Consider the following 68,290-nt stretch of genomic DNA (forward strand, 5'->3'; position numbering starts at 1 on the left):
GGCAGAACATTTGTAGGGTGGGATATTGTTAGATACCTTTTTAGATACCTTCTTGATTTAGAAGTTGTTTTTATTGTCCTCATTAACTTGCATTAACTGGCCTTTCAATATGTTAGACATTAATTTTGTTTTAAAAATGTATTCATTTGTATTAATTCAGGTCAGATGTCGTCACCGCTGCCAGCTGAATGATCCCACCAAGACTGTTGCGGCGATGTCACATTCCATTAAAGTACTGCTTACAATGTTTTAGCTTAGTGAAGACTAATGTGGATTAACATGCTACTCACAAGCTTGTGTACACTTAAATGAGGCTTGAGAGATGCTTGGTTTGGATTTGATTGGACCACTGCCAGAAATGGCACGCAGCAACATATATCCTTACCATAATGGACCGCTACACAAAGTGGGTGATGACAGGGCCTCTGCAAATTAAGACAGCAACTGAGGTGTCTGCAACAATAATTTTGAAGTTGTACATGTTTGGCATTGTCAGGAAAGTCATCATAGACCAAGGGAAGGAGTTTGTCAACGAGGTGACATTTTGAGAAAGTCTCTTTAATAATGCGAGGGTATTTTTTCCCTACCTCACACTCTGCATACAGTGAGCACCATAATTCTCTGGACAGTGACACATTTTTTGTTATTTTGGTTCTGTGCTCTAGCACTTTGAATTTGTAAAGATTAGGTCAACAATGAAGTTGAAGTACAGACTGTCAGCTTTAATTTGAAGGTCTTTTCATCCATATCAGATGAACTGTTTAGAAATGACAGCACCTTTTGTACATGTCCCACCATTTTTAATTTATGATTTATCATATAGCTTCCAGCTTCAACTCAAATGTGTATAAGAGTGGCGGAGTATACAAGAGATGCTAGAAGAGTCAAGAACTTCCATTTGCACTGTATGGGAGTTCTTAATTCTACTTTTTGTGGTTCACTATAATGAGTTTATTGCATTGAATTGAGGAAACTCGTAAATACATGCTCTAATATGAAGTAGACCAACACCTAAGGCTTAAAGAAAGAAAGTTGGTTCTCAATAAAGAATGTAACGTGAATGGTCTGATGATTTTCTTTTCTGTCCGGAGTTTGTATTTGTCACACCACTCCATTGGGTGGTGCATTGGTCTTTTGCGAGCCATTGTGTCATGAAATGTTTCTGAAGCTGAAACTTCAGATGTAGCACTCTTGGTGTAGGTGAAGTGGTATGTTCTTGTCTGTATTTTGTAGACCTACTGCCTCCAAGGGTAAAGATAGACCTTTGTATTTCAGGAGCAGTTGGATGGACTTGCGATGTGCAGTGCTTCGGTAACTGAGGTCTCCTCCAGCCATCAACAGAGCGAGCCTGTGAATTGATGGGCACTTGGACGGAGTCGATCACTCTTGTAGCCAGACGAGACCTGAGAGTTTAAATTTGGAGGTGCAGCTGCCTGTTAGGGGGAGTGAGGGAAGGAACTGAACCCTACTGCTCATGAAGGTGAGATGAGTAATAACAGACCTCCACCGCTTCCTGGGTGGAGGCTTTGGTTTTGCTGTCACAGGCTCCATCTTGATGGGGGCACAGCGTCTTACAGCTGAGGGAATAGGCTTAGGCTCAAATCAGTTAGAGGTACTGAGTGGAATTTTAGGACAGGGACATTTCATAATGATTATGAGGCAAGTTGTCATGACTTCTTGCCACAACAACCAACCCAGGCCTTCCAGGGACCAGCACATATTGGTCTATAAGGAAAAAGACAACACAAAAATACTATTCTCACTGAAGTGTGAAGGATGCATTGGAAATTGAAAATAAAAAAACGATAAAGTAAATGTAGCTGACTTATTCAGTTTGTCCTCACTGACAGCTGCAAAATTTCAAATTTCCTTCAATAAAAGGCAGGGATATCAGCTTTTCAGCTACTTAGGCATAACTTTTGAATTTTAGACTTTGGATTTTAAATGTTGGTCTGTCAGATTAGTCACATTTTGTTATACCTGTTTTAAAAATAAAAAAAAAACAGATCAGTTCTGACCCTGTTTAAAACTATTATAGCCAGTACCTATCAGTCTTGTTTATTCATGAATTTACCACATTTGCATTTGGTTTTGATTCTGAAATAGTGACAACTTATCCTGCGGATGGGACAAGTTGTCAGAAGTGCACAATCTCAACCAAACATAACCCATAACTTCAGCTCTAAAGAAATACACATATGTGCGTAAGCCTCTGCTCTTACATGGTATGAAGATAAGTGGGTGTGGTGTATCACGAGCGCGAAATTTGAGAGCAAAACGTGTTACAACATGCTGCAGTCTCCCCCATATTATTGATTATCCACACATTTGTTCTCAGACAGATTCATTAGATGTATAGAAATGTATTGTGAGCCTTTTGTAACTTTGTATGACCAAAAAAAAAATCTGTGTTGATTCAGTATTTGTAACAACTGGATACACACACAAACCTTTTTACAGCTTTGAAAATATGAAAATATTGTTTACTAGTTTTTGAATCCAACCAATCACTGTGGAAATGTGGTGGCTTTAATGTTTTCATAAATATGATTGACAGAGCAAAAGGCACCATAGATCCCTCCTCTTCACAGCTTTGTCCACCAGAGGCTGTCACTCTTCACCTCATTAGGTGAAACTAAAACACACACACACACAAATACACGTTTAAGAAGAAGAAAGTCACTTTATTTTGTCATTGTATGTTACAAGGAAATTTGTTCTCTACATTTAAGACATCCTATTGTATAGGAGCAGTGGGCAGCTACAGCACCCGGGGACCAACTCCAGTTCTTTCCATTGCCTTGGTCAGGGGCACAGACAGGAGTATTAACCCTAATATGCATGTATACTGCTCAAAAAAATAAAGGGAACACCTAAAAACACAATATAGACCTCGATGAATGAAATATTTCAGCTGAAAATCTTTATTTATTAGACAGAGGAATGTGTTTAGAGCAAAATAACCTAAGAATGATCAATGGAAATCAAAATCATTAGCCCATTAAGGTCTGGATTCAGAATCATACTCAAAATCAAGGTGGAAAATGAGAACATAGGCTGATCCAACTTCTGTGGAAATTCTTCAAGACGATTCAAAATGAGGCTCAGTAGTGTGTGTGGCCTCCACGTGCCTGTATGCACTCCCTACAACGTCTGGGCATGCTCCTGATGAGACGACGGATAGGCTCCTGAGGGATCTCCTCCCAGACCTGGATCAGGGCATCGGTCAACTCCTGGACAGTCTGTGGTGCGACATTGCGTTGGTGGATGGTACGAGACATGATGTCCCAGAGGTGCTCGATTGGATTCAGGTCTGGGGAACGTGCAGGCCAGTCCATAGCATCAATGCCCTCGACATACAGGAACTGCTGACACACTCTGGCCACATGAGGACGAGCATTGTCATGCATGAGCAGGAACCCAGGGCCCACTGCACCAGCATATGGTCTGACAATGGGTCTGAGGATCTCATCCCGGTACCTAATGGCAGTCATGGTACCTCTGGCTAGCACGTAGAGGTCTGTGCGGCCCTCCAAGGATATGCCTCCCCAGACCATCACTGACCCACCGCCAAACCGGTCATGCTGGAGGATGTTGCAGGCAGCAGAACGTTCTCCACAGCGTCTCCAGACTCTCTCACGTCTGTCACATGTGTTCAGTGTGAACCTGCTCTCATCTGTGAAGAGCACAGGGCGCCAATGGCGAATCTGCCAACCAAGATGTTCTCTGGCAAAGGTCAATCGGGCTGCACGGTGTTGGGCTGTGAGCACAGGCCCCAATTGTGGACGTCGGGCCCTCATACCATCCTCATGCATTCTGTTTCTCACTGTTTGAGCAGAAACCTGCACATTAGTGGCCTGTTGAAGGTCGTTTTGTAGGGCTCCGGCAGTGCTCCTCCTGTTCCTCCTTGCACAAAGGACCAGATAGCGGTCCTGCTGCGGGGTTGTTGTCCTCCTGCGGCCCCCTCCACGTCTCCTGGTGTACTGGCCTGTCTCCTGGTACCTCCTCCATGCTCTGGACACTGTGCTGGGAGACACATCAAATCTTCTTGCCACAGCACGCATTGATGTGCCATCCTGGATGAGCTGCACTACCTGAGCAACTTCTGTAGGTTGCAGATACCGCCTCATGCCACCTCTAGTGGTGAGGGCACTAGCAAAATGAAAAACTAACCAAAGATCGGCCAGAAAAGATGAGGACAGGCAAATGGTCTGTGGCCACCACCTGCAAATCCATTCCTTTTATAGGGGTTGTCTTGCAAATTGTCTAATTTCCACCTGGTGGAAATTAGACAATTTACCAACAGGTGAAATTGAGTCACAAATCAGTGTTGCTTCCTAACTGGACAGGTTGATATCTCAAAAGTGTGATTGACTTGGAGCTACATTGCATTGCTTATGTGTTCCCTTTATTTTTTTGAGCAGTGTATATTTTGATGGTGGGAGGAAACCGAAGCACCCAGAGGAAACCCACGCAGACACGGGGAGAACATGCAAACTCCACACAGAAAGGACCTGGGACGGGGTCCGTGGTGGTGTAGCGGTCTAAGCATCGCCTTTGTGTCGATGCAGTTGCCCACTGGGGACCGGGGTTCGCGCCCCGGTCTCGTCAGCACCGACTATGGCCGGACTCGATGAAGCAGCAATCATTGGCAAACGCTGTCTTCGGGAGGGGGGCGGAGTCGGCTTGTGTTAGGTCGGAAAAAAACAGTGATTCGCCCTGGATTCGCCTTGTCACGAAAGTGGAGAGGCGGTCTCCTTCGAGACTGCCGGCCGGAGAGATGCAGTTGGCGAACGCATGCAGTACGAGGGTGGGTGTTTGAATTAAAATAGGGATCGATTGGCCACTAAATTGGGAAAAAAAGGGAAAAATCAGAAATAAATTAAAAAAAAGGAAAGGACCTGTGACATGTTGGTCAGGTGAATCAGCCATACTAAATTGTCCCTAGGTGTGAAACGTGTGTGTGTGTGTGTGTGTGTGTGTGTGTGTGTGGGGGGGGGGGGGGGGGTTGTGATGCCTCTGTGGCCTGTCCAGGCAGGGTATCTCCTCGTCTGCTGCCCAATGACTATGAATGCTGGGATAGGCTCCAGCATCCCCGCGACCCCGAGTAGGATAAGCGGTTTGGATAATGGATGGATGGATGGATGGATGGAAGATGACTGGTTCAAACATGACAGGTTCAGACATGATGTGTGCTTGCTGTTTTTGATCCGTAACCGCTCTCTGGGCAGGCAGGGAGTCAACACTGTCCGTCTGCTGACTGCGAGACAGGGCCGTAACGTACAAGACACGCCCCCAAAGTACAAGAAACGCCCACTTGTCAGTTCAAGAAGCGTCTCCGGTACAAGAAACCCCGAGGACCTAAGTGATTGGAGTCCTGCTACACGTTCCGCACAGACCCTTCTCCAAGGTGTAGTGCATCCATCAGTCGGCTGGTTTCCCTCCTGGCCTTGCATGGCCCCCAGTGCCCGTACTAACAATGACTTTCATTGATTCTGGGTTTTGTCGGGCTATCTCATACTTTTGAGCCATCTTCTCCATTGCACGGTTCGGCCAGTCAGTCCCTGCTGTCGGGGCCACTGATTGTAATTTGCTTGGGTAAAGATAAATATGTGGTAAAAAGGCTACATAACCAAGCCAACCTCCTTTGGATCCACTTGTTGAACAGTGACCAGAAAATACATTGAGAGAAAAATGTATCGCTGGACCAAATGTGAGCCACGTTGGGACGTTGATTCACAATGTACAGCTGTCCTACTGAATAAAGAATATCATTTACGTTTTCCCCCCATTCTAACGTTCTGTGAGCTTTATATTCATTAAGTTGCCAAACAGCAACACTTTGAGTCGTGATAATGAAACACACACACCTTGGGAGTATATAAAACAAACCCAAGCGGGGTTTAATACGGGGGAGCTTTTTAAACACACACTCAATTTTACACCCGGACACGTGCTGTTTTCTCGAAGAGCTAATTTTTTTATGCCCGCTATTGTTTCCACGTCAATCTCTTATGTTACTGTGTTGCAGACTTTCCAAACTGTAAGATTGTCTCGTCTTTAAACCGTTAAAATGCCGCTGTTAAACATGCAAATAAACGGTTTCTGTTGTCGCTTCACTGGTTCCTGTGCACGTTGGCGTGTTTGATCTGATTCCGCTCGTATAACCGTCTCTATGGCCCACCTGAGAGAAGAAGAAGAAGAAGAAGAAGAAGAAGAAGAAGAAGAAGAAGAAGAAGAAGAAGAAGAAAAGGGAACTCCAGGTGTTTCTAGCACAGCGGTTTTCAACCCAGTCCGTGGTTGTCATCGGTATTTGCTGGTTTTCGGTTCTGCCAGGTAATTACATTCATCTGTTGGCCCAGGTCTAAATCCTTCCTGGGAGAGACTGGAAACAGAAACCAGTATTAGTGGTGGCATCCTGGTACGGGATGGAGAACCACCGTTGCAACAATGCTGACTTACAATACCAAATGAGTTAGTTGGAGATGGGGGATCAGGGAAGATGTCGAGTTTTTTTTGTGGTTTAAAAGGGTTGATCAGTGTGGGGAATTAATTTGACTGGCGCTCTGCCAGACAGTCTAAAACGAAGTTCGGCCTTTTGGTTCATTAAAATAACCAAATATTTTGTTAAATGTTAATTAAGATAACCTAACGTTCATGTGATGCGTCACGCTGTCACGTGCCCTCTTTTGGTCAGGCAGCTTCAAATAAGGACCAATCCCGCACAACCTGGGAAACAGACGGTGATATAAGGGCAAGAGTCCGTTCATATGGCGTAATACCAAACAGGACTTGGCAGGTAAGCTGAATAGCTACAAACTTTTTATTTTTTATTTTTGTCAGCCTCACTGATAACCAAAGAGAGAGAGAGAAAGAAAAGTATTAAGTCGAGCGATAGAGTCTGTTCCGCCACTTTGGTTAGTTAGTCAGCTTGCTAGCTAGCATGCTAAGCAAATATTAGCGCATTAACCCAAAATAAACACTCGTCTTAAAATACGTAACGTGTTGTGAAAATCTCAGGTCACCGTTGGAGTTTCCCCCCCACACACACACTTTTGAGAATGTGTGGGAGAACTGCGTGCACCCTGCACCCTGACGAGGTGAGCCGCGCCTCCGTCTACAGGGACCGAGGTGGTAAGCATCGACAGCCGAGATGGAGAGATGGGGACGCGGAGAAGTACCAGCCCTCGTACAACAAAAGTCCGCATTCCATGAGTCCAGTCCTGTTGTCTCGAAGACATTTTGACGAGGTGAATTTTGTTTTTCTGTCTGTGATGGACAAGAACGTCAAATTAACCCCTGAGATGAATATCTTTGCGTATGCGTGTGTGTGTATGCACACTCTCCTGCTGAGACATGCATGTTCTTTTTGTGGTTTTTTTTTTGCGCTACAAAGAGTCTAAATGGCTAAGATGGTGAAACAATGGAGGGTTTGTGTATTTTCCCTCAGACTGCGCCTTTAGATGAATGTGTCCTGGCTGCTATGCGTTGGGGCTTGGTACCTGCCTGGTTCCGGGCGGATGAGCCAAGCAAGATGCAGTACAGCACTAGCAACTGCCGCAGTGAGAGTCTGCTGGAGAAAAAGACTTACAAGGTGCACTGAGTGGTAAAATCCAGATTCTCTAACGATATAGGCTGAAAGAAACCCTAAATGCGTTATAAATTTTGTTTTATTTGTCATGTTCTCTGTGATCCAAACTCTCATCATTTTGTGTTCCATCAAAGAACCCCATTCTAAAAGGACAACGCTGCGTCATCTTGGCTGATGGTTTTTATGAGTGGAGGAAAGAGGAGAAAGGCAAGCAGCCCTTCTTCATTTACTTTCCACAGACTCAGAGTCAGGGGGAAACAGAGGATCAGGTCGAGGAAGCAAAACACGGGGACAATTTAAAGACAGCCTGCACTCAAAAAGGTGGCTTGACAGATCTGGCTGAGGTAAGTGCTGGACCTGTATTGGCAATAAAATCGTTATCAGCATCAACTTTGATCACTTTTCACTCAATACTAATCCAGAGCAAATGCTGGACACCTTATCACAGAAAGTTGAATCAGTTCATTTGGACATAACGTTTATTGCGAGAAACTTTTCATCACTCGTCTAAGTGACCTTTTCAGTGTCAACTGACTGCAGGTATCCCCACCCTTATGTATAAACAATACAGTGGCATAACAACCGAAAACAACGATTTGTTTCATATGAGAATTAACATGACCATTAACTAGAGTTACAATGGCAATGTGTATTTAGTCGACAGGCATGGGTGCAAGTCCATGAATACTGGGATGGCATCCAGTGCTTTACATGTGCCCCCGTCCATAGGGTTAGTGGTTATGTTAGGAAGGGCATCTGATGTAAAATTTTGCCAAATCAGTATGCGGATTGACAAGACCATACCGGATTGGTCGAGGCCCGGGTCAACAACAGCTGCCATTGGTGCTGTGCCCTCACATGGTACCAATGGAAACTATAAAATCCACTGTGGCGACCCTTGAAAAATGGGGAACAAACCGAAAGAAGAAGAAAAAGACAATGGTAATGTGTACTACCCATAGAGGATTGGGGAATGTTTGCAATGGTTAAGTGTGGTTATCCTAACTGGGCATTTATCAAAGCCAGGAAGACGCCCAAACGGTGCACCAGCCGATCGAAGAGAGAATCACTGCTGCCTAAGTGTAAACCAGTGCACATTGCCATTGTAACTCTAGTTAATGGTCATGGCAATTGGCATATGAAACCGATCGTTGTATTCGGTCGTTATGCCACTGAATTGTTTATAAGGGTGGGGATACCTGCAGTCAGTTGAGACTAAAGATGTCACTTAGATGAATGATGAAAAGTTACTCTCATTAAACGTTGTGTCCAGATGAACTGATTGAACTTTGTGATTTTTCTTACCTGGATTAATGAGCATGCATAAAGATGCTGGATACCTAAATTTACATTGTTGAAAATGTCCCATTTTGAGGAAGAACCAATGCTCTGCGCACCTTCCTTGTATTGGAAGCGTTCAACATTTATGTAATGAGTGTGACACTTGTATAAGACTGCCTCGCTAAAGGTAGTGAGAGGTAAATGGTTATATTTGACATAAATTCTTTGAGGTGCATTCAGGCTTACTTGCATTGAGTTTTTGCACATATGCGCCTCTTTTGGAATAATTTAGAGTAAAAAAAAAAACCTACTGACCTATGTGTTTTTAGTGGGATGAACATGTGGCTTTTAAAAAGCAAGATGACTGATAATGAGAATGAATCAAGAGATGCAAATAGTTTTGAGTCATTTCAAAAGTCAACAAGAATACGATTTATAATCTTAACATTATTAAAGAGAATGAAATGGTAGTAGTAGCATTATTACACAAAATCAGTCAGAAACCTTGGTTTTGAGTAGTTTTCTTTTGTTTTCACCATTTCTATTAAACATAAGTCAGGCATGTTCTTCACCAGGCCTGCCCTCTTTACTATTTTAAACCAGGAGGAAAAAGCAACTGTCTCGTGGACTGGGTGGAGATTGCTGACTATAGCTGGATTGTTTGACTGCTGGACACCCGCAAGTGGTGGACACCCTCTTTATAGTTGCAGTGTCATCACTGTGGATGCCTCTCCTAACCTGCAAGGTATCCATGACAGGTAAGGTTGGTTAGTAGATAGAAATGTACCCCCCCCCTCGATGTCTGTAGTGTATGTTTGAACCCTCTGATGGTTTTGTGGTTGTTTTAGGATGCCAGCAATTCTGGATGGAGAGGAAGAAGTGAGAAAATGGCTTGATTTTGGTGAGGTTAAGTGTTTGGATGCCCTCAAACTGCTCAAGCCAAAAAACATTTTGACCTTTCACCCTGTATCTACACTAGTCAACAATTCTCGCAACAACTTTCCCAAGTGCCTGCAGCCGGTGGATCCTCAGACAAAAAAGGTATTTGATTAACTTAGGTACGTTTCTATTCAGGTTGGAGAAATGCACTGGGCAATACCAGTTCTGTCTGAACAGTAGGGTGGTTTGAGCGTAAGATTCTGACTTTTTAACCTTAGGAGCTAGAGCCGACAACCAGCAGTAAGATGATGAGGAACTGGCTGAAGAAAAGCACACCTACAAAAAGGAAAGAACAAGACACGCACAGGGCCCAAGGAGAAAAACAAATCAAGCAAGAGGAACAGCCCAAGTCTGCCAGACACCTTGATCAATGGCTTCAGGGTGCCAATAAGAAAGCCAGAACAAATTGGAACATTTAGACCGGAATCCCAATATTGTTGAACACGTGCCTTATTTTTGTATTCTCCTTAACTTAATGACTTGAGATTTTGGTGAGTAATAGGGTTTCAGTTCAATGTTTTATAGGACCCAATACCACAATTTATGAATGTTACATATTTTTTGAAGTTGTTCGGTTGTTTTCACTTGTTTCAGTTGAAGTTGTTTGTTTTTTGAAGTTGTTGGAACAGTTCCAGATGGGGACACTTATAGGTCCCAAGAAATAAATGTATTGTATTTCATTCTTGTTACTTTTATCGTCACTTAACACCATGTTCTAGAAATTCAGAGAAAACTATAGTTACTTAATGACTTGAGATTTTGGTGAGTAATAGTATTTCACTTCAGTGTTTCAATGTTTTGTAGGACCCAATACCACAATTTATGAACGTTACATATTTTTTTGAAGTTGTTCGGTTGCTCTCACTTGTTTCAGTTGAAGTTGTTCAGTTGTTTGTTTTTTGAAGTTGTTGGAAAAGTTCGATTGGGACACTTAAAGGTCCCAAGAAATAAATGCATTGTATTTCATTCTTGTTACTTTTCTGGTCACTTAACACCATGTTCTAGAAATTCAGAGAAAACTACAGTTTTATTTTTATAAGAACATTTTCTCTTCCCGATCAATACTTTTTTAAAAAAAAAATTTTTTTAGTCAACGTCACCCTGCACTTGCAGGCCTACACTTCCATTGAATTGGGTGAGATATTGAGAGATTGCGAGTGACCTTTTACCACCAATTGGAAATGGCCAATTGCATACGTCCATGTGCTTCTTACAATGCTCAGCCATTAGCTGCTAGCCAAGTCAGACCCCCCCCCCCATTTTAAAAACCCACCAACAGTTAAATTCAATTTGGATGAATGTCAAATTCCAGAAGTCAGGAAATTAATACCCTGAAGGCATTAACTGAATGTCTCAGAATAACACCACAATGCACATAATTCAAGAAGTTTTAATTACCCTTATTACTTGAAAAGCAGACATTTTCAAATGACGAAGATGCAAATGCATTTATCATATTTTATAATAATGACGAATGCCAACTTTCCCCCGACATTTTTTGATCTTTTTTTTTTAAAGTTATGTATCCTATCATGTCCTCTATAATGCAATTCAAATTCTAAACAACTTACGAACAGACAGTTAAAGAACTGATCGGTTAAAAGAATGTCAAGCACTTGAAAAATTGTTTGCCAACACGAGCAATTAGCAGACATGGGTATTGACAACACAGCTTTTTACCTCCCCACAACAAGATTGAGGTCTGCAAATATACAGTCTTGCAATAGTTACCAGTAAAAAGAAAAGTACAAGCTCATAGTACTCAATCATGAATGATATTTATACTTAGGAAAATCCATCCCCCACCAAAAGTCTAATCAGACAAAATGTCATGCCGTCTTGAATTGGTTCATTTCTCCATCTCAAGTATTGTGCTAAAGTATAACTCATGAGACAAACCATGGCCTGTCTTGAACAGAAACTGTCAACAGCAAGTTGGGGACAGCATTTACAGTAAGGAGCAGAAAGTGTGTTCACATGAAGTCCTCTGCCTTGAGCTATGATTGTGTCTGTCAAATGGATGAGAGCAAAGTAACTTATGAAAACACCAGTCTGATACTTCTATTGGGACTTAATTCACGTCAAAGCCAATTAACCAGTAACCAGCAACCAGAACATGATCATGGTCAACACATTTATACCCCTCACATATTTTCAATTCATTCACTGCAGAACCTTAGGTGGTGAATTGTTAAGTCCAGACCTCCCCTCAAAGTGTCATGGCAGTTTTTTTTAGTGTGGACGAGGCAACATGATGTGAAAATGAATGTCGACTGAAACATTTTTTGAGCCACAAGACAAATGAGTATAAGGTAAGAAGCAGTGTTTCCTTCATATTCATGCAGCAGTGGTGAGCCATGAAATTAAGCATTACCACCACTGCAAAAGAAATTCTGAGTAATAAGTTAGTTTGTCTAACTTTATTCATAAACATAAGTATAGGGTTAATGCTTATATTTACCACTTTTATAATAAAGTATCCAACTAAAAGCAGCGATGGAACCAAAATCTGGTGGAAAACACGGGCAGACACGGAACTATAACCAATAGCCCCCAACCCACCACTGCCAAAAAAAAGTATATTGGAAACACTGCCAAGTAATAAGCATGACAAGAGCAAATGCCATGGTTCTTCAAGGTGTTCTTTGGACTAGGAGACTCATTTCTTAATAGAAAATGTGTATTGTGTATACATCGGTATGTGAGTGCAGCATGTTCGTTTGTGTGTGTGTGTGTGTGTGTAGTATACTTTTTGAGAAAGACATTGCTCATATCTACAAAGGCCAGTGATAATAATGTTGGGCATCAAGGATCACACAGTAGGATGTGGGAAGGAGGGGAATGGAGACAAGGCAAGAAAGGGGTAGTAAGGGCAGCGGAAAGCCCCTGCTAAATCTTCTGGGTCCTCAGCAGCTGCAGGTCTCTGCCGACGGCTTGGCCCGCTCATTCCTGTCGAGCTTTATTGGCTCAGGAAACTCGTTGTACAGCTCCACTTCAGTTTCCTGGAGACGGACACAAACACAAACGTGAGGTCTTCATTCATCGGCAAACACTCTGCATATGCTTTAATCAAAGTAACATTACAAAATGAAAATTAAACTGGTTTCACTATCAGTGTTACCTGTTTAAGAGCGTTGCGTGCAATTGTCTGAAAGGCCTGCTCCACATTGATTGCTTCCTTGGCGCTGGTTTCAAAATAGGGGATATTGTTCTTGCTCTGACACCAAGCCTGTGCTCGTTTGGTTGTTACCTGAAATACCAAAGCATTGATGACAACATGTTATTTTTAGAAATATCTGATAAACAAAGGTCTTCAAAATAACTCAAATTTTTATATTATAATAAATTAAAAGGAATCTCAAAATTATAAGCCATGCATTTAGTTTCTATAAAAAGACATAATTGGATTCTAACCATTTATGTCCTATAAAAGTAGCCAAGACATTTAAAATAAACCTTGCTACAGGACACCTGGACACACCTGTCTATTCTCCAAGTCAATCTTGTTGCCCAGCACCACAAAAGGGAAATTCTCTGGATCTCGAGGACTAGCCTGGATCAGGAACTCGTCCCTCCAGCTGTCTAGGGTCTTAAAGGTGTTTGGTGCTGTCACGTCAAATACCAGAACACAGCAGTCTGCTCCACGGTAAAAGGCTACTCCTAAGGACTGGAACCTCTCCTGGCCTGCTGTGTCCCAGATCTGAGGTAAAGAATAGAAAAGAGGTAAGCATTAGTGATGACATGGGGCCCTGCTACCCTTCACTGGGTCTCATGCAAGAACATTCTCGTAACATTCTCTTAAATTTGTTTTTATGAGAATAGTGCAAGAAAAGTGAACTTTAGATTCATAAAATGTGCTTAACCACCAAAATTTGTTTTTACACGTTTTTTTTTAATGTAATGTTGAATGACACTTATTCACAAACTGAACTTATTTATTTATTGGGGGAGGGGGGGGGGAGTCCCTCTTTTTCTCCGCAATTGTACTTGGCCAATTACTCCACTCTTCAGAGTCGCCCCAGTCACTGCTCCACCCTCTCTGCCGATCCGGGGAGGGATGCAGACAACCACATGCCTCTTCCGATACATGTGGAGTCATCAGCCACTTCTTTTCACCTGACAGTAAGGAGTTTCGCCAGGGGGACATAGCACGTGGGAGGATCACGCTATTCCCCCCAGTTCCCCCTCCCCCCTGAACAGGCGCCCTGACCGACCAGAGGAGGCGCTAGTGCAGCGACCAGGACACATACCCACATCTGGCTTCCCACCCGCAGCCACGGCCAGTTGTGTCTGTAGGGACGCCTGACCAAACCGGGTGTTAGTAGGCAACGGAATAGACCGCTATGCTACCTGGATGCCATCGCAAACTAAATTTAAGCATACTCAGAGATGGATCCCCAAACAGGTCTGTCGGGCCTGGGCCCAGGGGCCCCTAAATACTGGCGGGCCCCAAGGAAATTGATCCAACTGTTCTCAAGCCAGACCCTGAGCCCTGTAGCTAAACCAAAAACTCTTCTTCGAAAAAGTCTTTACCTGTTTATGAAAACAGGCAAATTTCAGCAAGCTAAATCCCATTCTTAATCTTATCACAAAAATCAGTGTTTGATGATTTTGCTAAATTCTAGTCAGCCACTATTCCTATCAATGAAGGTGATTAGTTTTTTTGGGGTCCTATAACTGTGAACAGACATAGGCAGTTGGCTAGTGTGTGCACTACTTTTACTCAGTGTATGCATCATTTGATTTTGGCTGCAGTGGCGGCTATGTGCATGTGCGTGTATGTATATGTGATGGTAGGGTGGAGTTGGGCCGAGGCGTTTACAGACCCAGGGACCTGTGGATTACGGAGTGTCTATGAGCATACTAGTGAATCTTCAATTAGCATCGCTAATCTACTCCTGTATTTGCACAATGTGTGTCTGGTGTGTGGTGTGTGTCTGTGTGAGAGTCTATAAACGGCCAAACTAAAGCACTTCGGGCCTTGATTCTTTTTGGAGGTTATTGGGGATGATCAGGGGCACCTATAAAAAATAGCAGAAAATTAAAATATAATTATAATAATTATGCAAAATATGCATTTTCTAAAAATGGCTAAAAACCACTTTTCTCGGCATTTCAAATGATTCTGAGCATCTTTGATTTTTTCACCTATATAAAAAAAATTTTCTGGGACTTGGAAATGTTTTGGCATTATGCAAAATAAATGCATTTTTGCAAAAATGCACTTATGATCCTAATTTTTTTTGGAGGTGGTAGGTATTGTTCCAGAGAGGACCAGAAAAATAGCAGAAAATTAAAATAATTATAATAATTATGCATAATTATTCAAAATATGCATTTTCTAAAAATGGCTAAAAACCACTTTTCTCAGCATTTCAGATGATTCTGAGCATTTGGGGGAGGGAGTTGGAGTGGGGGGGGTAAACCACTTTTCTCGGCATTTCAGATGATTCTGAGCATTTGGGGGGAGGGAGTTGGAGTGGGGGGGGGGGTTAGGGGCAGGGGGAAGGCGGTTAGCTGGCAGGATGAAGAGGAGGGAGATTTAGACGGGTGGATAACCAAACCGCTACATTGTAGCGGGGTTCTTCTAGTGTGTTATAAAGACCACATAAACAACAGCTTGTTTTGAGTGCTGTGTACAAAAAAAAAAGATTTGGAGGAATCTGAGCAGCTGATAGGTGCTTCCTCTTATATTGCAACATGCCATTGTAAAATGCACCTAAAAAGAAAAAAGTTCCTATTTCAGAAATTAAACTGCTGCTGTCTGAACTACCAAAGGTTAATAAACATGAATTATCTTCTATGTTTTGTCTGTATTAGAACAGTAAGCTTCACACCTATTCTTCAAATTTACATATACACTTATAAAAAGGTACGCAAAGGATTTTCTAAGAACTAAAAAAAGGAATCGTTATCCGGCGCTGGTTCTTTTTGGTTTCAATTCACGCTACTAATAATATTTCTACGCATGTCTATCTGTATGCTATATCTATCTCAAACTACAGAATTTCCTTCCAGGTGTTGCCGCTGGCTTGGCCGGGTGTCACAGGGAGTGCAACTGCCAGGACTCCTGGGTGGGGAGCTGGTGGGGGTAATGTGTCCCACAACTAGTGATCACCTACTGGTGGTGGGGTGCCTGGAAGGCTGTAGGGGGATCCGGAGGAAATATCACGGGTCTATGCAAGAAGCGGTTGGCAATTCCATGTGTATCAGAGGATGCACATGGCTAGTTTATGCCCTTTCCAACTACCATAGCGGTAGTGCAATGGTGGGACCATAGGAGAAAAAGGGAACTGGACATGTCAAAATTGGCATGAAAAAAAGGAGGACAAAAAAAAAAACCCATAGTATATCCTTAAATAAGCTAAATATGGTTATGTGGTATTTAAGTGTAGGCCTATACATATTCATTTAGGGCTAAACATATTAATTTTCTCTAATGATTCTCTAGCGATTTCTCTAATGATTTATGGACTTCTTCCTCTTCCAAAAATACTGTTGACCAACTGGACTATTGTGCATAGTAATGTACACGTTAGGCAATCAGTTCTTTGTTATGATTATTCTAAATGCTTGCAATATCTACCTATGTGATAGTCTTCTCTTGATCAGTATTAATGGCTAAATGTCAGTAATACCCTCTTACCTGCATTGTGACAAGTCTGTCATCCACCATGACTTCTTTCGTCAAGAAATCAGCACCTATTGTGGCTTTGTACTGGTTACTGAACTTCTTATTCACATACTGGTTCATCAGTGAGGTCTTCCCAACTCTGGAAAATTCAAAACATAAAAATTAAGAACAAAAGAGAAAGAGTTTTAAAAGAGAAAATCTTATCACAATCAATAAATGGGTCATTTCATGGACCACAAAACTGTTTTTGCTCAATACACTGAAGTGGGTTTATCAGATCACTATTGAGTAGCCTAATGGTTTATTTAGAATAAACCATTATTTCATACTGACCATGCTGTTGAAGCCTCAACAAAACACTCACCCTGAGTCTCCAAGAATGATGACTTTGAGTAGTACTTTCTTCCTAGATGTCATTGTGCTTCAGCTGAGAAAGTTGAATTTAAAGAAAAAAAGATCTGGCATTAAAATGTAAATACATGGCTGATCTAAGCTGCTCCACAGAGATTGCAGAAATAACTCGGATAGTATAGACGATAATGTATTGTTGATACTGGAGAAGCCCTACAGGTTCTATATTCAATGTTAATAAGGTGCACATGTATATGTTTGTATGTGTTCAAAAAACTCAACTAATTATTTCATAAATCAAGGTGTGCTTAATTCTATATACAATGCACTACATACAGCAGCCAAAGATTAACCGACACATAAAATAGACTAATAGACAGTAAAAGAAATCCTAATCCTGTCCAAGGAAATAAAAAAGAGCATCTGAACTGGTGTGCTATCCACCTTAATTATACAGACATACACATTTCTAGATTATGGGGAAAAGTAAGGATAAAAGAGTCCTCAGAACCTTTTGTGCAATCTAAACAAATGCTGCAGACATAAACAAACCATCACTAATTTTGTCACTCACCGAATATAACACACTGCCATTGTCTAACCTACATTTCCTTATTAAAACAGCAGGAGTTTACATAAACTTCTTTGAAACCAACCCCACTCACTACCCACAAACTCATGCAGAAATATCTCATTCATGTTGGTAATTCAAATCATACTCCAAGTCTTCCTTAGGACATTATACAACACAGAGGAAATGAAACAACCTGCCTGACAACAGTTTGGATACCAAGAAACTGAGGGACATTCCTTGGAAATTGCAACCACAATTTCAACTCTCTATAAATGGATGATACGGATTATTTTGGATGTTTAAACAATGGGATTGATTAAATTTGAATGAATCTACGCTCGAGGCAATGCATAGTTTTTTGGACTCGAGTGAGCACAGCAATAACAAACCACCAGACACTGCTGTAATGCTCAAAGTCCATTCCTACTACAGGTCCTGCAATTTATTATTCCAGTCATGCGTGATGTCTGTGAAGATACTTTTGGAAGAAACTGTTAAATGTTTCAAATCAACACCTTCTATTACCAATGCAGTAGAAATGCTAGCGTTACTCCCGCTTGTTTTGCGAACAAAGCCCATGTCCTGATTCTGACATTCATATGAAGAAACATGAGGCTACACCTATTGGTGGGGCTCTTATAATCTGCAACCCATGACACTGTGTCAGGGAGTGATCACATGGCTTTAAGACATAGGACCAACGGAACCATGACTTGGCAGGCGTGATTTAGCATTGCTAATGCTGAATTCGACACGGATATACTTTACATCGATGGATAAAATTGCTGACCTGTCTGATTGTTACCTTACATAACATGTCACTCCACTAGGTTAACTGTTACCAAATGACCACCGCGATTTCCCCCTACTGACCATAAAAACGGTCATCACGGGTTAAAAACTGGTAAGCTAGTTTCACCAACCATTACATTGAGATTCGGTGTACATCACCCCATCAACATTTTTACTTTGCACCAAACAAAAACAACTTTCAGAGGTAACAGTTGGTATCATACTTGTAGCTTGAAAAATTGTAGCAACGGCTAAACACATTCTGTTCAAGTAATTAGTTATACCTTTTCTGTGCCCACCGCTGTGACGATGAATTCTTTTTTTAAAGCTAACGTTTTAATTAGCACCGCAACGTTAACTGGCTTACGTCTAGAGTTAATGTATTGTTAGCTACATCGTTATCATAAACCGATCAATTACTGCAAACCCCCAAAAACCCACCTGAGCGAGGATCCTCCCGTCAAAATATGTAAGAAGACAACCCTCCTGGCTTGGCTATAAATGTTAGCCAACACGTTAGCTAACTACCGAAGTTAGCGTTAAATGTCTGGCTGAGAAAACAACACTCTTAAGACGTTGGCAGCAAAGTAATTTCCGCTATGTAGCCTCGCATATAATATAAGCTAATGCAATCAACGTTACCACTGCTGTAGTGTGAATATTTTCGTTGGAGGGCGTCGTTTTTACATTAGTTTTTCGCCTTATCTCGCTAACGCTAACGTTACGTTAACGCTAGCTCTATCTATCAAGCTAACTTGATAGCTACCCGGAGCTCCTCTTCACTTCCTCCAAAACAACCCCTGTCAGCGGCGCTTGACGTCATCGCAGAACACGCCCTAGTTTAAAAGGTTTGAGTCTGCAGTACTTCCAAGTCAGACTTTATTTCTGTATTTCAAACAGTCTTTATTTCTATATTTTTCCCCTTACACGTTGTTTCATTTTTTCCTGGATGACAAAAAAGAAAAGAAAATGCCGTCGATAATGGAAAACCTTTGACAAGAATCACATCACGATCTGTTGTGTATAATGTACGCAGAAGTGCATCAGTCACCGATGGTCTTTGCAAGTACAGCGATGCAACTCCCCGCCACATAAAAAAAAACGTTGCACAAGACTCGACATAGGAGGCTTCGAGCTGGCCCTGGGTTTGAGGCCTACGCAAACAATCCTATTTTTCAAAGGTCACAAACGTAACTTAAAGTGAAGAACACAGTAAGGTATCTTTGGTTTTCTCTTTTTTGGTTTTTAATTCATGGTCACAATGTATTCTCACTGGCTGACTTTTAAGATTTTTAAAACAACTGCAGATACGGAGCCTTGATTCCTGCCGGCGATTGTTCCGTTTTACGCACCATTACGTCATCACGCAGTAGCGAATGAAGCGTCATCCTTTTCTGGCGTAGAGCGGCGTGCGGCCTTACCTTTGCTGCTCTGCATATATATCTCAAGCTTTGTTTCCACCTTTAAGCCAACATTTCTTTCTCCGGTTCTTTCGACATGACTTGGAAAATGCCCCCTTTTTATATCTATGCTTGCGCACTGCTATTCGTTGCACTAAGCTGTCGGGTGTCAGCCAACGGGCTCGTCAACGAGGAGGTGAAGAGATTGGTGGACCTGAGCACTCATCTCGCCAAAATCACCGCTGAAATTACCCTGGCAAACCATGGCGACCACGCCGTACAAACGTTCATGATTGCAGTGGAGCCAGACCTGGTGCCGCATCTTGCATACGTCGGAGCTTCAGTAAGCGATCTTATCTACCAATGAATGAATGAATCACGACGTTCAGAGTGCTGCTCAACTCGGGGACTGCGCTAGCTTTTAGCTTGCTAGCTTGTTTGAATAACTGCACCATGTTATAACTTGTGAGATACGGTGGTTGCTATCGCAGAGATGACGACGGTCACACACGAACACTGTCAGGGTTAGTTTTCCTGTCTTAGAACGACGTACAAATGTATCCAAATGATATACGATGTAGATAACTTACAAAAAATGCCATTCAATGTTGTGCTTGTAGCAACCACTGTCTTGCAAGGCTGGAAGTATAGCTGAAACTAGACTTGCTAGCAGCATTTATACTGTTCAGTGAAGGGGTATTCATATTTTCATAAGCGGTGTGAGCAGAATTCTGCTGAATAGAATAAATCAGACCTAACACTCATTTTGGACTGTTTAACTTGACCATGCGGGGGTGTTAACTTCCGCAGCGCTGCACGTTCTGTAGCCGAACGACACGTATGCGCTGGGGATCTACTTCCGTGTATGAATACGCAGAGGTCTGCCCCTTTGTTATGAATACAGGAAAACGTATCAATAAAACCCAAATACTCTGATATTAACCAAATCTACATACATTGCCCCCCCCCCCGTATTTCACACTGACTGGATTTGGGTTCTAAATGTTAATTTTTTTTTTAAACAAGTTAAAACGATCCCATTTTCTCAGGTGAAGGGTGATGAAGAGGAAGATATTACACTTGACCTCAAGGAGGCAACAATTGAGGGACAAAGGTAAGAATTTAATCAAGTTTTTGTCACCTATCCAGGATCTCAGGAGGAACAATTGGCCTTATTAATTGCAATGTGTAGCATCTTTTCAATTTGTTATAGAGACATCTAAGTTGAGTATCATTAGAACCACTAGCCTAGCTGTTGAACTACTCTTCTGAACCACTTGCAGCTACTTGAACCCTGATAACATTTATCAAAAGAGAAAGATAACATGAGAAAACCTCAGTGGCATTAGCTCAGGGGTAGAGCAGGTTGTAGGTAACAAAGGAGGGGTGCTGGTCTGATCCTTGGCTCCTCCCACCAAAAATGTCCCTGAGCAAGACGCCTAACCACTTACTGCTCCCGATGAGCTTGTTGTTTATCCTGCATGCTTGACTCTGCCATTAGTGTGTGTGTGTGGGGGGGGGCGTTAACTGTAAATGCAGTCCATTTACCATTTAAAATGCAGTCTATTTCTAAGCAGTACCTTAATATTCAGAGCAATGCTTTCCCTTCAGTCCTGAAGTCTGTTATTGGACTGTTCGTCAAGAAAGAGAGCCTCAGAGAGATGAAATATGTGCAGATTCACTTTAAACTTTGTGCTCAATACCATTCCAAAAAGATTCAATAACATCAATCTAATGACTGCTCAACGATGTTTTGAATTTCCCCCACTGTACATGAAACCGCTCCTGAGTGAGTTTAGTATTACATATGGGTGCATTACCTTCTGGAAATGTGGTAACATTATAAGGTAAGTGTTTGGTGAACCCAGTCCTGTAAAATGGGCTCATAATACCTGACCTTTTATATGACCTTTTTAAAGCAGTGATCTTAAATCATGTGCCAAAGAACTATGTATATGAAGATTTTATTTTTTTACTCGACTCAAACAGTACTCCAGCCAATTTGACTAACTTGGTCCCTCTCTCTGTCTGACAGTATACTAATTTGTAAATATAGTTTTACATTGGAATGAAAACTGTTATACACTTGGGTCTCTGCGTGAAGGACCCTAATGCAAACACCGGAGATGTACAGCTTTCATCTTAATATACCTTGCCTGTTTACCCTCTTTTGTAATTGTCATTTAGTTGTCCCAAAGTTGAAGTCCTCACATATGTAGTTTTCATTAGTTTGTCCAGTGTATCATGAATGTACTGTGAAATTGAAACTTCACTGTGTCTATCACATGGAATCTATTTCTTTGCCTTTCAGTGGGACATTTTACAACGTTCGGTTGCCCTCCAGTCTGGCAGGGGGTGCTAAGCAGAGAGTGAAGGTGGAGACAGTATTTAGCCATGTCCTAAAGCCCTTCCCTACACACATTACTCAGGCTGAGCGCCAGCTGGTGGTCTTTCAGGGGAACCACTACTTGTATTCCCCTTACCCTACCCGCAGCCAGACCACCCGTGTCCGCCTGGCCTCCAAGACTGTGGAGATCTACACCAAGCTGGGCAGCCCCAGCAAGAACGATGAGGTCATTGAGTATGGACCATTCCGTGATGTTGCGCCATTCAGCGAGGTACAACAAGGAGAAGATTGCAAGAGCTTCTTATGAAGATGTATAAACAATGTTTGTTTAAACATTGTGTGTTATGTGTTGTCTCTACCATTTAGGATACAATGAAGATTCATTATGAAAACAACACACCCTTCCTCACTATCAGTAGCATCACCCGCACTATTGAGGTCTCTCACTGGGGTAACATTGCTGTAGAAGAAACCATTGACCTAAGGCATACGGGCGCCTATCTGAAAGGACCTTTCTCACGTTACGATTACCAGCGGCAGTCTGACAGCGGTATCTCATCTGTCAAATCCTTCAAGGTGTGTTGCTTTGTAAATAAAGCGTGATTGTTCGGATTGGTGGCTTTGCTGTTTTTCATGGAAAATTATTTTGACTGCTCTCTGTTCTCAACAGACTATCCTTCCTGCATCTGCACAAGATGTGTACTACCGGGATGAGATTGGCAACATCTCCACCTCCCACCTGCAGGTCCTTGAGGATTCAGTTGAGGTGGAGGTCAGGCCTCGCTTCCCTCTGTTTGGAGGCTGGAAGACTCACTACATCATTGGCTACAACCTGCCCAGCTATGAGTACCTTTACACACTGGGTAAGTTGATGACAGTTTCCACAGTAAAGGTAAAATGTACAAATACATTTCCTTCTAAATACACACTGACATCTTAAATGTCATTTTGTTTTCTTGATTGATTGGTCCCCCAAAGGAAAAAAAAGTCTTTTTGCTTGCTGCCTTCGTGAAGAGATTATATCAACAGGACAGATATTAAAAAAGAAAAAAACAGTTCAGGATTTGGTAGAATTTTCATCTAAACGTGGCTCTTTACATTTGGTGAGAATCGGGCCAATTCTCGTGTTGGGCTGTTCTCGTCTACTAAAACCAAAGGGGGCTGATGATATGAGGCAGATTATCCTTTAAGTATGAAAGGACTCATTATTTTGCCACCCCCCTGTTTACTTCCAACTGGTAATATTGGCAGATTTTTTAAAAATGTTTAATTTTTATCATGACCACATCGTGTAGTGGGAATGAATCAAAGACTGAAATCAGAAACCGGCTCTGGCGGCAGCCATCAGGATTGAAGTTTTGGGACATAAACGGAACAAACAGGACATGCAGTCACTTTATCAACAGCTACTACCGGCACACAGGAGGAAAAAAAATTAATGACAATGGCTCTTGTTTAGCTGCTTCTACTCTTTCTGTAAAGTATAAAATTTTTGCTGCGGCCATCTCTCGAGCCAGGTCATCCTCCATGTGCGACGTCTTGATTTTGTTTTGTTGTTTTAAATTTGGAGCAGAGTGACTGCTGTACAAACTATGCTTTAAAACTTGTGCTCCATATTGTTTTTTTGGTTTTTTTGCTTGTATGTTGACTGGCAGACTGTAGTGCTTGTCTCTCCATCTTCTTTGGCGGTTTCAGTTCTTCAGCTTCCTTTCTGAGTTGGTGTTTCCGTGATATTCTGCAAAATTTGAGATGCGACGTGAAGATTGGGCTAGTGAGTCTTCATGTGTGAAACCCTCAGTCTGTCCCCTGTCGTCTACTGCGAATGTGATCAAGACGGCATTTGAGACAGATGGGCAAAATCCCTTTTTAAGTCTGAACAGCCTGCATTGGAAAAGACTGGCTCTGTCACCAAGTGTGTGGGAGCCTCAACTTAAAGACAGGCTCCCTCTTAACTACTCAACCTTGCTGACCCTTTCTTAGATTTATGCTAATGTAGTACCACCTCTTTGCCTCCTAGGTGACCAGTATGCACTAAAGATGAGGCTGGTTGACCACGTCTATGATGACCAGGTTATTGATTCCTTAACCGTTAAACTCATCCTTCCAGAGGGGGCCAGGTAAGTGTGTGCGTGACTACATGGGCTTATGAATGGATGTTTTTGCATTAATGTCAGGAAGCAAGTACTTGTAGGACTCGTATTTATTTGTTTTGCTTTTAAAATAGGCATGAACCTAAATATTTCCTCTGTCAATGAATTATATTCATATTGAGATTGTTTCCTCAAATGAAATTAAGAAATTTTACTTTGTATGTTGTCTTTGTGCATGCTCAGTACTCCAGGTAAGGAAATCGCAGAAAGTGGAATCAGTTCGTCTGGACACAACATTGGAGAGAAACGTTTCATCACTCATCTAGAGTGATAAAAGAGGTCACTTATATGAGTGATGAAACATTCCTCTCAATAAAAGTAGTGTCCAGATGAACTGATTCAACTTTCTCTGATACTCTGTAGGTTATTTGCACATTCTAGTTGACATTGATTTATTTATCTCATTCTCTATCTGGTCCCATTAGAAACATCCATGTGGACACGCCGTACCCAATCAACCACATGCCCGAACAGCTGCACTATACTTACCTGGATACATTTGGCCGGCCAGTGCTGGTGGCCACTAAAGACAACCTGGTGGAGCAGCACATTCAGGATGTTGTGGTAAATGAAATGAGAGAGTGGACCGGGGCCTTTATATGTATTTGTGTGTGTGTGTGGGGGGGGGTTTAGTGTCAGAGAGACTTAATACTTCTTTTAGACAACTTTATCAGAGGGCAGTTGACTGAACATGAGCACTGCTGATTTATTTATTTATTTTTACACAACGCTTCAATCACAGCTGAGCAAGCACTGCTTGCCACAGTAACCTCAGTCACCTTTCCTGAGGCCAACCTGTACTTGTCGATGAGCATACATGAGATCCAAAATAGTTCAAAGTTGTGCCTTTAGGAATTTGAAAAAGTGACACCCGCTATACTGGTTGCGGGGATGGCTTTTTTAAAATTTTTAAAATTTTTTATTATCCATTTCATTTCCAAAACTGAAAATGCATTTGCTAAGTGTGATTGGGCAGGTATTACCATTAGACATGTCTCATGAAGCTTGTCAGCACCCCAATGTCAACTTAGTTTTGGGGGGAAAAAAATTAAAGAATGTGAAGAAAATCAACATATGACTAATTTTGGCAATATTTAATTGAACTAGGTATATCCTAAATAGTTTATAATGTGTCTGGTGCTGGGACTGATCGAGTGCTTTTGCAGGGATGTGCTGGGTTTTGTTCCAGTACAGGCTATAAAAGGACTAGATTATTCCTGGAGCTAGGCATGGCGTAGACTGCTACTCTAAAATGCAAAATCAACTTTTCAGTACCAAATTAGTGACAGGCAGAGCAACACTGATATTGATTGGTGATGCAACTGACAACTGATGGTGGGCTTCCCTTTTTGTTGCCAGCTGAATCACTTGGCCCCAATTTTTCTTAGTTTTACCATTGTAAGTGAACAGTTGATATAATCTAACATCTAGGTATCCTTCAGTGGCATATGGAAGGCCTTGCTGTTGCCTTTTGGGGAAAATGTTTTCCTCATCTCCAGAAGCTATTGGCCCATACCTCGCAGTATACCATACCATTTACGGAAAGGTAAATGGTATGGATGTCATCACACTAGAGGATAGTAAATGACCAAGATGGCATACCACAATGGGATGGTAAATGACCAAGATATATATTTTCAATAGTGTTTTAAATTAACATTTTAAAGTAGTCCTAATTTAAATTTATAAATATATTCTGTATTTTTGCTGGTCAAAATTGCAAATAAGTAGATATCAAAACCTGAAGATTTAACTTTTTGCCTGGTTGTTAGTGAGTCACAGAAATCGGTTCTCTTGCAATCAGATGATTAGTAATAAATGAAAATTTTTGGGCTTTGTGGTACTGGGAAAACTTGGGACAACCCATTTTGACAGGACTTTGGAAGTGCTTGGATTTGGAAGTACTTGAAGTTTGCACACCTTTTTAATGTTTGTTTTTCTCTATTTGTGCTCTTATGTAACCAGGTCCATTACACTTTCAATAAGATTTTGATGCTGCAGGAGCCTCTCTTGGTTGTAGGGGCCTTCTACATTCTCTTCTTCACTGTCATAATCTACGTACGCCTGGACTTTGCCATCACCAAGGTTCAGTAGAGTTTGCCTTGTTTTAGGTCTTCATTTATCTTCCCACTCTTTTGATTTTTTTTCTGTCCATAAGATTTGTTTCATAGCTATTGCTCTTTGACAAATAGTGTCACTTCCATGAACTTGTCATCTTCCCTTTTCTTTCCAACACCTTTTTGAATGCATCTTTATATTTCTCTCCTTTCCAATCAGGACCCGGCAGCAGAGGTGCGCATGAAAGTGGCCTCCATCACAGAGCAGGTACTGACTCTGGTCAACAAGCGCCTGGGTCTGTACCGTCACATGGATGAGGTGGTCAACCGCTACAAGCAGTCCCGTGACACTGGGGCACTCAACAGTGGGCGCAAAACACTGGAGGCAGACCACCGTGCTCTTACCGGCGACATCAGCTCCCTGCAAGCCCGCCTCAAGGCTGAGGGCTCTGACTTGGCTGATAAGGTGGGCGTGTGAGAGTGTAGATTGGGATGGCGGAAGTTATCTATGTTGGATTTGTTGGTCTGTGTCAGACATAGGCTAACATTAGCCATAGAGTATGCAGGTTTTCCTTCCATCTGATCAGCGCACCACAGGATTTCGCTGACTGGTCTGTTATGTTTGGCTGAACATATGCTAATCAGTGAAATCCCCTGGTGTAGTGATTTGTTTATAAGTGAAAGTTGCTTACTCTTTGCACTCAATGGCATGTTTTGCATATGCCTGGTATATGCAATGATGGCGCACAATTGGGTGAGGGCAAACATGGACTTTAATGTCACAGCGTGTGGCTTATGTGAGAATAAGCAGGTTTAGACAAATTAAAGAAAAGAAAAAAGTAGTTGTCATCTGGGCAATGAACTTCCCAAATGTAGTTACTCATACAAAGGGGATGCCTTGTGTGAAGTCAAAAGTGTCAATTAGAAAGTTAAAACAATTATTTCTAAAGCATGCTCCATGTTTGTTTCATTCATATGTTATAGACCATAACTAGGGTACTCAGTCTTGATGCATGCTCAGGGTACTCAGTGTCGTTTACTGACTATTTGCTGCTGTAAAGCAAACTCTACCCTTTGCTTTCAAGTCTAAAGTATTGCAACCTTGTCAACTAATTAGCTGAATGTATGGTAGAATTGCTAAAATTAGGAATGTACTGACACTGGTATCGGATATCGGGCTGATATCATGCAAAAATAGAGGATCAGTTTCAGAGATTTTACCAAAGACTAAAATCTGATACCAAAAGCCATGAGTAACATGCCATGAATAAAAACAAAATGGCTTGATTTACTGCATTTTTGGCACATGGAAGCCTTAATTCCTTTAATGTGGGATGAAAAACTGGTTCCATCTCCATTATTTTGCTCATTGACCCCAAATTAATGGTCTAAGTCTGCACTGTTCAGCAAAAGTTATGGATTGGATCGATACTCTGTATCGGCCGATGCTTAAAGATCCCTACTCGGAATCGATATTGGCGGTGAAAAAATTATATTGGTACATCCATAGCTAAAAAACACGGATGAGCCAAAACATTACGACCACCTGCCTAATATGCTGTTGGTCTTCAGTATGCCCCCAAAATAGCACTGACTCACCAAGGCATGGACTCCACAAAAAATTGAAATTGTCCTGTGGTATCTAGAACCGAAACATAAGCAGCAGATCCTTTAAGTCCTGTAAGTTGCAAGGTGGAGCCGCTCTGGGTTTGACTTGACGGTCCAGCACATCCCACAGATGCTCAATTGGATTTAAATCTGGAGAATTTGGAGGCCAAGGTACCACCTTGAACACTTCATCATGCTTCTCAAAACATCCTTCTAACCGTTCCTCAAACCATGGACTCTGCCTGTGGCATCTGGCACCAAAACATTAGCAGCAGATCCTTCAAGTCCTGTAAGTTGCGAGGTGGAGCTGCTGTGGATTGGACTTGTCGGTCCAGTACATTCAACAATTGCTCAATCGGATTGAGATCTGGTGAATTTGGAGCCCAGGGCAACACCTTCAACACTTCATCATGTTCTTTATACCATTCCCGAACAATATGTGTGGTGTGGCAGGGCTCATTATCCTGCTGAAAGAGACCTCTGCCATCAGGTAATACCATTGTCATGAAGGGCTGTACCTGGTCTGCAACGATATTTAGGTAGGTGACGTGTCAAATTGATGTCCACATGAATGGCCAGACCCAGGGTTTTCCAGCAGAACATTGACCAGAGCATCACACTCCCTCCACCAGCTTGTTGTCTTCCAACAGTGCATCCTAGTGCCATCACTTCCCCAGGCAAATGACGCAGATGCACGTGGCCATTCACGTAATCTAAAAGAAAACAGGACTTGTTGGATCAGGCGACCTTCTTCCACTGCTCCAAGGTCATTGTAGACGCTTTCGACAGTGGACAGGGGTCCTCATGGGCACTTCGACTGGTCTGCAGCTATGCAGCCCCATACACAGCAGGGTGCAATGCACTGTGTTGTGACACATTCCTCCCCTAACCATCATTAACATTTTCTGTGACTTGTGCCATAAAATTTTCTGTGACTTGTGCCACAGTAGACCTTCTGTCGGTTTGGACCAGACAGGATATCCTTCGTTGCCCTAGCACATCGATGAGCCTTGGGTGCCCAACACCCTGTCGCCAGTTTATGGTTTGTCCCTCCTCGGACCACTGTTGGTAGGTATTCAACCACTGCTGACCGGGAGCACCCCACAAACCTTGCCGTTTCAGAGATGCTCTGACCCAGTCATCTGGTCTTAACAATTTGGCCCTTGTCAAAGTCACTCAGGTCTTTATTCCTGCACATTTCTCCTGCATCCAACAGGATTACTATGAGAACTGATTGTTTGCTTACAATCTAATCTACCCAGACCTTGACATGTACCCTTGTTTGGAGAGATGATCAACATTATTTGGTTTACCTGTGAGTGGTCATAATGTTTTGGCTCATCAGTGTATGTTTTAATGTGAAAGGGAGGTATTATAGTCCCCATCTTGGACTACTGTTGCTGACTTAGTTTACCCTTTTTCCCCCCCTCCCAAAGTTTATTTGGAGTCAGTTGTTATTGTTGGGATGGCGCAGTGGTTAGCGGTCGTCTCACAGCAAGAAGGTCCTGGGTTCGAGCCCCAGGGTAGTATAATCTTGGGGGTTGTCCTGGGTTGTCCTCTGTGTGGAGTTTGCATGTTCTCCCCGTGTCTGTGTGGGTTTCCCCCGGGTGCTCCGGTTTCCTCCCACAGTCCAAAGACATGTAGGTCAGGTGAATCGGTCATACTAAATTGCCCCTAGGTATGAGTGTGTGTGTGTGTGTGTGTGTGTGTGTGTGTGTGTGTGTGTGTGTGTGTGTGTGTGTGTGTCGGCCCTGTGTGATGGCCTTGCGGCCTGTCCAGGGTGTCTCCCCGCCTGCCACCCAGTGACTGCTGGGATAGGCTCCAGCATCTCCGTGACCCCGAGAGCAGGATAAGCAGTTCGGATAATGGATGGATGGATGTTATTATTGAATTACGTCACACGTAAACTAGCTTGACATAAATTGAAAGAATGTGCCATACGTATTGTGTGCAGACAGAAAACAGTGGTGATTGATAAAGGTCAAAAGACAACTGAGATGGGAGCCAGTTAAAATTTCCCCTCTTTATAAATTTTTTTTTCAGTTTGACCACAATCATTAATTTTCAAACAACTGAGCACAATACTACAAGAAGATCCAGGTTGTCTTTTTCTAGACCTTCTAAAATGATTCTATTGACGTTCAAATGGAGCCTGGTTTTGTGGGTGTGTGTGTGTGTGTGTGAGACTATAGATGTAGGAAAAAAAAGTTTTAATGAAACAAGCTTGTACTGCTATGCATTAAAAGTTTTTTTCCTACATCTATATTGATATTCCGCCCCTCATTAGTTGAGCACTTTTATCAACACCATTGACGGTTTCCGGAAAAGAAAAAAAAACGCTACATATATACACTACCGTTCAAAAGTTTGGGGTCACCCAAACAATTTTGTGTTTTCCATGAAAAGTCACACTTATTCACCACCATATGTTGTGAAATGAATAGAAAATAGAGTCAAGACATTGACAAGGTTAGAAATAATGATTTGTATTTGAAATAAGATTTTTTTTACATCAAACTTTGCTTTCGTCAAAGAATCCTCCATTTGCAGCAATTACAGCATTGCAGACCTTTGGCATTCTAGCTGTTAATTTGTTGAGGTAATCTGGAGAAATTGCACCCCACGCTTCCAGAAGCAGCTCCCACAAGTTGGATTGGTTGGATGGGCACTTCTTGCGTACCATACGGTCAAGCTGCTCCCACAACAGCTCAATGGGGTTCAGATCTGGTGACTGCGCTGGCCACTCCATTACCGATAGAATACCAGCTGCCTGCTTCTGCTCTAAATAGTTCTTGCACAATTTGGAGGTGTGTTTAGGGTCATTTTCCTGTTGTAGGATGAAATTGGCTCCAATCAAGCGCTGTCCACTGGGTATGGCATGGCGTTGCAAAATGGAGTGATAGCCTTCCTTATTCAGAATCCCTTTTACCCTGTACAAATCTCCCACCTTACCAGCACCAAAGCAACCCCAGACCATCACATTACCTCCACCATGCTTAACAGATGGCGTCAGGCATTCTTCCAGCATCTTTTCATTTGTTCTGCGTCTCACAAACGTTCTTCTTTGTGATCCAAACACCTCAAACTTGGATTCATCCGTCCACAACACTTTTTTCCAGTCTTCCTCTGTCCAATGTCTGTGTTCTTTTGCCCATCTTAATCTTTTTCTTTTATTGGTCAGTCTCAGATATGGCTTTTTCTTTGCCACTCTGCCCTGAAGCCCAGAATCCCGCAGCCGCCTCTTCACTGTAGATGTTGACACTGGTGTTTTGCGGGTACTATTTAATGAAGATGCCAGTTGGGGACCTGTGAGGCGTCTGTTTCTCAAACTAGAGACTCTAATGTACTTATCTTATTGCTCAGTTGTGCAACGCGGCCTCCCACTTCTTTTTCTACTCTGGTTAGAGCCTGTTTGTGCTGTCCTCTGAAGGGAGTAGTACACACCGGTGTAGGAAATCTTCAATTTCTTAGCAATTTCTCGCATGGAATAGCCTTCATTTCTAAGAACAAGAATAGACTGTCGAGTTTCAGATGAAAGTTCTCTTTTTCTGGCCATTTTGAGCGTTTAATTGACCCCACAAATGTGATGCTCCAAAAACTCAATCTGCTCAAAGGAAGGTCAGTTTTGTAGCTTCTGTAACGAGCTAAACTGTTTTCAGATGTGTGAACATGATTGCACAAGGGTTTTCTAATCATCAATTAGCCTTCTGAGCCAATGAGCAAACACATTGTACCATTAGAACACTGGAGTGATAGTTGCTTGAAATGGGCCTCTATACACCTATGTAGATATTGCACCAAAAACCAGACATTTGCAGCTAGAATAGTCATTTACCACATTAGCAATGTATAGAGTGTATTTCTTTAAAGTTAAGACTAGTTTAAAGTTATCTTCATTGAAAAGTACAGTGCTTTTCCTTCAAAAATATGGACATTTCAATGTGACCCCAAACTTTTGAACGGTAGTGTATATTCTGCTACTTACTTGTTGAGCACTTTTATCAACATCATTGATGGTTTCCGGAAAAAAAATGCTATATACTGAGGCTGACCGCCCACTGTGTGTTCTCAGGTTGGGGAGGTGCAGAAACTTGATGGCCAGGTGAAGGAGCTGGTGTGTCGCTCCTGTCAGGAAGCTGAGCGTCTGGTGGCGGGCAAGGTCAAGAAAGAAGCCTACATCGAGAGCGAGAAGACTCTGGCTAGCAAAAGGCAGGAGTTAGTTGGTCGCATCGACAGTCTGTTGGATGCCCTCTAAACCTCTCCTCCCATATACACAACAAAACCACGCAAAGATACATAAACACACATTGGCCCTGTTGCAAAGATGTACAACTTTCCATTCATATGGAGATCACATATTACAAAAAAATCCCCATCACACTCAAGTTGGTTCTTTTTGCCATCCAGGAACCTAGACACAAACAAACCACTTGTGTCAAGGTAGTTGTAGTTGTATCCAAACACTTGTGCCTTTGTGCTCAGCGCAAAACAAGAGGTCATTATATGCTTTGTTCAACTGCAGCTACATCATATTGGATGATAGGTATCATTGTGTTCAGCTGTTCTCTTCGATATCTTTGAATGATGCATCATTTTCATGTCAAAATCCGGACTCCCCTTTTTTCTACTTTTTTGTTTCACCTTTTGCATGATCAGTTAAGATTAAAAGTTGTTTAACTGATGTGACTAATGTGCGGTGTCAAGAATTTTCAGTTGCGTCTTTATTCACTCATGCTGTATTGGTTATGAGGCTGACCCCTTTTGTAGCTCGCAAGTAATTCTGGCAACTGTCAACATGACCGGTTCTTATATCTTTTGCACTTACGGTTTACTGTCACTTGTCAGTTGCCCCTGACTAACCCATATTTTTGGAAACAAAAATTGGAAGCTCTGATACCACGTCAGCCCAGTTCCATTAAGCAGAAGTCTTCATGTTTGTTTTTGCTGTCAGGCTGTAATGTTCTAGCTTTTGTATGATTTTGTTTTATAAATAGTCTTTCTCTGAGAGATTAGTGACTACATGAGGTTAGGTGGTATGTGGGGAAAGACACGAGCCATGGAACCACAATATAAAGTAAGAAATGGAAAGTACCAAATTTGAAATAAAAAATTTGAAAAATGATTCATTTGAAATTTTTTGTTTTATTATCCCGCCTGTAGTTTTTAGAGGGAACCCCGCCCCGACAAGTATATGCAGCGCCCTCTAGTGTGCTTGCTGACCTGCAGCATGAGCCAGAACAGGAGCTGTGGACTCCAGTAAGGGTTTCTCAGTTTTGCTTGATAGTATACACAGTACTATATATATATACATACATACACACACAGGGTAGGTGTGCAGCAGTTTACATCTTACAACCTGTACAAGTCACATCTATCCGTTAAAGGGTATTATAATAGAAAAGCCCTCTACATAGACTCCAGTCCAGTTCATAAGATAAAGATAAACAAAGTACAGGGAAAAGTTGGGTCTGCCAAGCACCCTAAACATATAAAAGTTTTGATTTGGTTTATATAAACCAAACAGTTGGCAGGGGACACTTTGAAAATAGCACTACTATTTCAACAATGTGTTATTTATTCTATTCATGGTCACAAAATAATTGTGCACAGTAACCTAAAAAAAATGTCATGCTTGTACAAAATCATATTAGTACATGATGAATGTCGGCCTGTTTACAGCAGCATAAAAACAATGTAGGCTTAATCGATACATGCACAAACCTGAAGTGAATGTTCTCAGCGCTTTTAGTTACCTACAGGTCCAGTGTGGGCATTATTCCAGTATAATACCAGTGAACATAATACCAGTATTTGATATGCTGCGTTATAGAATTTTCCGTCTTGTGAGCATTGTGTGAAACTATTTTTTTGTGTGTTTTTTCAAATGATAAAAAGTGTAGAGGGCCAGACCCAGAATTAAAACAAAAACAAAGCTAATGTTCTGTATCACTTTTGTGTTGGCCTATTTAATCCACTATTTGCTCAGGTATGCTGCTAAATAGATAGATGAATATCTGACTTGATAGTCTAGGAGAAGAAACTGACCATTTTTTTCTCAGGTAGCATCAGAAAAATTCAATTTTAGACGAAAGAGAGGGGAATTTGAGGCGGCAGGCGGGGAGACTGCTGGGATAGGCTCCAGCATCCCTGCAACCCTGAGAGCAGGATAAGCAGTTTGGATAATGGATGCCTGGATGGATGAAGAGTGGAATTTGCTAAAATTTTAAATTGAATTTTCTCACGATTTGTGATTAAAATTTTAAATTGACCAAATAGTTTACTACATAGTAGTTGGGCTACAAAATATTGAACATCAACCAATAAACAGTGTGGAAATATTGTCAAGTTGTGGTAGTCAGATTTGTAAATAGCATAATCTGAAAACACCGCACATGCTTTATTACAAAGAAAGTACATAAATCTATGTGTTAGAGCCCTGTAGTGGAGCATGACTGATGGGCAAGTCCCTCATCCGTAGTCACGAAGCCCATTAAATTGTCACCAAAAAAAAAAGTGAAAGCACAACAAAGCGATAACAAGAGGTTTTAGTCCTCTTACTTGACATCCTGTATAGAGGCCCGGCGGGCATGTCTGGCTAAACAATGTACAACGTGGTATCCTGTGTCTTGGGTCCAAAGTTTGCATCCTCCTCAGCAGTTTTAGGTGGGATCATATCCCTCTGATCGACCAGGTAAGGACCATGCAAACAATATAATTTGCAGAGTTCCACATACGGAGGAGTAGATTTGCTCCACAGAGGAACTGCCCTTTAACATATGAGGGAACATTTGTTTTGTCATCATTAGCCTCATCCATGTCAGCAAGCATGCAGTTTTTGACTGTCTGAATCTGGGAAAGGACTCACTCACTCAAATCCAGTTAGCACACAGTGACAACCTTGGCTCGGTCTCATTTTGAGAGGAAAAAAAAAGAAGAAAGAGGAGCCACATGAATCATGCTGAAAAGATGCTGACATTCCTTCCGTCTTGGTTCCCTGTTCTTCTGATTCCTTTGCAAACTTGGCAGGGAATCAGCCATGTTATGCCACTGGACATTGCATGCCTTCCTTGGGCCTACAGCTGTGCATTTTCTGCATTTAGGTGGCCTGAAAAAAATGAACCTATTTAATAAATTTGGCAAAGCAGATAACAACATAGCTGTGCATTTACTGTGAAACTGACACTTTCTCTTTTTTGGCTTCAAGACTCATTTTTAAACAAATTATTTTAAATCCTTGGTATGTTTTAGTAAAGCAGCAGTGATGCAAAACAATAAAATGAAGAAAAAAAAAGGCTGACTGAGAAAGTGACAGGCCCGCTCAGCATACTTTTGTTTTCTCGATATTTGAGGCGTCTTCTGTGTGAAATTGGCTTCAGTTGGTTTGATGGTTTTCACTTGATTAGTAGGATGCATGGGCCATTCATGTATTGAGGTCTAGGGGAGGAAAGGGAGATGTTTGAACATCTGTACCATTAACAAACATTACATTTGTTGGGGGTATTTCATGTGGAGAAACTACAGATTGTTAGAAGACCAAATGTGGCCATATATGCATTTGTATATGCAATTGGCTCAGAGTTGGCAGCCTTTTTAGGGATTCATATCTGAATAGGTTGAATTCAATTCCAAAAATATAAATTTTAAGATGAATTCTTTTCTCTTTTTTTTTCTCATGGCAACTTGGCTCATCAGTGCTCACTGGCTAAAAGAGTTCGGGTGGCAACTATGCTCCCACCTGAAATCAAGATAATGTGTGATGTGTTTAAATCAAACTATTCATGAGAAAAAAACCCAGAATCGAACTTTTTTTTAAAAGAATATACATTTTTGAGATTCACATCTAGCGACAAAAACAAAAACAAAAAACCTGGGCTGTATAATGTAGGTCTATATTTAATCTCCAGCGAAGCAAACTTTTGCAAAAATTCCCCACGGGGGCGTTTCATACAAATCAGTCTCATGTTGATACCATATTTGTCCAGTAGGGGCGCAATGGGCCAACTGTAAATGGTTTGTCAGTGAAACAGGCTTTGGACCTGTAGTACGAAAAGATAGTTACATTTTTCCAGGTAATTTTTTTCAGCTATGGACCCCAATCAGGTTATTTTGGATTTAACAAATGTTTTGACCAATTCAACAAATCCCCGAATGAAAAGCTAATTTCCAATTTTACTTCAACCCCCTTCAATATGTACACATCGGAGGGAATTTCCACCGCATTGTTGCATGCCGGGCTTTCCAGCAGCACTGGGCGAAGGGAGACCCCACCTAGCAACCCCTCCTCGACAATCAGCAGAGTAACCAACCCGCCTAAAATCACAGTCCAATCCCAGTACAAACAGGAGAGGACACAAAGGTCAGACCGAGGTCCCTGCTTTCCCTCTGAGGTCATCGGGGGTCGCTGCAGGTCATTTCCTGCTCCATAATAACCAGCCCTCTTCCACTCACAATGGTTAATGTTAACATATTGTATGTGCTGTACAATATTCATTCTGAAAATACACAACCAAGGAAAGCAAAGACAATGTCTGTTAGCGCTGATGCTCGGTGCTGGTGAAAGGCCACACAATGGCATTTTTTTATTTATTTTTTTGCATGTTTGTATGGAGTGGAGATCTGGTACAGTGAGAGCTTGGACAGCCATCAAGTCATTCTCACACCAAGCCATAGCAGACAGGTCACTGCCGCCACCGCATGTAGCCCTTTCTGGTATTGGGATTATAAAACAAACCAGTGAGCCGCCTGCAGCCAAGCAGCCACGCCATCAAGTTGCACCACTAGTTTATGTGTCAGACTGACTCAATCACACATAAGGGTCAGCCGTAATTGATCATAATACATACCGACTGTTTAGATTTATCAATAATCTCATAGGGCAACATGTTGAAAGTACTCTGCCTGACTATGAATTTATTTTCACGATGGACACAAATGGCTTAAAGCATCAGTATTTTTCAATTCGATGCACCTTCCCCTATGACTGTTGTATCACTGACAGGGCATTGTCTGATGTTAGCCTGTACTCAGTCGATTGGTGAATTGTCTTTTTCAGTTCCAGTCCTGTCTTCTGCTGCAGCTCCAGCCAAGGCGGGATGTCATTACTGGTCACAGAAGAAGTGCGGTTAGGCTGTTGGCCTAAGACGAACAGAATACTGTTTAAACCGGAATTCATGTACAGCACTGTATCCTGATGTGGCAAACCCTGAGAATTGAGACTTGCCGGTGTGTGTGTGTGTGTGTGTGTGTGTGTGTGTGTGTGTGTGTGTGTGTGTGTGTGTGTGTGTGTGTGTGTGTGTGTGTGTGTGTGAGTGTGTATGTATATGTGTATGTGCAAGGTGTGGGGGGAGGTTAGGAGCACCATGTGGTTGAGCTGTCATGGTCCCTCTCAGGCTTGAAGTTGATTATTATCTCCCTTTCCTGAAATAGAGAAGAATTACATGTTGGGGGTGTGCTCTTTATCTGCCAGAAATAATGAATATGCAAAATAAAAAGAAGCGAGGTAAAAGCAAGTATCAGTTGAATGGGTAATCCACAAGACCTGGGCCTTGTGACGCGGTGGTGATTGATTGCATTAAGGGCTCACCTGCAGCATGCTCCCTCTTAATCTCTCTCTCTCCCTCTTTCACTCTCTCTCTCTCTCGTTCTCTCTCTCTCTCTCTCTCTCTCACTAATATGCACTCTCACACACACGGCCAGACACAAAGAGAGACAGAAGTCAGGGAACAATATCCTGCACAGGAGACCCCTCACAGTACCCACTCATAAATCACCGAGACAGAGCCACCACCCTCACTGTCACCATGTAATCATGCACACACAGGCACATGTGCATATATGCACACACAAACGTGCATGCACACAGACACACACACACATGCATGCACACACACTACGTATAAGACCCTGTTTCTCTGAAGATACATCCATTCAGCTCATCCTGCCCCCATTGCCCGATGAGGAATATTGAAGTCAACAAAGATGAAAAATGGGACAAGATTTAAAACTCTAAACTCAAATGCAATTCAACCACTTAATATTTCTTGGCTTGAGCTAAAACATCAAGAGTCCGTCTTTACAACGGCAGCTCTGTGTTTCGCTCTGCCGCAGTCCTCTGTGCCAGCCATTCCACAGTGACAGGCCCTGGGATGAGGGGATGAGAGACTCTAAAGAGGTCAGGTGAGCGAGGGATGAAAGCCTCCTAGTCCCGGTCCCGGAGCCCGTGTCCTGTGCAGGTGGCAGGTGTGATCGCAGCGGGTGCAGAAGCGTGAGGGCAAGGGGGCGGTGGACAATGAAAGCATCTGTGGTCCTCTTTGCAGCTGCAGGGAGGGGGGGGGGGCAGGGAGGAGCGGGAGTGAAAGATAGACAGACGGATGGACAGAGGAAAGGGAAGGAAGGCGCAGGCCCAAAGAGACAGAGATGGGACTTCAAACAGAGGATTGGGCCCTGGGTGTGGAGAGATACATTCTTGTCTGGCGTGTGTTGGAAGAGAACTAGAGCAGGAAAGATGGGTGTCAAAAAAAAAAAAACCAGCATGAAAATCTCCAGTCATAATTTTTTTTTCTGCACGTGTCACGCCGTTGCTACAATCTTCCGTGTTCTGCCTATATCTGCATGTGTTTGTGCATATTGATGTCAACTTCCCTCTCTGTATGGTGTTATATTGATGAGACAGTAATCCTCTTGCCTTGCTCTCCTTGTGTACAACTGTCCACAGCTCCCGCTAAGACCCACTGATCTCTGCCACATGGCGCCCCTTCAAAGCGGTGATGGTCATGCCTCCAAAGGGGCGTTTTGCCAAAAAAAAAAAACAAAAAAAAACGTGCCCCCCATGCCTCATATATGTCATTAATGATAGAGGATAGGTGGCAGGTCAAGTCTATCATTTCCTTAGGTTTCATAATGCCCAGCATTAAACGGAGAGGGCTTAAACATTTGCTCTCTCTGTTAATCTCTTCTTCTGGTATGTTGTGCAATTTATGCATGCACCATATAGGTCTATGCACGCAGGCACGCAGACACACACAACACACACACGCACACACACACTTCCCACTCTCTATTAGGCCCGATTCGAGTGACAGGGGCACTTCCCATTGGCTGTGAGAGTGGCCCTCTCCTTCCCAGGGCAGCCAATTTGCCCTGCTCCACAGCTGATAGGAAACTTTGATTGTCCACTGAGCTCAGGAGTGACAAAGAGATTTTTCCTCTCGCACTTCACTTATCGGCCCATCACATCGCCACCGCCCATCTCTCCCTTGTCCCTTTCCTCTCTTGCTCACTCCCAGTGCCTTCATGTCTCTCGCATTCTCGCCCAGTCTGTTTCGATTTCTCTCTGTCTCCCTGTCTTTTTCCTCATGTTGAATTCCCTCCCCTCATTTTCAACTTCAGATCTCGGTTGTCTGTTGTGGACCATAGATTCCGCGTCAATTAATTGTCAATTTATCAGTTTGTGTGATGACAGCTGCGGAGTATCCGTGACTTTCAACTCAAAGGGAATGGGGTTTGCATGCATGTTTCACGTACGTAGGTGCCCTGTATGGACTGAGTGTAAAATAGTCTGAGACGGGAACAGACAGAAAGGCAGGGGCCTCTAAACGTGTGCAAAGAGCCAACAGGAAACATCTTTCTCTCCCCACCCAGAGCTGACCTTCCAAGAGAACACACTTCCTGTCAGCACTCCACTAACTTCCTGTCCAGCCACTGGGAATCTGAGCTGGAATATTCCAGCTGTGCAATGGTTTCTCACTCTCTCTCTCTCTCTCTCTCTCTCTCTCTCTCTCTCTCTCTCTCTCTCTCTCTCTCTCTCTCTCTCTCTCTCTCTCTCTCTCTCTCTCTCTCTCTCTCTCTCTCTCTCTCTCTCTCTCTCTCTCTCTCTCTCTCTCTCTCTCTCTCTCTCTCTCTCTCTCTCTCTCTCTCTCTCTCTCTCTCTCTCTCTCTCTCTCTCCCTCCCTCTCTCGCTCTCCCTCTCTCTCTCTGCCTGCCTCAGCGTCTGTCTGTGTCTTACTCTTTCTTTCTTAGATACGTACTATAGTCCTCCGCGCACATGTGAGCCCTGGGAAGCCCAGTGTCGCGCCTTCGCTCTTGTGGCGATGCTACTACATCATCTCGTCGCCAGGGGTCACTGCATAACAGTACATTGTATCGTGTGCGTCTTAACTCCCAAGCCTCCACACAAGCATAACCCGCCTTTAAAGACTTGGCTGTTGTATCTACTTAGAAGGAGGCCCTCTTCTAAACAAATCGTTTTATTTTTTTATTTGTTTTCCCCAACGAGAAATGGCCAGTACCATTAGTCTAATGGCAATTTCCTCAAATGCCACATGCATGTGAATGCGTGGCGCACAGGACAACGCGGATTGGAAAAAAAAAGAAAAAAGAAAAAGAAGAAGCAGGTTTGGTGACTTTGTGTATGACCTTTTCGGAAAGGGAGCTAATCCCGTTCTATAATAGACCAATTGCAGATATGGAAAACCGCTGCTCCGTTATCTCGGTAGTCTAGGAGACCATCGGTTGGTGGAGATGCCGCATTATTAAAAGGGGGGGGGCGTGTATGTGCTGGAAGATGTGCTTCTTTCTCCGGCCCTAAGTGTCGCTCATATGTTGTACGTTACGTTGCGAGCTCGATTGCGAAAGTCACACAGCTTTTCTCCTCCCGGCGGTTTAATCTTATCAGATTCCCGGTATGGACAAATTGTCCACCCATCCAGTTTTGTTTTTTTTAATTGTAGGAAAATCTCAGTTACGGGAAAAGAGGGGCCATTTGTACGTCGATGCTGTACTTAAGGAGACGCCAGTAATGAAATTTGGATCCGTTTCCATATGAAGCGACTCACGTGCCACAGAGCAAATGATCTGCATTACGAGCGCTCGGTTTGTAAAGGCCGAGCGCTGCTGAAGGACCCTCCGAGTTTGAAACCTGACAAAACTATTAGCACAAAAAAGAACGCACAGGCCTGTAGCTAAAACTACTGCTTCTACCTTTCCGTGTGCTTCACTCGGAGAATCGTCATTATGACCCTAATTGCAAGTCACTGCAAAGCGCTTATAGTCTTATTACATTGGACGTATTTATTTATATTTTTCGCCCCGTGTATTCCGATTCTGCAAGATTAAACCGTTTCCAACGAGAAGATTAATCAACACTCAGCTATGATTGGCTCCAGTAAGCCCGTGGCGGCGTTGCGTTTCAAAAGGTGTCCTGAAAACGTATTAGAAAATATACTCCCTGATAGCAGCAGCGAATCAGCCAGATAAGCATCGCATGGCGCTGATGTATGTTTAATATAGTGTCCATTGATATGTAAAGTATGTGCACCCAGTGGCCTGGCCCAAAAGGCCTGAAGCTCCTTCCAACGCAAAACGCGCTCCGCACATTGGCTTGCACCACGGCAGCGCTGCGTACAAAACGTGTAACCATTCCTCATCCCCTGCGCCTATCTGTCTCTATCAACCTGCAGGATCTCCCCCCCTCCTCTCCCCCCTCTCCCCCCACACACACACAAATGATGCATTAGATGCATTGAATGTATTTGTTGTGCAAGTTTGAAAAGGCGGTGATAATCTGGAAGTGAGAGATAAGGAACACCAATTTATTCAGCGGCACTTTGGACCCCGCTTCCAGCCTTGGTCGGTGCTGACACCCTCAGCAGGTTGCTGATAACGATTAGGCCATTTATTATCTTCACAGAGAACAAAGATTGCGTGGTACCGATGAAATATTACCCCCGGTAATAATCAGAAGAAGAGGGGGCCCTGGCATCTGATGCAGCGTGCATATAATATCACGCCGCAGCACGCCGAGAGCCCCGGCGCGTCTCGTGCACAACATGCCTGCGAATGATAAGCAAAGCGGAAGTGGGAGTATTAACAGAAACAAGCTTAGCGATGGGATTTGGACATGTGGATGAAGACGGGGACGGTCGGTTTAAAGTTACGGTGGTGGTGACAACAACAGTATTAATAACAATAACAACAACAACAACATAATAATAATAATGAGGATAATGATGATGATAATAATATAATAATGATAATGGTGATGATGATAATGATGAGGATGATGATGATGATAATATTGATATAATAATGATGATGATAATGATGATGACAATGATGATAATAATGATATTAAAATTTTGAATTTTTGTTCCATCAAACAAGACATAATGTGGTATGGTCCCAGGTGTTTTTGTTTATTCTAATGGTGAACTATTAAATATTATCAAACTTTATAAAAAAAAAATTCCCCGCATCACAATTAAAACCAGCCAGCCAGCTTTGGCAGATGTGCTGGTTTTCTGCTCTTCTACAGAACTTTCATCAGCTTGCTGTCGGACTAAAGACAGGTCACAAGACCCACTCTCCATTTCTATATATTTCTTTTAAATAAATGAATATTTTTTTTATAAATTGAGTTTTAGTCGACTTTATCATTTCCCTGTATTGTTAGAGACATAACGGTGGTCCTGTTTATCTTACTCCTTTATTCAGCTTGTGTTGGCCCACTACAGGCTAAGATAGAAGTAATATTCCCATTTAGCGAACTTAAATAAAATACAAATGTCTGCATCATTAACTTGATCTGAAAAGCAAGATTTTTTTTGAGAACAAATGATTATTTGGATCATCTCATCTATTTTCTTTCTAAAGCATCAAAAGTAAAAAAAAATTGCCATGTTTGGAGACAAAGTGTTTGAATTTTGGTTATTGGATCAAAAAGTGGAAAAGAAAAGGCAATAATAAACAGTGTGTGTGTTGGTGTGAAGCACTGACTTGTCGAATGTTTATTTATGGTCTGTGCTTCGTTCACACTGATGCTGGTCGATAAAAGAAAATACAAATGCCTGATCACTTCTATGGCCCTTTGACTTCCCACGGACCCCCCCCCTCCCCCAAGTGCCCCTGCAGATGATGCAAGGTCGTTGGTGATTTTTGAACATTGAAATCAATGCAATTAATCCAGACAAAGTTCACATTTTCTTTCTTTTCTCTCTCCTAAAGCCGTGCTCTCTGCTGCCTCCATTGTGTGTGTGTGTGTGTGTGTGTGTGTGTGTGTGTGTGTGTGTGTGTGTGTGTGTGTGTGTGTGTGTGTGTGTGTGTGTGTGTGTGTGTGCTGTGGAGCGGGGGGGCACGGGCCCATGCAGTGGTCCCTGCACCTGCCTGGCTTCAGCGCCGCGTGCGAGCCCAGGTCGTGTGCAGGAGATTTGGGAGCTTTGCATGTTTTAAAAAGTTTTTTTTTAAATGTGTGGGATATAGAGAGAGGGGGGGCATAAATGGGAGGAGGGAGGGAGGGGTCAATAAGGGAACCGTATTTATTTTTTTGTTTTGTCTTCCTCTCCACACATTTTTACAAAATTGACCGGGGGGGGTAGGTAGGTGGGTAGGTGGGTTGGCTAATTAAGAGCCGTGCGTCTGAAGGAGAACAAAAATGAGAGAGATCGTGCACGCGGAGCAGATACACATACACGCTCTACATTATAAGCGTGTCGTTATCCAGTTCTTCTTCAGTAAAAAAAGAAAAAAAAGAAAAGAAAAAAGAAAAATAATCAGGATCCCGTTCCGGTTATCGCGCGGCCATGCCACGCCCACTTGCTAAATGTCACCTTTAGTGAGACGCTCTTAGCAAACAGCAAACAGCTTAATTTGTATGTTGTCTCCTCTCCGATGCCAGTCCGTGCCCAGTCCGGAAGTCTGGCTGGCTGACGTGACGTTACGTTGCTCCGGGGCTGCAGGCTCCCCAGTGAAGAAGTTTTCTCCCCTCCATAGTGTTCAGGGGGGTAAAGATAGCGCGAGGACGAAAGGAGAGGGAGCAGGGGACAAAAAACGGCACCCTTTCACCTGAAAAGTCTGACTGAGCTTTTTTCTTTTTTTTCTTTTTTTCTGCAGGAGCAACCGAAACGCATTTATACAGTCGCCTCGATATGTCCTCCTGTTAACATCCACAGAGACTGACTGACTGACTGACGGACGGACGTGGACACCTTTCCCATCATTTTTGCAGCACGTTTGGACCCACCGAGCTGCCCGAAACAGGACGCGAGGGAGGCTAAAGCTGATGGACTCACTTTCTCAGCCACTTGGCAGATTTAGCCCCACCGACAGACTATTGCATTACTGGGTAAGTCGATTCTGTTCACTCGGCCTACAGCATATGTAAATAAATAAATAACAATAAAAAAACATGCAGTATTTCGCACAATTTGTGGTAAAATGGCCAACAGTAAAATCAGATTGAGTCTATTCCGAGAGTAGTCTGGGACTCTGTTGGTTCCCCAAACACCGTTTTCGTTAAAGAAAACACCCCTGTCGTGTCGCATGGTCACTTTCCAGGACTGGACGGTGCTTTTGGTTTTACTTTGCCACTTGGAGCGAGTCCTCGTTCACCCTCACATCATTTGTCAACAGTTCACGTGAATATAGGTGGGATCTCTGGCTGAAGAGCCTCGCGGTCCTCTAGTGTGGAAAACAAAATATCACATCCACTTATGGAAACTGGTGCCCTGTTTTACGCATGTCTCCTATGACGCGCCATACTCCAAGACGACCATTAAAAAAAGTAATAATTACTACGTATCGGACTTGATGTAAGTATTTTTTCTGACAGATGTCATTCCGGATAATACAACAGTGGAAAAGCAAGCCGGAGAAAAGCGACGAGGGGGGATTCGCGTAGCAGACGCTTGTGTAGCGTTGCATCAGCGTGACATTCGCGTTGATATTAATAATAATTCATAGCGATCATGTAAATGAAGGCGGTGATATTAACATTTCACAGACAGACTAGTGCTGCATCGCCACAAGGTGCTCTATCACCTGGAGAACACACACACACACACACACACACACACACACACACACACACACACACACACACACACACACATATATGTCTTCTCAAACACGGAACAGATTGCAGTATCACCATCAGCATGATATCAGTGCCGACAAAGCATCCGACTGTTATGCTCAAAAACGCGTTATGAGTTGATGCTCCTCTTTCATCAGCTGAAAGCGATCACATGGCGCAGCGGAGACCGCAGCGGGCTTCTGTGTCTCCATGAGCATGCACATCTGCCACCTTCTCACCGGGCTGTCACACCGGCGTTTCAGCTGTATAGCGTATAAGCAGAGCGAGTGCACGAAGGGCTGCGCTCGTGAAGGAGTGCGCGCGCGTGAGGGCGAGAGTTGTGTGTCTACGTGTGTGTGTGTGTGTGTGTGTGCGCGCGCACGTACGTGTCCTCTCCTTGCAGAAGACATGGTGGTGTATCCTCCTCCTACTCTAAATGGGAATGAATATTTCGGTCCTCGTCCAGCTGCAGCTATGCCCCTGCTCTGGTCCCCGATGCTTTAATGATAGTGTGTATGTAGCCTCCAGTGCCCTGGCTATATCTAATTAGCCGCGAGTAGAGGACAATAATGCTTCAGCTGGTCTGTGTCCTTCTCTTCTCTCTGGCACTGCTTATCTTCACAGCGACCACTGTGGTTCTGTGCTCTCTCTCTCTCTCTCTCTCTCTCTCTCTCTCTCTCTCTCTCTCTCTCTCTCTCTCTCTCTCTCTCTCTCTCTCTCTCTCTCTCTCTCTCTCTCTCTCTCTCTCTTTCTCTCCTTTCACACACACACACACAGAGCTTTGGCTAGTGATAGATGACTGTGCCCAATGGGAACAAACAGGTAGATAAAGCCAATCCAATTTAATATCAGCATGAACTGGAATGATAATCTTGTTGTTCATTAGCAGCGGCGGCTATGATACAGTCGTTGTGCACAATTCTTGCTATGAGATATGGCGAGGGGGCTGGTGTTCCTCGTGGATAGCATCCCTAAGTGAGACAATACCTCCATGTCCTTGAGAAAGATACATAGAAAAAGAAAAGCCCCCCCTCCCCTCCCAGTGTAACCCACCATTTACACCCCACCTTCATCCCCTCGTCTTTTGTTCCTGCACAGATACAAATGGGATTAATGAAGGTATAAATTACACTGGGCTAAATCCTGCTGAGTAATCCATTTGGCAAACATGCAAACAACAATGGGCATGCTGCAGCCGCTAGCTCAAAGACTGACCCACTGTCCAAGCCCTGGGAGTCAGCAGAGCCAAAACACAACACCGGCATATGGGGCTGGAGGTGACGTTTGGTAGTATACGCAAGAATGTCATGTTACTTTTGCCGGAGGTTTGAGTTCTCCTTACCTAGAGGTCGTGGGGTGATCGCTGTGTATGTTCACTACAGTTTGCGCAAGGATGAAACTCAAACAGAGGGACTCTCTGCTGCCTGCATTGAGGCAACATATGAGTTAAGTATTATTTTGCAGATAAAGTTCTGTTGATAGCTCGATACGTCATGCGACCCAATATCCATTTGTCCACCAAAGAGGTAGAGATGACCATGCAAACATCGGCTGTTACCTTTCATTAATCTCACCGTGTCCTCGCTCCACCTCCTGACATTTCTGACGTTACCTTTAGACGGAATGCCAGTTATTCAGGTAGGTAGCCAGACCCCCGCGCAGTCCCTCATGCACTAATTTGTTGATTTTAGGGGTTGACAAGCTTAAAGAGCTGAGTTCATCAAGTCACCGCCTCCGGCAACATGCCAATGATTTAATGACCGGTGACTGACACACGAGCGCGTAGACACACGTGCATTTACACGGCAGGTAATATCAAATAAATCACCATGGCTGGATCCCTTTAGGCCCATCCCTATGGAAAGGATCTTACTATTCTTCTATCTTTAGAGATCTAAAAATAATAGACGATTCACTCTCTGATACACCCCCCCCTATGACGTCAGGCCCCGGCGTCAGAGTGGCGGCCAGTCTAGGCTCCAATTATACCCTGTCAATCACAAACGCGCGTGCACACATTCGTACGTACATACATATATACATACATACACACACATCCATCGATCCATCCAACCATATACACATACATACATACATACATACATACATACATACATACATACATACATACATACATACATACATACAACATGATAGGATAGGGGTGAACTGGGGCTGAATACAGTAGCGCACTATTAGCTTCTGCGCAACAATTAAAGTTATTCACTATCGTTTTCGTTGCATTCACATGGTCTATAAGATCACATCACCAACGCCATAATTCCCAAAGCATTTGAACAATAATACTATTTAGTGAGACATTAGCTGTGGCGCGACCATGTCATCGGCTGGCAAGGCACTGAGAAGGGCTTGTGGAAAAAAGGCGCCATTAGTATGCAAACTGTGTTTGATCAGTCTGTCTCCCAGAAAGAAAGAACCCCCCCCACACCACACTGTTTTCACAGGAGGAATGTACGGCTACTAATTAAAGACAATTAGGCGCTTACAACAATGGGGGTAATTAAGGGGTCATAAAGCGACCCCTCCTCTGTTGGTGTTGGGGGTGCCCGACAACGGCGTGTATTTGCATAACAGCTGCATGTGAAAACCAACAATCACGACTCCTGTGTACTATCAGCGGATGGCGTCGCTTTAAAAAAATTTTTTTTTTTTTTGAAGATGCAAAAATTCAAACACGACTTGTGCAAATGGCTCCTACTGTGTAGTGCGGCATATGTGAGTCCGGGAATCTTCTGCGAAGTAAATCGTGAACAGGTAAAAAAGCACGCTGTTCATTCAAAGTCATGGCGACAGAAGAGCCCGCGCTCCTCCTTGTCGACTGTACCGTTTTAATTGAGCGTTAAAAAAAAAGAAAGAAAGACATCATTCACGAGAAAAGACCCCCGATAAATTTCATCCCTGATTGATAAGTCCTTTCTTTAATCGCCCCCCCTCTCTCTCTCTCTCTCTCGATACATGGAATCACTATTTTGAATGGAAATTGGGGAAAAGAGCAGGGGGACGTAGGAACCAATTGTGTCGGGGCTGATCTGTGATTGGTTAACGGGGAGGGGGGTCACAGTTTGACTGCGGCCCCGCCCCGGCTCGCTTGATATGGGAATTTACTGGCGCCAGTCGCATCAGTGTACAAGCCACATCTCATTAATGAGCGTGTGCCTCGGTGCCGCGCAGATCAGGAGGTTTCTGGAGGAGACCCGACTTTCATTTGCAGTCAGCTGATCGCAGCGGATGACCGAAACAACATCAACAGGTATCAAGCGGACACACACACGCACACACACACACACACACACACACACTCACACACACACACTCACACTCACACTTCTCCCGCACGAACTGTCGAGGGGCGTCGCATTGAAATTGCTTTGCTCACAGTTCGAGACCAAGTAGTAAAGGGGGTTTTAGTGTCGAAGCGCTTAATTATTACGACAGCCAAGAAAGCGGGGTATAGGTTCTCGTGTGGGTAACAACAGTGAATAAACAGGGTTTTTTTTTAATCCGAGTGTGGAGGCCACAGACGACTGCAGCTGCTACGGTGTTTTCTGACTGTTTTGTCTGTATGTGTGTGTGCGTGCGTGTGCGTGTGCGTGCGTGTGTGTGTGTGTCTCCCCTTCGCAGGTATAGACCAACGAGAAAGGAGGAGGCTGGCTGAATTAAAGGATTGTATGTCTGAAGCAAATAGCCCAAACACTGACGAGAGCGGAACTAAAACGACTTGTGGGTTGGATCGCCACAGAGCCGAACTCTAGCCGGAGATAAGTATAGCGTAGTGCGCGAGCCCAGCACATACATAGCTTATAGCGTCTTCAGCGGGAAGAGACGGCCATTCAACCATGGAGGTGGCGGCGGCCGATCAGTCTCGGTGGATGGCGCATCACCACGCGGTGCTCAACAGCCAGCACCCGGATTCACATCACCACAGTCTGAGTCACAACTACATGGAGCCCATGGCGCCGCTTTTGCCCCAGGACGAAGTTGACATGTTTTTGAACCACTTGGACTCTCAAGGGAACCCTTACTACACTAACTCCCGGGCGCGGGTGACGTACAGCCAAGCACACGGTAAGATGCGCACGACGGCCTTGTAATTCTGCATGTCTTCAGAAGAAGAAAAAAATGACTGCTGACGATGAGAAGCCGCTACATTTGCATGCTTATTAATTTTTCAGAAATTGTAAATGGCCACTAAAACATTAATTATGGGAGTTATTCTCTCGCTTGTGTGTGTGTGTGCGCGCGCCCGCACGTTTGTGTGTGTGTGTGTGTGCGTGCATTTCAGGTGGGCACCTGAAATATATGCATGTTCTGTAGTGCAATTTTTTAATATATATATATATATATATATATATATATATATATATATATATTTGTCTAATTGTCAAGAGTTTCTTAGCTTGACGGTCGATGGGCATAGAGGACCATAAAAAGGAATATCTTGCAAATGACAGCAAGAGGAAAGGGAAGTATGTCACTTAACCCCTCTCTGTTGGGGCAGGGGTTTCTGGAGAAAGGCACTTCCCGGATATAAAATAAAAACCGCAAATTTACAAATAACAACCCCTAGTTTGGGAGCTGCAACCGTTGAGAGGAGTTTGGGGCGAGTCGCATCGCCTTGTTGTCGATCTCGGTGTTTTCCTTTACTAGATTATAATCTCTTTTTTTATACGTAGGCGAAATTTAGCCTAGACCTACTGGCCTTCTTTTGTGATGACGTTTTTCTTTTTAGGCCGAACAATTTAACCCAAAAAACAAAACGTTAACTTTACAAAGAAAAACAACAACAACATTTTATCAACATCTGGTAAATTAGATGACGGACTTGACAAGTTTGGGACGTTCAACAGGTGGGGCTGAACTACAATAGGCTTAGTTTTTGAGGAAGAAAAAAAAGTACAAATCTGGGCTAAACTCGTGATTCTGTTTTCTCTTTCTTTTCGTTTTTGTTTTTGTTCCCCAGCTCGCCTAACAGGGAATCAGGTCTGTCGACCACACCTTATTCACAGCCCCGGTATTCCCTGGCTGGACCCTGGGAAGGCGGCTCTCACCGCGGCTCACCACCATAACGCGTGGGCGGTGAGCCACTTTGGCAAACCCGGCCTGCATGCGGCCAGCTCCGGCTACCCGTGCAACAGCAGCTCCGGCACGGCCCCGGTGTCCTCTCTCACCCCGGCGTCCCACGCCAGCCCGCACCTCTACAGCTTCCCCCCAACGCCTCCCAAGGACGTGTCTCCGGACCCGGGCCCCACCTCGCCGACCTCCACCTCGACGAGAATGGACGAGAAGGAGTCCGTCAAGTACCAGGTGCCGCTGACGGACAGCATGAAAATGGAGAGTTGCAGTCCGCTCCGCAGCAGCCTCGCCTCCATGAACGCGCAGACGCCGGCCACGCATCACCCCATCCCGACGTACCCGGCCTACCCTCTGCCGACTCCCCACGACTACGGCGGGAGCCTCTTTCATCCCGGGAGCCTGCTATCCAGCTCCAGCTTCACGCCCAAATGCAAGAGCAAGGCCCGGTCGTGCTCAGGTGAGTTTTATGTCTGCTCTCCGGGGCCAGTGTGACAACATAGGGGTCCTCCCTAGAAATAAAAAGCCTCGCATATAAACAGAGCTCGTCCGATTGTTTTATTCTGGGATTTTACGCAGAGAAAACTTCCTATCGAATGGCAGCGTTTGGAAATTGCGCAACACAGGCAGATAGGTAACCTAAATCTTAATTTTAGTGCTTTGATCCAGATATGTATTTCCACATTGGGGTTATTTTACTTATCGGTGCGTCTCCAAAATTGTTCCGTCGACTTTTTTTTCTTTTTTCTTTTTTAAATCTTTCTGCCATCTTAACTCGTCCCCACTTGTAATGCCATCCACTTAGAAGGGCCACTGAGGAATTTCACACGGAGCTCATCAGACTGACTCGAGTCAACCGTTTCCTGCCGTAAACACTTGAAATTTGACCATATGAACGTGTTTCTGTACCTACACGAGGATGGCGTACCAATCAGACAGTACACCCTAATACTTTCTTCTGCTCATCAAGAAATTAGAAAAACCCCAACTAACCTAATCTAATATCGCCTTTTTCTTGCATATTATATCGGCCTACATTCAAATAGCCTATACTCGTGAGCCCATATGACAACCAGGGGATGAGGATTTTTTTTTGTGCGATGTTCATGTGCTCTCAGCGTGGCTTGTTTTCTTTATTACGCCTAAAAAATGCAGGAGTCACGACGCTCTGGCTCCTGCCATATCCTGTATACCTCCAAATGAACAAATCACGACCCCTCCTCGCCCCCCCCCCTCGCGCGCCCATTGCTCTCTCTCTCTCTCTCTTCCAGTACTAACAAAGCACCGTCGGGACGCGCCGTCCTAGGCGACAGAGCCCCGCTGTTTGTGTTCTTAAGCATGGCCTTGGCCTGCTGTAGTACACTGGGAACCCAGTCTGGGGAGAAAGCCTTAAAGCCAGTTGTTCTGCCTGGCATTTACGGTTTTATGGAACAATGTGTTTTTTTACGGTGACGATGCAAATAATTATTTTGGCCCCCCCCATCAGAGGTATCACCTTATTTGAAAAATAGCATTTTGACTGGTGTTAGTGCTGGCTTTCTCAGACCAACAAACAACAACTCTGTACTCTATCAGTGAACAAACACACAGATGTGGCAAATGAAAACGAAAGGCTTGGAGAGAAAAAAAAGAAGAAGAGAAAAATAGGCCCAATTTTGTTTAAATTTGCTCCCAAGAATTGCTCCCAGTGTCCTCCCAAAAGCACCCTAAAATACCCAGAGGCAATGCTGTGCCAGTCGCATGATAATGTGACTGGTATGCCTATTGTGACAGAGAAACGGTATGTAAAAGGTTGACCGAATGGTAACGTAAACACATCATCCACGATCGTCGCAACAGACTCCCGTCTGTCAGAGTCACAGTTCACCGCCACTAATGGCGATGGATTGTTGTATAAAATGCCAGTCTCGGCATTTTAGCTATCAGCACACATACCTGACAGAATGTAGTTTCTAGGTGAGCCCCCCCCCCAACCAAACCCCCTATTCTACTCTGTGGATAAGACACTTCAATGTCCTATTCTCTCCCGTGTCAGCGTCAAGAATTGCACGATAAGCCCAACATTGCCGATGCTCATTTAGCGTGATAATGATGTTGTGTTGGCGTGGCTATATCTCCACACTGCTGGACATGCCAAATGTTGAGAAGATGGGTGAGGGGGTGGAGGTAAAGGGGAACTGTGACAAACTCAGCATGCACTTCAAAAGGAGTGTAGCCATTGTTCAGGCCAGATTCCATTGTAGAGTCTAGGGTGGGACTGTGGGTGTCACTGACATTATAATAGGAATAATGAGATGATGCTCTAGGGAGAGCGAGAGAGAGAGAGAGAGAGAGAGAGAGAGAGAGAGAGAGAGAGAGAGAGGGAGAGAGGGCGAGTACATGAGTTAAATGAATTGGCCGGTTAAGCAACAGGCCATTTAAAGTCAGTCAAACCTGCTTGGGAGAGGAGAGCCAATATGCATGCCTGTTGCTTTCTCATGCAGCTTCTGGGACAATGGTTGAAATGGCCTGAAAGTCCTGCATATACAGAGAAGGAGCCATGCAAGCCTGGTCAAAGCTCGCAAACCATACTCGTGAATTTGGCGGCTGCTGTTTTTAGAATGAAATAAAAATGGTGAAAACAATGGTGTCAATATGAATGCTCTTTTAGTATCATCCACATCAACTGTAGAACTTGATTTTGTTTTTTTATTTTCTAAGAGACTGGTGCGTCGTCCGACCCATTTAATACCACCATCACACTTGGCTTTCCTCTCCTGGGTGCCCACTGGGCTGGTGAATAATGTAGGCCTAATTTGATGGCGTGTAGCGTTCATGTCGTTGGACACCTCTGGACGTGTTCTGGCTGTGTCTGGCCTGCCCGCTCCAGATCGGTTTACATGGAGGTGTCCATGTCCGTGACGGTCCAGTCGTACCACTGAGCTGTGCACACGACTGGCCTTTTATAAACTTGGTACACCTGCACTCTGACATGGACGTTCACTGTCACTATTCGTTTTGGGCAGAGAAAAGTTTTGACTTTGTATTACGGGGAGGGGGGGGGCAGGGGGGCTCAGTTCATTCAGTCAGCCGGCATAGCTCATACGCCTGCGTGGAAACTATATTGCTCTTTAATGGTGATTGAATTTTTTAATTATATAAATATCCCTTTGTCTTCCCCCCCACTTGAATTGTATGCAGAGGGCCGTGAATGTGTCAACTGCGGTGCCACTTCGACACCCCTGTGGCGGAGGGATGGTACTGGCCACTATTTATGCAACGCCTGTGGACTGTACCACAAGATGAACGGCCAGAACCGACCCCTAATTAAGCCCAAGCGCAGACTGGTGAGTTCTTTTTCTCCCTCCGTCGCTTTGCACTTTGAGGCAAGGCACCTGAATATGAGCACAAAGCAGATGGCGGCAGCACAATTCCAGGAAAGTTATATTTTCCCTATGATCTTCCTGGAATTGTTTGTCCCCCTCACCCCCCCGTTGATCCCCCTGCACTGCCTGTTACAATACTGCTACTATTGCCATTGTTCCTGTTATCATTATTGCTGGTACTTCTGATACTGTTACTGATACCACTGCCCATGCTGCCTTAGTTAACACCATGCCTGGGCGAACGAGAGACGGCATGCAATACTCTTGTGCAGGATGCACCGCAGCATCACTTTATGGGGTTTATAGCACCGGCCTCGTCGAAAGGCTGCACATTTTCTGACGCTGCTCTTGATCTGTCTTACGATCCCCATATATTTTTCCTTCACACAAGCGTCTATTGTGTTCTGGATGGTTTATTAATAATTTGGGCAGGCAACGTTATATAGTAATAATACTAATAATCTCAGAACGGATAACACAAACCATTGCATTCTGAGTTATTATTTTTTGCCTTTAAAGGTGTTTTTTTTTCCCCTCCCAGAATTTGTTTGCTCTTTTTGCAATAAACAACAAAGACCAGCCCCTATGTTAGCTGGTATGATGCCGTCATGCAGAGAGGCGATGCTCACAACTGATAACGATGATATATTTGAAAAAAATGCAACTATTCTGTTGGTGCTCATTCTTAATTAAACATCATGTGCTGAGACTTGTGTAGGCCTGAGTCAGGGTGTCATCCATGATAGTATAGGCTAATAAATATGTTTTAAAAAACAACAACATTGTTATCACTGGAAACAAAGCGGTTTTACTAGATTTGACGAGTTCCTAATTGTCCAGTCTAATTCACGGGCCATTGTTGCTGTGAAAGCATGTAGATGAGCACGTTGTCGTGGCTGTTCATTTTCATCTGATCCACTCGCGTGACGGGACAGTAGATTGCCATGGCAAATGAATGGAGGACGGACGTTCAATGAGTATGGAGACCTTTTGCATTTTCTTAGCCACCGGCTCACCTCTGTGTCGCCCCCCTCCCCTCCCCTCCCCTCCCCTCCCCCACGTTAAAAAGCCCATTACATTTTCCATGAGTCTGCCCGTGGCCGCAGCTCTGCATGTTCACCTCAAGTGTTTTCGGAGTTCTGTTCAAAGGGCATCCAGTTGTTTCCTATCCGGATATCTGCCCGGACCAGATAAGGAAGCCAGGCTCCCGGGTGTTTCCGCCTTCAGCAAACCCTGCTGCATTTTCTATGGCCCCGCCAGGCCAGACTTTGACATATACTGTAAAGCGATTATCACAACACTGTAGGAGCCAGTTATGTGTGAAGAGAAGGAACGTGAGGGGCGGGCATGTCCGTGGCAGGGATTGGAAAATAAATGGATTTATGTTCCTCTCTTGTTTGTCATGCTCGATGGGTATCGGCACGACTCTTAAATGCGTCGAGGTGCAACGTTGGCTATTTTTTCTTCTTCTTCTCTCATTTTCTATCGCGCTCTAAAATTGCGCAATAATTGCCAGGGCTGCTGCTGCTGCTGCTGTTCTTTTCGAGGTCAAAACGGTGCACCTGAAATTAGTTAAAAGAAAAGCTGGATGCTGCTCACATTGCTTTTAGGGCCTCGGGGTGATTGCATGTAAAGCTAATGTTTCTTATTATGTGTGAAGAATTGATCCGTAATGGACACAAAAGCCCATTGCCAGACGGGATAGCATGGTTTTTATATAGACGCCCTGCCCGGGACAGCGAGCCTGCATCGGAGTTTGCATTCGGGGCTATTTATGTGTAAAAAAAATAAAATAATGCGGCATCTCTTTAAATCAGTATATTTATTTTCCAATTCATTAAGTAGCCATACGATATTGGTGGTCTTAGGCGTGGTGGACTGAAACAAAGCTTTCTATAGAAGAAAAAAAAGTACCGATACTCTATCGTGCAAATTGGAAAATTTGATCATGGAAGTATAAGGTCTGAATGTCAATGGGGCTATATGTGCGATTAATTCAATAGAGACGTTAACTGATTTTCTCAGTCTCACTGACGCTTGCTTTGATGCTCTTTTCCAGATTATTATGTGGTCCAAACTTTAAAAGGAATCACACTATGACAAAAATCCTATTAACTCTTTTGAACAACTTCGCGACTGATCCCCGCGCCGGGGCTTTTAGATTACCGCCCGCGCGGCGCGCGCGTGCGCAGCCCGTAACCAGCGGGAGGAATGGCGGCGGCGCGTTTCGCTTCAAAACTAGAATTTATCAGACGTCTTAATGCCTGCTAAACACGACTAAAGTGGTCATGGCACTCAGTATCAAGAAACGTATTTGTGTCATGTTCACTGTCCGCGCTGACCTTTAGTGCGATCGAAATAAGCATTTGAATGAGCTTCATTCATTATGTATTTCTCCTCCTCTTCAGTCCGCGGCGAGACGTGCCGGCACCTGCTGCGCTAACTGCCAGACTACAACCACCACCCTATGGAGGCGCAACGGCAACGGCGACCCCGTCTGCAACGCCTGCGGCCTTTACTACAAACTGCACAACGTAAGTGGACGTGGGAAGAAAAAACAAACACACACACACACACACACACACAACAACAACTACAACACTTCACACTCCACTGCGGGTGAACTGGTCAAAGTGGGCGGACAGCTTGTATCGATTTAGTTGCTGGTGGTGGGTGGGTGGGGTGGGGGGGAGTCTATGGCTGCAAACCCTGCTTTACCCTGTCAAGCAGAACCCACCGGTCGTTTATTCTCTTTTTACTAATTCATCGTTGTTTCAATGGGGGGCGTCACTCCCCGGGGAGGCCCGGAGGGTGGGACTGTCATTCAGTGTAGAACGGCGTCACTTACAATGATGCGAATTTGTCTCTTTTCAGCGCCACTCAGCGTGGCTTCCGTCGCCATGTATTCAAATACACGATCGAGGATCGTGTTTGTTTTTAAGATCTGACAATAAAAAAAAAGGGGGGGGGGCATAGCTTGTAAAAAAAGTGTCAATTTCATTTTTTTTTACACCGGCGGAAAAGCATCATGTGTGATGGTAGCTTTTACTGCGGAAGTGTGTATAAATCTAATGGACCTTTCCAAGGCTGATATGTATCAATAGTTTCCACATTCTGAGTTTCGTCTTTCACTGAAAATAAATACAAGAGGAAAAGGGGCTTTGATTACATTAACTCGTCATCTCTAATAAGTGATGTCAAATCCAGGCATTGTCTTGTCTTTTCTCTGGCTAAAATGTTTCTCCTTACAGGTCAACAGACCCCTCACCATGAAGAAAGAAGGCATCCAAACACGCAATCGCAAGATGTCGAGCAAGTCCAAGAGAAGCAAACGGGTAGGGGACGGCTTTGAGGACTTCTCCAAGTGCATGCATGACAAGGCCTCTCCCTTCGGCGGCGCACCAGGCCTGACCAGTCACATGACCCACATGGGTCACCTGCCCCCCTTCAGCCACTCGGGACACATGCTGCCGACTCCCACGCCCATTCATCCCTCCTTCGGTCATCCTCACCACTCCAACCGTTCACCAGTTTGGGCTGAGCCCCACTGAAGTTGAGTCCAGAATCCGAACACCACCATCACCACGTCGCCTCATTGCCATTAACTCTTTGTGGTCTCCAAACCGTGGCAATAGCTGAAGTGAAGGGTCACTTCACGTTTAGTGGGTAAGGATGATGGACACTCGGTTGGACATTAAAGTTACATGGCTGTGTTTTGGCCTGACCTTACTGCCTGACAGAGACAGACGGAGAGAGGAGCAGCCTTGTACCGAACTCTTGTTGAGAGCCAAAATTGAGAGGAGAGAAGCAACGCGGCAATGGAGTGTATGGAGCCTCGTTGTTCTTTTTTGCTTAATTCGACTAAGTCACTTTTGGTACCCACCTCTGCTTGAGACTCATGAGAGGTCCTAAAAGAACACCCGTGTTCATCCTCTGACCATCTCATCACATACTGAAATGCGTGTGACCCCTCCATTACCAGGCTTTTGTCCGCAGTTGTGCCGGACAAACAGACAGACTTGTTTAAATGGTGGGAGTGACGGACCGGCTGAACAACAGCACAGCAGCCACACACCTCTGTCACGAATCGGTCACACCTAGAGAGAACAACAATACCCATAAACCACTGCTCCCCTCACATGCTGGAATGTACATTACCAAAATGCTCACCTGTTTTTAATAATGGACTTTTTTTTTTTGGAAAAGAACACAAATAAATGGGGTGTTTATAAACGCTTAATTGCTATTATTGTTGTTATTTTTAATGTAATAAGTATTGCTACAATAATTTATTTTCACTCTTTAAAGCTTTCATCAAAGACACATGGAAACTGTTATGATTTTGATTTCATGGTTATTATGTAAAGAGAAACACTGACCTATCTTAGACAAAAATGTCCCTGAGCTGTACGTTTCTATCATTTTTCATCTCACAAAAATAAAGGAAATAAAGTTTAATACAGAAGTGAACATTTCGGTTGCCCTGTTGCTTTACTCCCCCCCCCCTCGCTCTTCCTCTCTCTCTCATGCATTTTCATGTCCACGTGCATACTATCACACATTTGTGCACATGCACACACACACACACGCACACACACACACACACACACACATACAGAGCGTCAGACTAGACTCTTGTTTTAATGAAGTACTCCTGCTTATTAACATCATTAAGTGATATCAGATGTATCAAGGGAAGCTCTGTAATTTCTAAGGCTCGGTAATGCTTTGGTCTGGCTCCACTGCTATTTGCAATGCAGCGCTGCTCAGAGAAGGCCTCTTTGTAGAGTCGAGGCCTCAGGCTCGACCACTATGCCCCAGACAGCAGGCTCCAAAGCCAGGGTGAGCGAAGGGCACCCGAGTCACACACAGTCACACATATGCATGTACTTGCATGCGCTCTCTCTTCTTCGCTCTCCTTCACACAGAAGGAGAAACACATCGATTTCACACCCGCGCTCACACATCAATGCAGACCTTTAATAGCTCTCGTACAATAAAAACAAGTTCAACATTCATCCAAAATTTTTTTTAAAAAATCGAGGTGTATGTTGCAGTCAATTAAAGTTGTCTTATTCCTGTCCTATAGTGATTCCCACTGCCCTCTGCCCTGTGCATGTCAGGGTAGTCCTCTCTCTGGGCTGCGGTGATTGGAGTGAGAGGAAGGACAGCAGGTCTTTAGTTGGAGACAGAAGAGGAAGGAAAGGCAATCAGGCGACCCGTGAGCAAACACGTGGGGGGCTGTTTAGATCCCTCGAACACAGATGTGAACACAGCTGAAGATGTCAGGAAGCAGACTCTGACTCGCTGTGTCTCTTTCTCTTTTTCTTTGATTTCTCTTGCGCCCTCTCTCACTCGCCTCCTTGCCTTACATTCTTTATCTGTCTTTTTTCTCTCTGTCTCCCCCCCACCATCTCACTTTTAATTTCTGATCACACCCCCCCCAAAAGCTTCACCCTCAACCCCACGATTTGGGCTATTACAGTAAAACATAGGAACTGAGGAAACTTTGAACGGAGCCAGCGACTAATGAGTTTGCTCGATTAGGGCCAATTTCAGGTCATCATCACTGAGTGCTGTGTTTCCATCACACACCCACGGCACAAACCATTTCCATTAAACAGCACAGGCTGAAAAGAACAACAATACCCCTCCCTGAACTCTCTCGCCTCCCTCACATCTGCTAGACTAGCGTGTTTGGTGCTCGGCGTGCTGGGTTTCAACAGGTGGCTTGATCAGTTGAAATAGACAACAACATATGCAGACGTATTCCAGCGGGCGCTGCGTCAGTCTCTACTGGAGCTGGCACAGCCTGTGGTATAAGGACCATTTATTACCAAGCTACATACAGCGCGCACTGTATTCAGTGGCGGTTGTGAACAGGGATGGAGGACTAGGCCAGTGCATCTGCAGGGTCCCTTTCAGGGTGTGAGGTGGGATGTCCTGAATCACTCGCTGAACACCGGTAGAAATGTAACACTCAACTGCCAATAAGTAGTCGGGCCATCTGTGTGTTAGCCCCGTGCGGTGGGTGTTGGGCCGGGGATGTGTGCAGGGCCACAGCTCTACTGGGCTGTGTGCCGCTGCAGCCAGTGAGCTGGAGTGAGCCTGCGTGGCCGGGCTTGGCCAGGCTCCCAGAGCCTGAGAGGGGGAGCTGGAGTGAGCCAGCACTCAATGGGGCCCTCCAGAGGGAAGGAGGAGCTCTCCCAGAAATAATACAGCAGTCTGCCAGGCAAGTGGACTCCCAGAGCTGCTCCTGCCTGAACACACACACACATCCACACACACATAGACGTGAAAACGCACGCACGCCTACATGCATACATGTATATATACAGGAAAGCAAGGCACACGAGGAGAAACGTCCCATGTCTTGGTATACATGCCGAAGGAGGGAGGATTTTGCGCGAGTGTGCGGAGAAAGCTGACGTTTCATCTCCATTCCAGTCTGTCTGTATAGGCATAAGGTACTTGGCACGAAGGTGTTTACACTTGCCTTGTTTTATTCTCCAAATGAGTGGCTTCTTGGCACACTGGTGGTCAACACATGCCACTGTTGTACCCCTTTATTAGATTTGTGCGGCTTGTGGTATGTTAGGATGCTATAGCAGATGTTAAATTGAACTAGACAGCTCTCATTACCTCAGATCATGAATTGTTCCATGTAGTATGAAAAGAGCCATAAAAGAAAGCATTAGCTATCTTAACTATCTGGGTAGAAGTCCATAGAGGAGATGAAGAGGGGAGATCCCTACAGACAAGTCCGTGGGGTGAACATGGCGGCCACCTAGATCAGTGCACTGAAAGGTTTACGACTTCAACCTGAAACTTGATGTTACAACTCCTCTCCCCCCCTCCCTACCTCCCTTTCCGAGCCCTCCACGGCGGCCCGTCTCTTCATTCCTCCCCTCTTCTTCCCCGTCCTCTCACTCCCACTCTTTCCTTGTCTCCCACTCCCCCCCGTGTATTTGTTTTTCCATCAAATTGAATTAGCGGAATCAAAAGGTACCTCGGCCGTCCCCTCGCAAAGTGGGGTTAGGGAGAGAGAGATGTGGAAGATGAAAGGAAGTGGAGTGCAGTTCAGATGCAGGTCTCCGGCTACGTGTGTGTGCATGTGTGTTGTCATGGGGGTTGACCTTTGCACTGGCCTAACTGAAAAAGCCTTCCTCCTTCCTCAGATCCCTGCAAGGATATTAAAGCTATAAGAGCGAGTATACCCGGCTATATTTAGAGAAAACCAGTAAAGCGCATGTTTTCTTATATCCCATTACATACCAGCGAGCTTTGTTTTTTGGCATATTTATCGGAACCCCCCCACCCCCACCCCCAAAAAACAAAAAACGTGATATCATACCATTTCATTCATTTACGACGGCCGTTTGGAAGTGCAGGGTTACAGACACACAAGTGACGTCCTACGAAGGAACCCAAGCAAAAGGAGAACACGCTCGATGATGTGACGCATCACTTCTTCATGAGGCTCCTAACAGTTTGAAAGTGTGTGTTGGCTGCCTGGCTGCAGTAACCCGGATTTGAAGAAATCGCTAAGTGAAGTTCCTCTTTTTTAGAAGGCCGGCATCATTTCGTAGAAGAACTCATCTGACGGGAAAAAGGTGGGGATATTCTGAGACCAGCAGAACACCTGTTGAACACGGTTTGTCGAGCGCAACACACACACACACACACACGTATGCTTTTGGTGTACTTTCAACAGTTCCTGAATCAATCAACCATGGCCATATAACCGATGATATGATCACTGACGCTTTGTCGGTATTCACCGTCACTTGTGGAGGAACAGGGGTGACAGGAGGTAATTGGCAGATGACCTCTACTGATAGGAAATAACCACATCCTGACCTGCAAGAAGGCTAAATCGCACACGTAATCTCTCCACTTGTCAGAAATTAGTCAGAAAAAGTCAAATCTATGTTGTTTTTACATCAGATTTTCTTTTCGATTTGCACAGGCAGAACGCCCTTCTCTTTTTCTCAGTCCATCCTTGATAGGCTGTTAGCCGGCTACAGCTGCATGCTAAGCTTGACTGGGGACATATTTTTCTAAGCACTAGAGAAAAAAAAAAGGATAAAGAGAAGAGGAAAAACAGGAAGTGAGAAGCTCAAACAGGAAATACTTATTCTGTACTATTAGAGCTAATCTGAACACATAAAAGCCACACAAAGATAGTAAAGATAGCGAGAGAAGCTAGGCTTGAGCATTGATCGCACTATGGTTACCACTGCTGAAATGCTGTCCACCTACTATTAACCTTCGTTACACAGCGATTAAATGAACATACGAGTATTTTCACTTGGAAATGTATTTTCTGGTGGTGGTTGACTATTTCTATACATGAATACATTTTGCAAATCTATGAAATAAGCATTGAAATGCAGAAAATCTACACCTAAATATTGGGCTCTGATAAATTAAGTATGCTTGGGGACAGAACATTCTTGAGTAATTTTGCATTCTCAGCTCAACAGTCTAAAATTTAGATGAGTATCCCCCGATTTCCGATACTCAAATGAAAAATGGGTTGTATCTTGAAACACCATTTGATGTATATCTGTAATACATAGTTATTTAATGAGTGTGAAGGGAATGGCGTGGCAGGATGAAAGTAGAGAAGTGAAAGAGTGAAAGAAACAGGGAGAGTGTTTCATATCATTCAGTAGTGGTTGGAGGTCGACCTTATTGCCACAGCTTGTGGTTTTAAAATGGAGTTTGCAAGCAGAATGCACTCATAAAAAAAGAAGTTTGTGAAGTTGGGGAGCTGTGGTTGTCTGCAGCTGGCCTGTTGTCCTCCCACACGACAATCCTGTGTCTGCGAGCGAGCCACTCACCCCTCACCTCTGAAAAGGGGGGATCTCATTGCTGCACTAATGTGTGTGGATTAATTTTGTTTGCACACAATCTCTGCTGAAATGAGGCAGATACGAAATCCCAGCGTCATTCAGATCGCCTTCAATCACATGCACTCGATGCGACTCAAATGGAGGGCATTAAAAATTAACATCAGTCACCTGACCACTTGGTTGCTTTCATTCGTTACTCTGCCGCCGTAAGCGAGTGTGTGATCTGGAGAGAAATACAGTAGGTCTCACAGGCAGGGTGCGGACATGCAGGTATAACACTGCTTCTTCAAACCCCCCCCCTTCCTGAAAATCAGGTCAGCCTGCTCTCACCTGTGAGAGCATTCAGTAGGTCCACCTGGGACACAGTGCATTCAGTAGGTCCACCTGGGACAGCTACTGTTCAGATCTTGTTCATGCCGTTTTTTTTTTGTTTTTTTTTTGCGAGCGAGGTCCTCCCGCTCACTCGCTCTGACAGACAAATTCATCCCCAGGACAAATGAGTCCATTCATCTAGAGGCTCCCATTGACAAGCCAGGGGGCAAATACAGTACTAATGCCTAGATGGGCTCAGGGGAGTGGGTGTCTGGAGCTGCTGTCCTCTTCCACGCCCACATAATGTCCCTTACCCTTCCTGGCCCCCGCCCCTCCTGCTTTCATTGGCAGGTAACAAGAGAAAGCCAGGGAGAGGATCTGGGGCAAGTTGGTCCATTGCCAGGGCGGAGGGGATGGGACCCAGGTGCCTGCCCCTGGATGGATATCCTGGATGCTCCCAGAGGGACTGCTGATCAGACAGAGAATTGGAGGACAGTAGAGGACAGTAGAAGCCCATGGGGATCTGATGTGCCCTGCTCTGACTGCCAAGCTGTTTGGCTCTCTATTGTTGACTGACGATAGTTGCTTGTGCAGAGGATTAAGTGACAGACTCACTCTGTGGTTGCACTGCATTCAGTTTCAAAACTCTGCTATTATCACTGACAAATTGGACTTCACAACAAAGCATAGCTCCTCTGAATAATTTGAGTCAAGAATTTAGGACATCTAGATAGGTCATTCACCCGTATCAGCGGGACAGAAGGCCCACTTATAAGCAGAGGTATATGGGAGAAATACGTCTGCTATTCATTGCGAGTCTGAGCAACAGAGCCAGCCGGCTAGGCCTCATTTCAGCCACACTTGGCTTGTCACCCATGCGGAAACGCTGCTGCAAAGGTGAGGGCATTCCTAGACAAATTTTCTTCTTGCTTGTGGTTGAGAATTTTGTTGTGTCTAAGCCCTTATGGGCCCAGCGCATTTCAGGTCAACATAAATACACAAACATGCACATCTATCATCATAAATGCATGGCACTCACACACAGACACGCACACAGACATGCACACAGACACGCACACGAGCGCGTCTACACACACACACACGCAGGCACACACACAGACATGCACACAGACACGCACACACACACACACACACACACACACACACACACACACGCAGGCACACACACACACGCAGGCACACACAGAGGCCTGTGTAATGATGCTGAAGGAAGTGGACCATGTGTCATTAAGGAAGCATTTGGTGCCTCATCATAATGAAAAGGCTTATTACCATTAAACCATTAAAATACAACCGGAACATTTAGAGAGGAAAGATCAAAGTATCACTTCTTGGGGGCAAAAAAATGGAAATACAGAACTCCATTATATCCAGGCATACAGATGAAGAAAAATATTTTGATGCTTCTTACCATTTTGAACTTGATTTTTAAGTGTAAAAAGAAGTGAAATGGTTTTCGTGAGGAATTATTCACAAAGCCGTTTCCCATCAATCTCGTTCTAATCAATCGGGCAACAATCAGTGTCCGGCTTGTGTTACGGCTTGTTATGTGTGTGATGACCTCAATATTCACGGACTAGTCGGAGATGGGGCTTTACTGTTGACCTTCCCGTTCTACCTTAAACAAATTTGAGGATTTGAAACATGTGCAGGCCTGAACGCCACAATAGATGTCAGCCTTCACTGGAGGCGGAAATTATCATGGCCATCGCATGCACACCCCTGCATGCACACATGTATGTAAGCATGTACGTACACACTCTCGCATTCACACCGATACACACTTACGCACCCAGCAGGCCTATCTGTGGAGGATAGGTATGAGGAGACGTTGTGCTCACTCATTGGCTCAGTGGGATGTCGCAACCCCCAGCACCCAACCAGGCCTTATCTCTCCTGAGCAGACTGCACAGCGTGATATACATCTGTCATATTTTTTGGAAATAAAAGACACCGCAGAAAGAGCACGATGAGTCAAGAAACTAAGCATCGACATAAAAATTTCTCCCCTGCGGTTTTCGACGTGATGGTGATCGTTTCCTTGTGTGCGTCAGCTCCCCCTGATGAGACGCATTCAGGGCCAACATCGAACACGGTCCATAGTATGGAACACGTATTGACTTCTATGAATCCTTGGATGTTACTTACTATATCTGTGACTGCGAATGGACATAGGATTGTGCTTGTGCCCATTTGCCCGTGTGTGTGTGTGTTTTTTTGATCACAACACGTGTGCCCGTGAAGGAGCATGTTTGCATTTATACTTTCCTGCGAAAAATATGAAAGCCGAAAGCAGATTGTCGTCATTCCATCATGGCCATTACCATGACAGCAGATAAGGACCTGTTCTCTTGTCATCATGGGTTTGCATCAGCTCCATCAGCAGCTGTGGCTAGCAGAGCCTCCGAGTGTGTGGGGAGAAGTGTCTATCTAAAGGCTATCTGGCCTGATAAGAGCGCAGAGAGAGACAGCATGAGAGACACACACACTGCACAACCGGTCAAAGCAGCAAAGGTTGCCAAGAGTGGGGAAAACTACGTTTGAGAGATGCGGCGAGTGCATCAGCAGTGCGTCAATAGTGGCATCTTCGTGAACTGTTCCTGAAATGCCCTTTCACTTGTACACGTACACACACTCGTACACACACACGTACAACCAACCAACCAAGGGCCAAGGAGCCAAGGCTGTCCCACCTCCTGCTCTCTGCTTTTGAAGGATCCAAGAAAACATGGGGTTCCTAGATGAGTTCTACCAATGTTCTGTGTTCTGCTCGGTTTAAGTCTCAGTCCGTTCTTCTGTGATGAATTTTTTTTAATTTCTGATTGACTTTTAGCTTACCAACCCCCCCACATATATATATAAAATGCAAACCCCCATTCATATACACTTTATCCACCCCCCCCCACAATGACAGCCTCACACACACACACACACACAAATGCAAACACCCGTTCACATACATGTATCTGCCCCCCCCTGCATTGACAGCCTCTCTCTCTCTCTCTCTCTCTCTCTCTCTCTCTCTCTCTCTCTCTCTCTCTCTCTCTCTCTCTCTCTCTCTCTCTCTCTCTCTCTCTCCTCTCTCTCTCTCTCTCACACACACACACACACACACACACACACACACCACACACACACTGAGGCGCAGACATCTAATCCAGTTAATCCACCCTGCCAGTTGAACAACCAGTGGTATGGTAACATGTTTAATCACCCATGTAAAAATAAAGACAAGACCAAATTGACTGATAGAATTATTCCATTTACTCCCCTGATTAAAACATTTCAATGCTGCCACGGTCCACTGGAGATCACACTGGGGAAAAAAACAATGCACAAAAATTAATTAAAAGTCAAGCCTCAGTCAATTAATGGTACAACCAACATGCACTGGAGTATGATAAGTGGGGTGTTTAGACACATCAAATTAGTTTAGAAGGAAAAATATGATTGCCAAGTCCCTTTGAAACTCTTTAAAAGGGCAAGATAGCTTTTCTTGAAACCGGAGACACGTTCTCCAAACAAGGGAAGTACTCTCCTTTCAGGGGAATAATGGGGATTTTTTTTACGACACAGTTTCAGATGACAGAAATGTTCTCTGGACATGAGCTCTGTTGACCCCGTCGCTTCACGGCTACTTGGGTCCTGCTGCGACATCATGGGCCACGGGGGTCAAAGTGGAGTGTGTGGGGACAGGCGGGCGCTGCCTGCCGGCCCGACTCAGAGGGCAAAACGGACAGAGAGAGAGAGAGAGGCAGAGCGAGACAGAGGAAAAAAGTGTAGTCACTGAGAGAAGGGTCTCTGATTCGTTTCCTTGGCAGGATGACAAAACTGTGAGGAATGCGGACTAGAAGGGAAAGAGAAGTGATCAAGGGCTCAGGGAACGAAAAAGGGGAACAAGATTAAGACCAAAGAAGAGAGGAGAGAGAAAACGGCTGAACAAGCCGGGACGCCAAAGACTTTTCTTGAATAGTTTCCCCCCACCACACGGTTCTATTTTCATTCTCACTCTCTCTGTCTGTCTCTCTCTCTCGCTTGCCATGTCTCTCTCTCTTGCTCTTTCGCCATGTCTCTTTCTCGCTCTCTCTCTCTCTCTCTCTCTCTCTCTCTCTCTCTCTCTCTCTCTCTCTCTCTCTCTCTCTCTCTCTCTCTCTCTCTCTCTCTCTCTCTCTCTCTCTCTCTCTCTCTCTCTCTCTCTCTCTCTCTCTGTCTCGCCATGTCTCTCTCTCTCTCGCCATGTCTCTCTCTCTCAAATTCAAATTTAAATTCAAATTCCCCCCTCTCTCTCTGTCTTGCCATGTCTCGCTCTCTTTCTCGCCATGTGTCTCTCTCTCCTCTCTCTCTCCCTCTCGCCATCTCTCTCTCCGCCTCTGTCTTGCTTTCTCCTTCCCTGCCTTCCACCCATTCTGTGCAACCGTAAGTTTCTTGCTTTCTTGCCCACAGTTCACTGGTGTCCCATCAAGAGAAGAGCCTCTCTTGCCCACTGATTAAAAAGCAGAAAGGTGAATAGTGGGCATCCGTTTAGCGACCCCCGGTTCGCTCCGAGAGGGAGAGGGCAGCCAGAGTCAATAGACTCATTGAAAGCCACAATTAATTCAGACTGAGTACAAACACTTGTGCCTGCACGAACATAGAAGAGCACAAGCATGGACAGAAAATTACAGACAACAGGGCATCGGGCTCCCTCTGTCAGGCCCATTTCACAGTGGCCTATCACTGCCGGGGTGTCCCCATGCCTGCGGCCAACCACGGCTTGTGCCGCTGAATAAACGCAACCATCTCTGCCACATAGAGTCTCAAACACATTAACTCATAACGCTGCTGTCCAACACACGTCCCTTTCACACAAACACACCATGTGATGAATGGAGAGTGAACATTAGATATGACAGCATTACTGAGCCTGTGATAGAGCCACCACACAGCTCCTCGCTCCACCCTCCTCCCTGTTTGCTTTGTTTTTTTTTTAGACTTTTCTTGATCTGCTGCACCATATATCCTTCCTTCACCGACTTTGCACGAAGCAAACTGTACACTTTGTCACCCACTTGGCAAAGCGCTGCTGTTTATGAAAAAAAAACGGGTATGTAATCGGTCTGTAATGTGACCGTATTGCTCTGCCTCAGCGATGTATTTTCAATCGCTCCAGTGTAAATTACGGTCCATATAGTGTAGCGGTATTCAATTACTGGGCCACGGAGAGAGCCATGTGTAGGTGGGTTCTCTTTCCAACCCAAAAGTACACCAGCCGATTTAACAACCCAGACAGAGAGGGATTAATAGTTCAAATAATTTGGTGTAGAAAATCTGTATAAGCTCTCTGTATGGCTCTCTGCAAAACACGATTGTGTTTAACTGTTATAGTGAATACTGTCAATGAATTCAAGTTTTAGGGACACTTTCAACAGGCATTCAGTATGGAGAGAGCCAGACAGTGAGAATATGATCACACCCAGATCTGCGTCCAAAGATCTCAACGTCTAATCATATTTTCCTCACAGGAACGAAGAACCAGGTTGAAGTTATCCTTCAGTACAGTGATAACCTAGCATTCTGGAGCTGGGCCAACGAGCGACGCTTACACAATACTCAGCCAGGTCATGTGTCATTTGCACTGATACTCAACTGTTTGAGCGGAGTTTGGCTTCAATATATACCCATCATGTGACAGCAGTCAGCCGGAGTGCCCCCACCTCCGTGGCTCCATAGCTCCTCTTCCCTCCCCTCTGCATCTTTTCATGCCTGTCTCCCACCCTCGGCCCCCCCTTTACTGGCGCCTGCACGGTTAGTTAGGGGTTGCCACAGGACATCATGTGACAAACAAGCAAACACACAGAGACAGACACACATACACACAGTCAAACACACACTCACAAGCACACACAAACGCATGCACACACGCACGCACACAGAAACACATGCATGCACATACGCATGCGAAGAAATTCTTATAAATACATAAAATGTGTGCACCAGCACACACACACACACACACAAGTATGGACACATTCATTCCTCATTTTCCCAGTTATTGACCCCTATCATGCAGGGTAACATGCAGAAAGAAATGAAG

At 44.2% G+C, this 68,290-nt stretch overlaps 4 protein-coding genes across 10 annotated transcripts; 3 read left to right on the forward strand and 1 right to left on the reverse strand.

Moving 5' to 3' along the window:
• Positions 1 to 6,696: 6,696 nt before the first annotated feature.
• hmces (5-hydroxymethylcytosine binding, ES cell specific) lies at positions 6,697 to 10,758 on the forward strand. 3 transcript variants are annotated; one of them, XM_056274678.1, is made up of 7 exons: positions 6,697 to 6,799; positions 7,021 to 7,250; positions 7,451 to 7,594; positions 7,726 to 7,935; positions 9,476 to 9,630; positions 9,721 to 9,913; positions 10,030 to 10,758. In XM_056274678.1, the coding sequence occupies exons 2-7, from the start codon at positions 7,062 to 7,064 to the stop codon at positions 10,228 to 10,230; spliced, it is 1,092 nt and encodes a 363-aa protein (XP_056130653.1). In that variant the 5' UTR covers positions 6,697 to 6,799; positions 7,021 to 7,061; the 3' UTR covers positions 10,231 to 10,758. The 3 variants fall into 3 exon arrangements, with proteins under 3 accessions (XP_056130653.1, XP_056130655.1, XP_056130654.1); XM_056274680.1 differs by having other exon boundaries at positions 9,476 to 9,490; positions 9,746 to 9,913; XM_056274679.1 differs by lacking the exon at positions 7,451 to 7,594.
• A 427-nt stretch (positions 10,759 to 11,185) lies between these two features.
• rab7a (RAB7a, member RAS oncogene family) lies at positions 11,186 to 18,962 on the reverse strand. Of its 3 annotated transcripts, none has more exons than XM_056272747.1 (6): positions 18,604 to 18,962; positions 16,810 to 16,872; positions 16,458 to 16,584; positions 13,293 to 13,511; positions 12,933 to 13,061; positions 11,186 to 12,813 (listed from the first exon to the last, which is right to left on the reverse strand). In XM_056272747.1, exons 2-6 carry the CDS (start codon positions 16,860 to 16,862, stop codon positions 12,718 to 12,720), a joined length of 624 nt encoding a protein of 207 aa, XP_056128722.1. In that variant the 5' UTR covers positions 16,863 to 16,872; positions 18,604 to 18,962; the 3' UTR covers positions 11,186 to 12,717. The 3 variants fall into 3 exon arrangements, with proteins under 3 accessions (XP_056128722.1, XP_056128723.1, XP_056128724.1); XM_056272748.1 differs by having other exon boundaries at positions 18,805 to 18,943; XM_056272749.1 differs by lacking the exon at positions 18,604 to 18,962 and adding an exon at positions 18,447 to 18,550.
• Positions 18,963 to 19,562: 600 nt separating this feature from the next.
• On the forward strand, positions 19,563 to 32,846 carry rpn1 (ribophorin I). The gene is made up of 10 exons (XM_056273572.1): positions 19,563 to 19,905; positions 20,612 to 20,676; positions 21,874 to 22,180; positions 22,276 to 22,485; positions 22,580 to 22,772; positions 23,927 to 24,026; positions 24,485 to 24,623; positions 26,025 to 26,144; positions 26,337 to 26,582; positions 31,797 to 32,846. The coding sequence occupies exons 1-10, from the start codon at positions 19,660 to 19,662 to the stop codon at positions 31,977 to 31,979; spliced, it is 1,809 nt and encodes a 602-aa protein (XP_056129547.1). The 5' UTR covers positions 19,563 to 19,659; the 3' UTR covers positions 31,980 to 32,846.
• Positions 32,847 to 47,728: 14,882 nt separating this feature from the next.
• Positions 47,729 to 57,491, forward strand: gata2a (GATA binding protein 2a). 3 transcript variants are annotated; one of them, XM_056274039.1, is made up of 6 exons: positions 47,729 to 47,841; positions 48,213 to 48,656; positions 49,552 to 50,121; positions 52,842 to 52,987; positions 55,435 to 55,560; positions 56,278 to 57,491. In XM_056274039.1, exons 2-6 carry the CDS (start codon positions 48,428 to 48,430, stop codon positions 56,575 to 56,577), a joined length of 1,371 nt encoding a protein of 456 aa, XP_056130014.1. In that variant the 5' UTR covers positions 47,729 to 47,841; positions 48,213 to 48,427; the 3' UTR covers positions 56,578 to 57,491. The 3 variants fall into 3 exon arrangements, with proteins under 3 accessions (XP_056130014.1, XP_056130013.1, XP_056130015.1); XM_056274038.1 differs by having other exon boundaries at positions 49,552 to 50,120; positions 52,829 to 52,987; XM_056274040.1 differs by lacking the exons at positions 47,729 to 47,841; positions 48,213 to 48,656 and adding an exon at positions 49,109 to 49,438 and having other exon boundaries at positions 49,552 to 50,120; positions 52,829 to 52,987.
• The last annotated feature ends 10,799 nt before the right edge of the window (positions 57,492 to 68,290 follow it).

The sequence above is a fragment of the Lampris incognitus genome, chromosome 2 (genome assembly GCF_029633865.1).
Source record: "Lampris incognitus isolate fLamInc1 chromosome 2, fLamInc1.hap2, whole genome shotgun sequence".
Lineage (NCBI taxonomy): Eukaryota > Metazoa > Chordata > Actinopteri > Lampriformes > Lampridae > Lampris > Lampris incognitus.

What these genes read in the sequence shown, in the direction of transcription:
- gata2a (XM_056274038.1), top strand. Translation starts at nt 48,428, where the DNA reads ATGGAGGTGGCGGCGGCCGATCAGTCTCGGTGGATGGCGCATCACCAC. An exon ending in GACGTACAGCCAAGCACACG is followed by an intron (nt 48,657 to 49,551) that starts GTAAGATGCGCA and finishes TTTGTTCCCCAG; the next exon opens with CTCGCCTAACAGGGAATCAG. An exon ending in TTAAGCCCAAGCGCAGACTG is followed by an intron (nt 52,988 to 55,434) that starts GTGAGTTCTTTT and finishes CCTCCTCTTCAG; the next exon opens with TCCGCGGCGAGACGTGCCGG.
- rpn1 (XM_056273572.1), top strand. Translation starts at nt 19,660, where the DNA reads ATGACTTGGAAAATGCCCCCTTTTTATATCTATGCTTGCGCACTGCTA. An exon ending in AGCACATTCAGGATGTTGTG is followed by an intron (nt 24,624 to 26,024) that starts GTAAATGAAATG and finishes TTATGTAACCAG; the next exon opens with GTCCATTACACTTTCAATAA. An exon ending in TGGACTTTGCCATCACCAAG is followed by an intron (nt 26,145 to 26,336) that starts GTTCAGTAGAGT and finishes CTTTCCAATCAG; the next exon opens with GACCCGGCAGCAGAGGTGCG.
- hmces (XM_056274678.1), top strand. Translation starts at nt 7,062, where the DNA reads ATGTGTGGGAGAACTGCGTGCACCCTGCACCCTGACGAGGTGAGCCGC. An exon ending in TGGAGAAAAAGACTTACAAG is followed by an intron (nt 7,595 to 7,725) that starts GTGCACTGAGTG and finishes GTTCCATCAAAG; the next exon opens with AACCCCATTCTAAAAGGACA. An exon ending in TGGATCCTCAGACAAAAAAG is followed by an intron (nt 9,914 to 10,029) that starts GTATTTGATTAA and finishes TTTTAACCTTAG; the next exon opens with GAGCTAGAGCCGACAACCAG.
- rab7a (XM_056272747.1), bottom strand. Translation starts at nt 16,862, where the DNA reads ATGACATCTAGGAAGAAAGTACTACTCAAAGTCATCATTCTTGGAGAC. An exon ending in ACAGACTTGTCACAATGCAG is followed by an intron (nt 13,512 to 16,457) that starts GTAAGAGGGTAT and finishes TCTTTACCTCAG; the next exon opens with ATCTGGGACACAGCAGGCCA. An exon ending in CACGCAACGCTCTTAAACAG is followed by an intron (nt 12,814 to 12,932) that starts GTAACACTGATA and finishes GTCCGTCTCCAG; the next exon opens with GAAACTGAAGTGGAGCTGTA.